This window comes from Apium graveolens, chromosome 4 (genome assembly GCF_009905375.1).
Source record: "Apium graveolens cultivar Ventura chromosome 4, ASM990537v1, whole genome shotgun sequence".
NCBI lineage: Eukaryota > Viridiplantae > Streptophyta > Magnoliopsida > Apiales > Apiaceae > Apium > Apium graveolens.
This window is the reverse complement of record NC_133650.1, coordinates 313476203-313548291: the sequence shown is the minus strand read 5'-3', so window position 1 is coordinate 313548291 and position 72089 is coordinate 313476203. Positions and strand designations below refer to the sequence as shown.

General features: G+C 35.4%; 2 protein-coding genes and 3 long non-coding RNA genes across 5 annotated transcripts; all 5 read left to right on the top strand.

The window, feature by feature from the left end:
* The first annotated feature begins 26955 nt into the window (after nt 1-26955).
* On the top strand, nt 26956-28289 carry LOC141720209 (uncharacterized). Its single transcript, XM_074522559.1, has 2 exons — nt 26956-28143; nt 28257-28289. The coding sequence occupies exons 1-2, from the start codon at nt 26956-26958 to the stop codon at nt 28287-28289; spliced, it is 1221 nt and encodes a 406-aa protein (XP_074378660.1).
* Nucleotides 28290-32145: 3856 nt separating this feature from the next.
* Nucleotides 32146-33646, top strand: LOC141717358 (uncharacterized). The gene is made up of 3 exons (XR_012573603.1): nt 32146-32602; nt 33123-33197; nt 33444-33646. It is a non-coding gene; the product is annotated as an uncharacterized LOC141717358 (long non-coding RNA).
* A 7128-nt stretch (nt 33647-40774) lies between these two features.
* Nucleotides 40775-41796, top strand: LOC141720465 (uncharacterized). The gene is made up of 3 exons (XR_012574379.1): nt 40775-40839; nt 41360-41434; nt 41681-41796. It is a non-coding gene; the product is annotated as an uncharacterized LOC141720465 (long non-coding RNA).
* Nucleotides 41797-60143: 18347 nt separating this feature from the next.
* LOC141720208 (F-box protein CPR1-like) lies at nt 60144-60727 on the top strand. The gene is made up of 2 exons (XM_074522558.1): nt 60144-60623; nt 60683-60727. The coding sequence occupies exons 1-2, from the start codon at nt 60144-60146 to the stop codon at nt 60725-60727; spliced, it is 525 nt and encodes a 174-aa protein (XP_074378659.1).
* Nucleotides 60728-60836: 109 nt separating this feature from the next.
* On the top strand, nt 60837-62202 carry LOC141717356 (uncharacterized). Its single transcript, XR_012573602.1, has 3 exons — nt 60837-61293; nt 61815-61889; nt 62136-62202. It is a non-coding gene; the product is annotated as an uncharacterized LOC141717356 (long non-coding RNA).
* The last annotated feature ends 9887 nt before the right edge of the window (nt 62203-72089 follow it).

Here is a 72089-nt window from a genome sequence, read left to right as displayed (position 1 = left end):
ACAGAAAGAGGCTAATGACCCTACCCAAGGGACAGAGCAGGAAAAAGAATCGCGAACACCTCAGTAAAAGGGTCAGGCTAGATGTCAATATGATCGAGGACTCCGGATACAGCATAACCAATACTGAGGCCCGAATTCAGAAGTTTGTTGAAACTAAGGAGAAGAGAAAGGTCGAACCTGCCCAGCAAACAATCGAAATAGAGCTGGAATCCTGGAACCAAATCCGGAAGATTAAAATCGTCAAAGGCCTAGAAACCGCATTCCAGAGAGAGCTGATTGACCTTTTGAAAGAATATGCGGATGTGTTCGCCTGGACCCCGGAAGACATGCCGGGGATTGACGAATCCGTGGCGATGCAAAGCCTGGACGTTGATCCGAAACAATGACCCATCAAGCAAAAACGAAGAAACTTTGCCCGAGAAAGACAACAGGCAATTGATGAAGATGTCGAAAAATTGTTGAAGGCGAATATCATCTGTGAAATAAAGTATCCGGATTGGCTAGCAAATTTTGTGCTAGTCAAAAAACCCAATGAAAAATGGAGAATGTATCTTGATTACACAAACCTCAACGCAACATGCCCCAAAGTCCCCACATCATTTTGTAATAAAATTTGTAAATCTTGTACCTGTAACATTAGTCATATTTTAATTTTGGATAATTTTTTTATGAAATTTAGAATATTAAATATCAATAAAGTTTAATATAAATTTATACGATCCTTTTAAACTTTAAAAATATCTTGAGGAATCTAAATTAAACTATTGGTACAAAGTAATAATAATATAATTGTATTCTCTTTCGATTTAAACGAAATTTTAATAAATCAATAATGGCTTATATTAAATATATTAATATTTTAAGAATATATCTCTAGATAAAAAATTGGATATAAAATGACACGTCTTGGTTTTTATGATCTGTCAATTTGACCAAATTAATGGGCCCATCTATATTCACACCGACATCAACCAATAAAAAAACGCCATATCACCGGCACCACGTCATTTTATAATAAATTTTTTGTGTTTAATCTTGTACCTCTATTATTACTCATATTTTAAATATGGATAAACTTTTTATGAAATCTATAATCTAAATCAAATATCAATAGAATTTAATATAGATTCATATAATCCATTTAAAATCTGAAAAAATCTTGTGAAATCTAAATTAAATATTCATTCAAGCATATAAACAATCGTAACAGCCTCAAAATCAAGTGAACTGCTTCTCCGAAATAACATTGTTGTAAAGAGTCGCCCAAAGCAAAATAAGCCTCTGCACCTGAGACGGGTAACCTTCCTTTCTCTTCATTGCTATATCTGTGTTGTAAAATTTTTGGTTGTCCAATTGTTGAAAAGGTCTAGCATAGAGCAGCATATCATACATAAGTATAATTTTTATTTTTGTGTGTGCGAAATTGTCCATCATTTTAAGTAACTTGTGGTATGGTGCTAGGAAACCTCATTACCATTAAGCCGTTTATGTTTTTGCGTGAAAGGATCCTAAGTACTGTGTGGTATGCTGTTAGGAATTATTTTTTTGGCCGTTTTACATAATTGAATATCTTTAAAATCAGAAAATTTTATTTATTTCTTGAAATGAAGACGTTCATGTAATGTTTGGTACAGAAAAATTTTATTCATTTAGGAAAGTTATTTTGTATAAAATATATCCTCTAAAGTTTTATTGTAGTAAATATATCGTGTAATGCTAAAGATCTCAAACAAAATATGATTGTTTCACGTATGTTTAAGCTATTTACCTAATTATTGCAGATCCTTGTTCATCATTTGGTCTCCAACTCTGCTAGCTGAACTTTCATTTTCCAAACCCTGGTGCTACATTTGTAAAATGGCACTTCCTTGCGAGATGATCGATGAGATACTTTGTCGAGTACCCGTTAAGTATGTTCTTCGTTGTCGAAGTGTGTGTAAAGACTGGTGCTCTCTTATTGATAGTACTGCTTTTGTCAAGAAACATCTTAAGACTAGCCGTGATCGCAATGCTGGGGCTGGTCTTATGATAGAGAAACTTGGTGGTGATGAAAAGTTTTATTTGGCTAGTCTCGATTCTTTGGACGAGGATTCTGCCGCTGTTGTCAAAATATGTGATCCGCTCAAGGCGTTACTCTGTGCTGCTGAATATGTGTGTGCTTGTAATGGTTTGATGTGTGTGCTGAAAAATATGGGGAGAGATGTTTTTGTGTTGAATCCGGTACTTAGGAAGTTCAAAAAGGTAACTTCCGCGCCACCTGAGTTTCCAAGTTCGTCTGAATGGAAAGATAGATTCTCATTTGGATTTGGTTATGATGAGGTTAATGATGATTATAAGGTGGTCATGATTGCAGAGTGTTGTGTTCATTCTGGTGACTTAATAGTCTTTGTTTACAGCTTCAAAACCAACGCTTGGACACGGATTCAAAACGTTCCAAATAATATTAGTTTTACTGAAAATGGGGGCATATTTGCAAGTGGATCTCTCCATTGGACGGCAATTAAGAATGAAATTAATTCCAAGAATTTTATTCTTGGCTTCGATCTTGCACTTCAACAGTTCAAGGAGGTCCCTTTACCTCCTATGGAGGATGACAGTTCCAAAAGGATATTGATGGATGATGTAGGAGAAAACCTTTGTATTATCCACTACTCCAGTTCTTGCATGGATGTGTGGTTGATGAACTATCCTGGGGCTGAAAGTACTTGGTACAAAGCACTTTCTACGGAGCAAGAGGAAATGCTCAGAACTGGTACTTCTAATGAACTTATTGCTTTTTCCAGAAGCGGCAAGGATCTACTCTTACAGGTGTACAATCCCTTGGACACAACACTTGCATGGTATAACCTCAACCAGGAGACACTAACAAATGTTGGGATTCGTGGGCTTCCTATCCATTTCTGTTCATTTCTATACACCGAGAGTCTCTTACAACTCACCGAGGATGAGCCCCTGTAGCAGAAACCATCAAGGACAATCAAAAGAAGAATACAAAAAAAAGGAGAAGGTACAAAATGAGTTGTTATTTGTGGGGTCTATAATTCTGTATTTCTCTCCCGTTCATCATTATGTTAGAAATTCGGTACAGTTTATTTATTTACAAATTAATGGGACATTAATCTCATGTGCTAACGTATCAATTTATTGTGAGGACTATTCTAAAACATGGTATAAAAAGCTCAACCATGTGTTGTAGTATAATTCAAGTGTTTGCATTGTTTTCGTTTTTTTCTTGCAATCCCTTTTTTTTTGGTGAATTTGTTTGCTTGCTGTTTCTGAGTCCTGAACTTTCAACTGAGCACCATTTTTGTATCTTGTTGAATCATTATCATTAATATTGGTGTATATCTATTGTTATGAAGAGGAGTGATTACAGTACTTGCTAAACACATGCCATTTTCTTTCTTAATTGTGATACTGCTTACCGAGTTGAGCCATCTTTTGCTAGATTGCTTTTAACTGATATTTCATATTTGGGAAAATGCGTTTACTAATATATTTGCTAATTACTGGCTTATCTCTTGTAGGGGTAAATTTCTGTCTGCAGGATCCAGTTCGAGGATCTAAGATATTTGAACTACGAAACAAAGTAGTATGACAAGGTAGTTTTTTCTTATGTTTATCTTCACTGTTATTAGTTTGAGTCTTTTGTTTATGTGTTGGAACCATTTTCTGTACAGTATTCACTTCTGCACGTAGCATATCAGTAAAGTTTTCCTATTACCGAATAGAACATGGAGTGGTTTATGCCTTATTCACTTCTACACTAATAACAATTGCAGGATCTTGTACCATAACTGTTATCTCGATACCTGACAAGATTGTTTGCCAATAACTTTGTGTTGCAGGAATGCTCAAGTGATGGGAGATCAGTAGAGTTCAATTTTCCAGATTGTGCCCGGAACAGAAGAGAGTAATTTACTAGAACAGTAGATATATTGTTCTTTTTATCGTCTACTGCACCCTGTGTTTTGTTTGTTAAATTTTAGTTCAGTGTTTCGGTTAAACAAGTACTGTAATGCAGCAGATGCTGTAACTCAGATGTTGGTTCGGTTTACTATTTTTTTTAGTTTGTTCAAGTAAAATGAATATTTTTATTAATATACATGTTTTATTTAGCTGGATAGCTGCACATGATTTATCTACACTACAACAAAAACTCAATCAGACAACACCGACACTCGACCAAAAAAGTGTTGCCCGAATTTTTCATACAATGTTTTTTTTGCAACCAAAAAATTGGCGTTGTGTGACGTTGATTACTACAAGCGATAAAAAAATGTTGTCTAGTAAAACAAATCAGACAAGTGTTTTTAAAATTAAGATGTTGTGTGAATGGGAAGGCTTTAGTATTACTACAACGCTTTAAAATCCATTGTCTAGTTGATGGAGACAGACAACCCTTTCTAAAGTGATGTTGTGCAAATGAGTAAAATCGTACAAAGATTTTTAAAATATATTTTCTGAAAATGATTGAGATAACGTCTTGTTTAACGGTTGTGGAAATGAGACAAGTGTTTTTTCTACTAGTTATTTAATCTCGAATCACACAATGTACAAATTAGGTGTTGTCCAAATGATATCTGATAGACAAGTGTTTTACATATATTGTATGTCACCAATATGAGACAATAGTCTAATTTTTAAAACCGTTGTCTTTCTTACTAAATTTAAACATGTGTTGCACAACAAAATATTCAAATAAATCGTTGTCTAGTTTATTACAATAAAAATAGTAATAATTTCAAAAAAAATAATTTCCAGACAATTCATTTTAATTTTTTTAAAAACAACAAATTCTAATTAAATCCACTTTCATCTAGATTAAATATTTAAATTTTATATTTCAAAATAGTTTAATTATCTACTTTATAATTAATAAAAAAAAATAATCACAAGTGCTTCAAGTTTATATTGTTAATTGTTCCAACAACGACATTTCCTGAAAAACACTTATGTAAAGTAACTTACCACAACATGATTTTAGAAAAAACCGTTGTCTATATTTTTACTAGTTTTAAAATTTTTTCGGAAAATTTATATGCCACCGTTAATTAATTTATATGAGTAACCAATAACTTACACTAAATTAATTTGTGTGTATTAAGATTTGAAATAATCTTTTTCATAGATTTTTGAATTCTTTTACCTATTAGTACTAGACGTTACACGAATATTAATAGCATCAACAGATAATCACATTGATGAGGATATAACGTGTATATTATAAATGTTCACTTGGATTGTTAAGTTGGTATAATAAGAGCCGTTGATTAAAAGTAGATTTAATATCAGCCGTAAGATTTAAAAAAGTTGATCATCTAACTGTTGTCACAATTTTTTTCAGACAAGACTTTTTCATAAAAAAACCGTTGGGTGTTGCCTCGTACTAGATTTTTTTCATACCTGATGAAAAAGATAAATTTTTTAAATAATTTTTTAGAGGATCCAACCGTACGGATGTTAAGAAATACTCATTTTAGTCACATGAAAAAAGTATTAAAAAATTTAAAATTCATCTCGAATGTCAGGATTAGAAAAATCTGGTAAAAGTACCCCTCCCAACAACGAGACTTGTTCCCGATTTACAGGATTAATTTTTTAAAATGATTTTTCGACGATCCAACCGTACGGATGTTAAGATATATCGATTTTAGTCATAAGAAAAAATTATTAAAAAATTTGAAATTCATTTTGCATGTCAGGATTAGAAAAATCTGGTAAAAGTACCCCTCCCGACAAGGAGACTCGTTCCCGATTTACAGGATTAATTTTTTAAAATGATTTTTCGACAATCCAACCGTACGGATTTTAAGATATATCGATTTTAGTCATAAGAAAAAATTATTAAAAAATTTGAAATTCATTTTGCATGCCAGGATTAGAAAAATCTGGTAAAAGTACCCCTCTTGACAACGAGACTCGTTCCCGATTTACAGGATTAATTTTTTATAATGATTTTTCGATGATCCAACCATACAGATGTTAAGATATATTGATTTTAGTCATAAGAACAAATTATTAAAAAAATTGAAATTCATTTTGCATGTCAGGATTAGAAAAATCTGGTAAAAGTACCCCTCCCGACAACGAGACTCGTTCCCGATTTACAGGATTAATTTTTTAAAATGATTTTTCGACGATCCAATAGTATGGATGTTAAGATATATCGATTTTAGTCATAAGAAAAAATTATTAAAAAATTTGAAATTCATTTGGCATGTCAGGATTAGAAAAATCTGGTAAAAGTACTCATCCCGACAATGAGACTCGTTCCCGATTTACAAGATTAATTTTTAAAATGATTTTTCGACGATCCAACCGTACGGATGTTAAAAATATATCAATTTTAGTCATATGAAAAAATTATTAAAAAATTTGAAATTCATCTTGCATGTCAGGATTAGAAAAATCTGGTAAAAGTACTCCTCCCGACAACGAGACTCGTTCCCGATTTACAAGATTAATTTTTAAAATGATTTTTTTGACGATCCAACCGTACGGATATTAGGATATATCAGTTTTAGTCATATGAAAAAATTATTAAAAAATTTGAAATTCATTTTGCATATGAGGATTAGAAAAATCTGGTAAAAGTACCCCTCTCGACAACGAATATAAAAATATATTAGCTTTTGTCATATTAAAATATTAAAAACATTCAAATTTATTTTATATTATTTTATAAAAAAAATTTCTTAAATCTATTTATATAAATTTATAAGTATACAATATTTATTTATCGAGTTTTCTTGTTATAACTGGTTTCCCTCCTTCAACTTTTCATTTCCCCCTTCTTTTCTTTTCATTACCCGCTTCCCCCTCCCCCTCCCATGCCCCATTTCATCTCCTTCTCTGTAAACATAAAACACCAAAGTACACAAATCTAAATCTCTCTCTCTCTCTCCCTCCTAACCCTCTCAATCCACCTCTATTTCAAACACTAATTACACTCTGAATGACGAATTAACTTCATAGCCGTCCGCTGTTTGTGCTTCCATTTCCGATCCGAAGGATCTCATCTGCTTGAATTGAGTTGGTATTCCAAAGAAGATTGTGGTCCTATTGAGTTTTGATTTAGGTTGTGGTCTCTCCCCTTCCCTCTCTCCCTCTCTTTCTCCCCCTCTACTCTCCTTGTTATGAAAAATCTATACATACATAAATATTTGCTTTGATTTGAGCCTCCTTTGATTGATTTGTATGTTTCTTTAATGGAGTATGGTTCCGTTTAGGGTGTCAATTCGACTTCAATTTGGGGTTTTAGTTTGTGTTCAAAACTAAGGCTTTAGGGCTTATTTGTGGATTCAATGGAAGGTGCTTGTCTTTAATTTTGAGGTATCACTCTCTCTCTCTCTCTCTCTCTCTCTCTCTCTCTGTCTAACTCTCTCTCATTTTAGTTCTTATTTTGTGTTGATTTTAGTTCTTATTTTGTGCGTACAAGTAAGTAAAGGGGATGTGGAGGGGAAAATTGAAGCTTAAGAAGAAAATTGAGTGTTTTGATTATTTGTGTAGGTTTGTTTCTGTGTGATTTAAGATGTAAGTGATTTTTTCTTCTCCCAGTAGCAGTTTTGTGGGTGTGTCTGTTATGACTTGCTTGAATGCTATATGATAGTTTCCGTAACATCTCTGTATAAGGTATTATCCATCTGGACTGTGTAATGATTTTAGGATTCCCACCACTCTATATGAAATGCAAATATGTGATCAGCTAAGAACTGACACAGTTACATTTTTTGGCTGAATAACATCAACTGCTATAGAAATTAGGTCAGTGATGCTTGACATGCTCAATCGTGGATGTCATTGCACAAGATGAGATATCTAGTTTTTATGTGTTTCGTCTTCTACTGTCCTTGTTCCTATCAGTGAAATAAATGTGGTGCTTAGATTATTAATGTTAAAAGTCTTACATGTTTACATGTTTCTAGGTTCCACAAACCATGGAAATTCTTCTTGCTGAATTAAACAGGGTCTGCATATACAGTGTTCCAAAGTATATGAGTTACTCTGACTCAGTATTTAAAAAAGAAGAAGCTTACAACAAAGCCATTGGATATCAAGAAGAAGATGGAAAGCTTGGAAACAGTGATACATATGTAGAACGAGTGAGGTCATGTATGAAGCTATATGTAGCACTTGTTCAGGTGCATCTCTTTGATCTAGCACTAATGTCTGTAGAATATTTGAGTCATTGTGCTTGCTCGTTTTTAGTTTCAAGTTGCTCGTTTCTAGTTTTAAGTATCACGGAAACTATGTGAGTCGTGTTGGTTTTTAGACAGAAGCTGAAGGAGTTAAGAACCCACATGGAATTGAAGAAGGCTGGGCATGGATGGCCAGATTTTTGAATGCTCTTCCAGCCAATTTATACACTGTTGTTTCATTGCAGACCTTTATTGAAGTATGATCAAGAAATTCTTATCATTATATACAATTGCTAAAGTAGTATCAAATTTAATGTTATGTTTCCTTGCCCAGATGGCAGGCTTTGCTCTATACAGAAGATATAGATCCCAGTTCAAGAAGATGCTCAATATTATTTCCCGAAACTTTGTCAGTGCACTTGAACAACGACCAGATCTAGCCAATGTAGTCATGATCACTTCTTCCTGTATGCCTGCCTTCCTTCTGTCCACACAAAATTGCAAATATGAGTTCAATTTTCAGCACAAATATTATGTTTTCACTTGAGAAACTATCCTTAACATGCTAAACTAGGTATGTTTCTAAGCTTACACAAGATAAAATTTGTTCTAGTTAACTAGGTTGAATATCTTTTATTATAAAGTGTGTTGATAGTCATATAATGCAGGTGAGAGGGGAAAGGGATAAATTCAGCAGGTGATCTGTTGATAGTCCTGACCAGCAGAGTTGCTACCATCCACATGTACAGAAAAAACCAGGTGCCAAGTTCTATTTTTCTTAAAACTTATAGATTTTAAATCTCTCTCAAATTACTCTTTCTTATTTAAAAAAATCTAGTGTACATCCCTTTATGATATCTAACAGTATCCAGTGTACATTTAGGTCAATCACATCCAAAAGTTTGTCACAAGGATAAATGATTTTCTATGTAATTATGTTGTATGTAATTATGTTGTAATTATGTAATTATGTTGTCGATTTATTTTGAAGATTGTTTTCTCCAGATTGGGAAATTGCCTATCACATGCTGTAATGATATTGCAAGGACAACATAGCTCTTGCGGAAGACGTGAAGAGAAGCTGAAAATCCTTGTAGACTCTATATTTTCTTTAATTTGTTGTAGAAATCTTAGACTCGTGAAGGCAGTGATATCAATATGCTTTTAGCTTTTGTATAACTATGTTGCTGTGATTTTCGATCATGGATTAACTTTAGAACTTTTGTTTATATTTTGTGTAAGACAACGCTTTTAACAACCAAGCTTCATTAAAATATCATGTCTTTAATACTAAAACAATGCTTTCGAACACAAAACTTTGGTGCAAAATTAACTCTCACAACACTAGTAAACCATTGTCTATATAATATTAAGATATTGTATCAAAGGTATTCATGCAATACGTTTGGACAAATAAACAGTTGTATGTATCTGATCATGCCATACATTAAAATCCAAAACTGTTGTGTGTAGAAATTTATTACAAGAGTTCTACGAGCTTAATTTCATTTTTGTTGTCTATCTGAATACACAACAACGTTTATACAACAATAAGTGTTGTAGGATTAGTTTTAATGTTATACCTTACACAACGGTTTTCTGAGTTTGTGAGAACCCTTGAGTAATGTCGCTAGTTACGACGAAAACAAGCAAAAAACGTTGTCTTTTCTGGATGTAATACAACGGGCTTAATCCATAATCATTGTCTGTATAATCTCAGACAATGTTTTTTAGTCGTTGTCTGATCCAACTAACAGACGGCGGCTCAATAGTCAACGGAAAAAGAGGGTATCAGACAACGGACATAAACCGTTGTTGAAGCTTATTTTCCTTGTAGTGCTACAAAGAGCACGTTTGCTGTTGATCTTGGTTATGGTACTGAATAAGCACTCTGTGCACTACGAATTGCATGAAAATAATAATCCTACCTAACTTGTTAGTTTGTCATCGTGCTTGAATGCTTAAATTTGGTATATTTTAAGTTCATTAGGTTTGCTTTTCATTCATCAGGAGTTGAAGATTGAAAACATAGAAGACAAGCGGAAAGAACTCATATTTAACCACCCCAAACTCGATTTGTTGAATTTATGCAAATTTACATTGGATTATGTTACCCGATATTTATCAAGTTTTAATTTATGAGCGTATATCTATTCATGCATGTCTCATCTTATTAACAAAAAAATTATCAAATATGAACCTCAGGCATCATTATTTGATAACGATTTTGAGTACTATAACATTTCTCGTATAACAATTCAAATATTCGAAAACTATTATCTCACGTAGCAATTCGAATATTTAAAAACTAACATGCAGTTATATCCCGTACCGTAGGCTTCTTCATGAGATGAGGCAAGATATAATTGTCCGGCGTATCCGAGCACGATCTTATAATAAGAACAAGAGATTTTTCTCGATCAATCCCTTTACCCCTCATTCTTCGAGAATCAGAAATGAGCTACCCAGGAAGTAATAACGCATAACGAAGCTAAAGCAAGGTCTAACTGAAAATGAAGGGAATTATTGATTGTGTCATAAACACCCTTATGCCCACATCCCAATCATCCCCCGGAGGAATACATGCATCTAAAAATCTTTCATATTGTGTACAATACTAAACAAATTCAAACTTGAAAATGATCTTTCTGATTCTCAAAAAATGAGGGGCAAAGGGATTGATCGAGAAAGATCTCTTATTTTTATTATAAGATTGTGATTGGATACGCAATGTATGGACAGCTATCTCTCGAGCACATGTTTAGGTTCGACATCTCGGCTTGCTTCTACTACCTTCTAGGGTCTTCCCCAGTTAGGAGCAAACTATCAGTAAATAGATATCTCGAGATATCTATTAGTAATGGCTAATAGCTGCTCGGGTGATAGGGACTCTCTCTTTTCTGAATCTCTCCTCTTCTCCGAACTCTTAGCTCTTAGAGAAGATTTTAGAAGAAAACGTACTTGGCATTTAGGTATCTACCTCAAAAGAAACTTGTGTAAAATTACCTATAGGCGGTAGGGGTCGAATTATTGATGTGAGATGGATCCAGAAAAGGGGAGGTTCTAGTTATAATCCATAAAAGAAAATGCATATGGAATTCGACTTGGAAGATTCATGAAAAAAATAAGTTTGTTTAGCTACACGATTAGATAAATATCTCATCTCTTCTTCAGAATCCAGGATGTTCTTCCAAGAACTACTAGCGGAGGTATTAATCGAGTATAGCCAAGAAATTAAGGCCTTCTCATCGATACTAATCTATCCTTTTGAGACTAAGTGTTCGAAAAGGGCAGACATACCTTTTATAGCTGTTTTATCTTCCTCAAGGAATTTCTTGGGCCTTTTAGGAACAGCTTTACAAACTGTTAATTTTTAAAAATTTAAAAAGGATGAATCTTTAAATATAAGTCTGGAGTTGAATTCATTGTAGAATTTATAATATTTTGTATCTATTTTCGAAGAAGGTCTGCCGCCAATCGGACTCGACAAATTTTGTACCCGTAAATTCAATGATTAGTCAGTTTTAAAGTCGATAAATCCGGGAGTCTAGAAAGTCATTTCTGACAGCCTAATCGAAGTTGTGTAATAAAAAATAGAAAATCTTCCATAACTTGTAAAATTAATCGATAAATATAACGAGTAGGCCCAAATAATTCGATCGATGTAGTTGTTTAACCATACCACATAGTTTCGGCAATTACAGCAAGAGCAGTCGGACGAACTCTTATAGTGAGCCTAGTTTTTCATTTGAAATGTTTTTGTATATTTTTAGAGTCAAGAGAGAATGCCGGTTTCAAAAGGTATCCCTCATATGTTTCTTTTTATGCTGCTTTTCTAGTTGAAGTTGCCTGGAGATTCAAATCATACTTTTCATACCATGGGAAATCTACTCGGAGCTCCAAATATACGCTATTGGGATGGTGATAGCCAATAATAGCACATGCCCTGTTATATAAACAAGAGGCCCAACAAGAAGGGCACAGGATCCAACTGTCAGTGACCATGGAGGACCCCTAGGACACGTGGCAATATCACCACCGTCCAGGTACCCTGGATCCAGAAGGTTCCGACGGCCCGGATTCGGTAGTACATCAGCAAATCAGGGCTGTCCTTACATCCTATAGTCCAAAATACCTACCTACGGTCCAAATCAACAAGTTTAAACCCCTAAACCCTAGTGTAAAGCCTATAAAAGGCAGAACAAAAGGAAAGTTACGGGTTACTTCATCTCTCATATATATACACCTATACACACACACCACTATTTAGATAATTCCATTTCTAGCCCTTTCTCTCCCACCTAAAGAAATACCACACAACAACCATCATTTCCGTGGAAATGGAGCTCGAGTCCGGGACGGAGACGAAGAGGACCGCGGGGTGAATTGGCTTTATCATAGGCGTTAGAAGGAGGGGGTGGCGTCCCCGCGGCACCTCCGGTGTGAGAGAGAGACTGGGTTTTTGGGAGAGAAAGGGGTAGAACTGGAATTATCAAAATAGTGGTGTGTGTGTATAGGTGTATATATATGAGAGATGAAGTAACCCCTAACATTCCTTTTGTTCTGCCTTTTATAGGCTTCACACTAGGGTTTAGGGGTTTAAACCTGTTGATCTGGACCGTAGGTAGCAATTTTGGACTGTTGGACGTAAGGACGGCCCTGATTTGCTGATGTACTACCGAATCCGGGCCGTCAGAACCTTCTGGATCCAGAGTACCTGGACGGTGGTGATATTACCACGTGTTCTGGGGTGGTCCATGGTCACTGACAGATGGATCATGGGCCCTTCTTGTTGGGCCTCTTGTTTATATACTGGGCATGTGCTATTATAGGCTATCATTTCCCCCTCAACCATCAACTTAAAGCTCAAGTTCCCCACCCCGGGAGGCAATGAGGAATTGAAAGGAGACAGAGAAATGGCAGGGAGATGCTACGGTCAAGCTTTACTAATGGAAGAAACAGAACCGGGTAACAGAAAGAGGCTAATGACCCTACCCAAGGGACAGAGCAGGAAAAAGCATCGCGAACACCTCAGTAAAAGGGTCAGGCTAGATGTCAATATGATCGAGGACTCCGGATACAGCATAACCAATACTGAGGCCCGAATTCAGAAGTTTGTTGAAACTAAGGAGAAGACAAAGGTCGAACCTGCCCAGCAAACAATCGAAATAGAGCTGGAATCCTGGAACCAAATCCGGAAGATTAAAATCGGCAAAGGCCTAGAAACCGCATTCCAGAGAGAGCTGATTGACCTTTTGAAAGAATATGCGGATGTGTTCGCCTGGACCCCGGAAGACATGCCGGGGATTTACGAATCTGTGGCGATGCAAAGCCTGGACGTTGATCCGAAACAAAGACCCATCAAGCAAAAACGAAGAAACTTTGCCCCGGAAAGACAACAGGCAATTGATGAAGATGTCGAAAAATTGTTGAAGGCGAATATCATCTGTGAAATAAAGTATCCGGATTGGCTAGCAAATGTTGTGCTAGTCAAAAAACCCAATGAAAAATGGAGAATGTGTGTTGATTACACAAACCTCAACGCAACATGCCCCAAAGTCCCCACATCATTTTGTAATAAAATTTGTAAATCTTGTACCTGTAACATTAGTCATATTTTAATTTTGGATAATTTTTTTATGAAATTTAGAATATTAAATATCAATAAAGTTTAATATAAATTTATACGATCCTTTTAAACTTTAAAAATATCTTGAGGAATCTAAATTAAACTATTGGTACAAAGTAATAATAATATAATTGTATTCTCTTTCGATTTAAACGAAATTTTAATAAATCAATAATGGCTTATATTAAATATATTAATATTTTAAGAATATATCTCTAGATAAAAAATTGGATATAAAATGACAGGTCTTGGTTTTTATGATCTGTCAATTTGACCAAATTAATGGGCCCATCTATATTCACACCGATATCAACCAATAAAAAAACGCCAAATCACCGGCACCACGTCATTTTATAATAAATTTTTTGTGTTTAATCTTGTACCTCTATTATTACTCATATTTTAAATATGGATAAACTTTTTATGAAATCTATAATCTAAATCAAATATCAATAGAATTTAATATAGATTCATATAATCCATTTAAAATCTGAAAAAATCTTGTGAAATCTAAATTAAATATTCATTCAAGCATATAAACAATCGTAAGAGCCTCAAAATCAAGTGAACTGCTTGTCCAAAATAACATTGTTGTAAAGAGTCGCCCAAAGCAAAATAAGCATCTGCACCTGAGACGGGTAACCTTCCTTTCTCTTCATTGCTATATCTGTGTTGTAAAATTTTTGGTTGTCCAATTGTTGAAAAGGTCTAGCATAGAGCAGCATATCATACATAAGTATAATTTTTATTTTTGTGTGTGCGAAATTGTCCATCATTTTAAGTAACTTGTGGTATGGTGCTAGGAAACCTCATTACCATTAAGCCGTTTATGTTTTTGCGTGAAAGGATCCTAAGTACTGTGTGGTATGCTGTTAGGAATTATTTTTTTGGCCGTTTTACATAATTGAATATCTTTAAAATCAGAAAATTTTATTTATTTCTTGAAATGAAGACGTTCATGTAATGTTTGGTACAGAAAAATTTTATTCATTTAGGAAAGTTATTTTGTATAAAATATATCCTCTAAAGTTTTATTGTAGTAAATATATCGTGTAATGCTAAAGATCTCACTACTAGAAAAACGTCAATAGACATCGGTTAAAAACCGATGTCTATGTATGTAAAAATCCGATGTCTTCGTGGGTGATGTTAAAGACCCCCCATTTAACATCGGTTTTAAACTGATGTTAAATTGAGCATAAAACATCAGTTCCAAGTTTAAAACCGATTTCTATATCTTGATATTAAATTTCCCATGCATATCTAATCTTCATATATCATCATAATATGATATTTTTATCAATTTAAATATATGTGAGCTAAGCAAAATCTTTCAATTTAAACAATAAACTGATGTTACTAGTACCAGTAACAACAGTTTTCATCAAACAACCGATGTTAATAGTACCTTTGACATCGGTTCTTCATTGGTAACTGATGTCTATTTTTGACAAACTGATGTCTATGATGCTTAATAACATCAGTTTTTTGTTTCAAGTTTTTTTTTGCTGTAGTCTTTAACATCGGTTTTTACTGATGTCAATGGTCAACTAGAACTGATGTATCAAGCTTTGATAGACATCATTTTTTTATTTTGTAGCAGATGTTTATAGTATTACATTAACACCAGTTTTATGTCAAAAAATGATGATAAATGGCTTTGTTTTAAAATCAGTTGGTTTGTATAAAATGATGTCTGATCACCTGTTTTATCCATGCAAAAATCAGAAACACAGATGCCAAAAAATTGCCAGAAAACCAAGCAATTGCCATTTAACAACCAAATTCAGCTCCAATATTTACCAAACTATCATTCAATCTCCAACCATCCAAATTAACATCCCAATCTCCAAACATCCAAATTATCATCCCACCATACTAGCTACATAGTTTCAAATCTAAACCGCCAAACATGAAGTACTAGACATTCATCCATAATCTTTTCTAATTACTAGTTACAATCCGAATACATGTAACCAAAATAAAGGTGTTTTTCAGATTGCAATATAGGTACCAGTCGCCAAGCTAGAGTCGCCAACAACTACATGATGGATTGGATATAGTCAAGCGTCTCATAGCGAACGATGTCAAGGTCCTCCTCTGTATAAGACTTGCGACTCTTGGAGGCCCACTGGAACACAAATAAACCTATGTCATTCCTCAACCAACTGAAAAGTAATATTCATAGAATTAAGAAAAGTAAAAAATATACCTTGTCTAGCAGCTTCATCTCCTGGTCCTCAATTAAATCTTTCATATATCGCATGACCACATATCCACATTCTGTGCCACCTGGTTGTTTAGGGCATCCCTATACATTCCAATAAATTGTTGACAATTAGTGACATCGAAGATTAATCATAATTCCATATTTTACAAAAATGAAAAATTTTAAAAATCGACTAAATACTCACAACAAGGTTTTTAATTTTGGGATTCTTGTTTACCCGTCCTTCTTGAGCATTATAAGATCTCACTGCCCTGTAAATGTTATAATTATAAAATACAGTGTCAAATCCATCAATTACCGATTACATTCAATATATAATTGTAAATTGAAGTAAAAAATTACCGCATTAAAGCCTTTTCAAGGTCCTGGGGATGAGGATGATGAGGCAATGGATTAAGGATGAAAATTTCTGATTCCCAAAACACAATTAAAATCCAATGTAAACTGTTTTCATTATAAACAAATTAAAGTGAGCAAAATGTAATTTAAAAAATACATATCCGACAATTTTATATACATTATAATTAATTTACCAACAACTATATGACTAATCAAGGCCATACAATATTTTAAAATAGGACGCACAAAAAGAGACATACTTGTAGTTATAAGGCATAAAGTTCATCCGAAGAACTCCATCTTTCAGCCTTTGCACAACATATTCATTAAATTCATCATTCAACTTGTATGTGGACGGATGAAGAAAAGCAAACATCGATGACAAATCTCTACCCGGCCTATCCCGAAACACTGAATACAAATACCTAAAAAATAAAAAAAATACAAATTACATTTTCTGTAAATAGATCATTACTATATAAAATGATATGCTGCTTCACAAACCACAGCAGCTTGTGAAGCACCAGCAGCCGCCGCTTCCGATGCAGCAGCCGCTTCTGATGCAGCTTCAAAGGCTGATTTAAATGCATCTGCATTCTGCTCCTCTTCATGAGGAGGCACTGTGCTACCAACAGACGACCTACCAGTCTTGGATCTATGCCAAATCCAATCAATATACCCAAGACTAAAACCATTCTCGTAGAGATGACCCCTTATTACTTTGACCGAAAATTTTTTGAAATTAACACATTTACAGCAGGGGCAAGGTATTTTTTTAGGATTTTTACAATTTTCTTCGGCGTAAATCAAAAACTTTTCAACCCCGACTTCATATTCCAACGAATCCCTCTCTTTTGAAATCCAATCTTTCTCCATATTCGTAGGATAACCTATTTCCTACCTAATTTCCATATCAAATATTTCAAAAAAACAACGTACAATTAGTAATATATATGTATTATTATGTATAATTACCGGCAAAGCAGAACACGACACTGATTGATTAAAATGATGAAACGAAACACAGAACAAAGCTGAGCACGCCACTAGACAATAAACATAGCAAATTAATATAATTTGTTATGAGCATAATTAACCACCACCCGACGCCGATGCTCATAAAGAATTAGCTTCCATAGGCCAAGAAAACTCTATTCACATGCTAACTATCATTTCTCAAACAAGAATCAGAACTTTTAGTGGGTTTATTAAGTACTTGCTCAAAGATTACATTCCCAAACCAACCACTTCTGCTTTTCTAACTCCTCCCAGGTAACCCTTCTTCTCTACCAGGTAATTATTTTCTTTATAAGCACCATATGTATGTGTTGGTGAAGTGTTCTTTTATAAAAATTTTTATTCCAAGTATGACATCAAAAATCAAAGTTGATTTTTATTACTGAAAAGGTAATGTCATTATCCTTTTCAGTAATCTGCTTGTATCGATTTGGTAGTACAAGACAGGGCATGCATTTTAATGTTACATTATACTATCAATAGATGAAAGATGTTTACATTATACTATAAATTCTACACAGAACCATCTTCCTGTCATTTTATATGTAAAATATATGCTGTAACAACATATACAGAACAAAAAGCGAATTTCGTCTATCATCCCCTTACTATAAAATAATGTTTACATTATTTAACTGAAAATAACATGCATTTTCTAGAGAAAACAGAGAAAAGAGCAACAAAAATCCTATCATTTAAACAAAATAAAATAAACAAAGACAAAGGCATAAGCAAATTAGGGTCTGCTATATGACAAACAACTAATATGTAACAAGCAACTCAAACAAGCAGATGCAGATAGTTTAAGCTTAAACTAATTAAAAATTAAAAAATTAGGGTTTCAAATTGAAACCCCCAATTCTGAAATTAGGGTTTAAAACTTACCTAATTCAAGCTTTAACCTCCAACTTAGCTTCGATCTCCGACTTGAACTACAACCTTAAACTCTGAGTTGAACTTCAACTCCGACTTTGACTTAATGCAATGAAACCCCCAAATCTACGAGAGCAATGAGGGAAATGAGAGCAACCTTGATGAGAGCAGCAAGGTGAAATCTACACAGGAAAGTGAAATGAGAGCTGGGAGAGAGATAAAATGAGAGATGAGAGAGTGATGAACTGAGAGATGAGAGAGTGATGAGGGATAAAATGTTTTTGTTTGTTTTTGTTTTCAGTTTTCAGTTTTTGATTTTAAGGGGGGGAAACACTTGGAGGGAATGAATAATTTGGTTAAGGGGGGAACGGGGAAGGTGCGTTAATTAATTTTTTTAAAACAGACATATAACATCGGTTGTGCTAAACAACTGATGTTTATAACAACAAAAGACATCGGTTGTCAAAAACCGATGTAGAAAACACCTTTTACATCGGTCAGAAAAGCAACCGATGTCTAAGAGGTGATGTCTATTCTACTTTTTCTAGTAGTGTCTCAAACAAAATATGATTGTTTCACGTATGTTTAAGCTATTTACCTAATTATTGCAGATCCTTGTTCATCATTTGGTCTCCAACTCTGCTAGCTGAACTTTCATTTTCCAAACCCTGGTGCTACATTTGTAAAATGGCACTTCCTTGCGAGATGATCGATGAGATACTTTGTCGAGTACCCGTTAAGTATGTTCTTCGTTGTCGAAGTGTGTGTAAAGACTAGTGCTCTCTTATTGATAGTACTGCTTTTGTCAAGAAACATCTTAAGACTAGCCGTGATCGCAATGCTGGTGCTGGTCTTATGATAGAGAAACTTGGTGGTGATGAAAAGTTTTATTTGGCTAGTCTCGATTCTTTGGATGAGGATTCTGCCGCTGTTGTCAAAATATGTGATCCGCTCAAGGCGTTACTCTGTGCTGCTGAATATGTGTGTGCTTGTAATGGTTTGATGTGTGTGCTGAAAAATATGGGGAGAGATGTTTTTGTGTTGAATCCGGTACTTAGGAAGTTCAAAAAGGTAACTTCCGCGCCACCTGAGTTTCCAAGTTCGTCTGAATGGAAAGATAGATTCTCATTTGGATTTGGTTATGATGAGGTTAATGATGATTATAAGGTGGTCATGATTGCAGAGTGTTGTGTTCATTCTGGTGACTTAATAGTCTTTGTTTACAGCTTCAAAACCAACGCTTGGACACGGATTCAAAATGTTCCAAATAATATTAGTTTTACTAAAAATGGGGGCATATTTGCAAGTGGATCTCTCCATTGGACGGTGTTAAATATATGATCTTATTGGGGCCTTCCTCTAACACCTTAAGGTTTTAGATGAGCTGGTTACTCAACATGGTATCAGAGCTTAGGCTGGCGGGAGAACTAAGGTTCGATTCCCAGCCACCCCCAACATTCTCACAATTTAATGTGGACACTAAAGGCAATTAATGTCCCAAAGATGGGCGCCAGTGTTCCACTCTTCGACCCATAAATGGGCTTTCGAGTGAGGGAGAGTGTTAAATATATGATCCTATTGGGGCCTTCCTCTAACACCTTAAGGTTTTAGATGAGCTGGTTACTCAACAGACGGCAATTAAGAATGAAATTAATTCCAAGAATTTTATTCTTGGCTTCGATCTTGCACTTCAACAGTTCAAGGAGGTCCCTTTACCTCCTATGGAGGATGACAGTTCCAAAAGGATATTGATGGATGATGTAGGAGAAAACCTTTGTATTATCCACTACTCCAGTTCTTGCATGGATGTGTGGTTGATGAACTATCCTGGGGCTGAAAGTACTTGGTACAAAGCACTTTCTACGGAGCAAGAGGAAATGCTCAGAACTGGTACTTCTAATGAACTTATTGCTTTTTCCAGAAGCGGCAAGGATCTACTCTTACAGGTGTACAATCCCTTGGACACAACACTTGCATGGTATAACCTCAACCAGGAGACACTAACAAATGTTGGGATTCGTGGGCTTCCTATCCATTTCTGTTCATTTCTATACACCGAGAGTCTCTTACAACTCACCGAGGATGAGCCCCTGTAGCAGAAACCATCAAGGACAATCAAAAGAAGAATACAAAAAAAGGAGAAGGTACAAAATGAGTTGTTATTTGTGGGGTCTATAATTCTGTATTTCTCTCCCGTTCATCATTATGTTAGAAATTCGGTACAGTTTATTTATTTACAAATTAATGGGACATTAATCTCATGTGCTAACGTATCAATTTATTGTGAGGACTATTCTAAAACATGGTATAAAAAGCTCAACCATGTGTTGTAGTATAATTCAAGTGTTTGCATTGTTTTCGTTTTTTTCTTGCAATCCCTTTTTTTTTGGTGAATTTGTTTGCTTGCTGTTTCTGAGTCCTGAACTTTCAACTGAGCACCATTTTTGTATCTTGTTGAATCATTATCATTAATATTGGTGTATATCTATTGTTATGAAGAGGAGTGATTACAGTACTTGCTAAACACATGCCATTTTCTTTCTTAATTGTGATACTGCTTACCGAGTTGAGCCATCTTTTGCTAGATTGCTTTTAACTGATATTTCATATTTGGGAAAATGCGTTTACTAATATATTTGCTAATTACTGGCTTATCTCTTGTAGGGGTAAATTTCTGTCTGCAGGATCCAGTTCGAGGATCTAAGATATTTGAACTACGAAACAAAGTAGTATGCCAAGGTAGTTTTTTCTTATGTTTATCTTCACTGTTATTAGTTTGAGTCTTTTGTTTATGTGTTGGAACCATTTTCTGCACAGTATTCACTTCTGCACGTAGCATATCAGTAAAGTTTTCCTATTACCGAATAGAACATGGAGTGGTTTATGCCTTATTCACTTCTACACTAATAACAATTGCAGGATCTTGTACCATAACTGTTATCTCGATACCTGACAAGATTGTTTGCCAATAACTTTGTGTTGCAGGAATGCTCCAAGTGATGGGAGATCAGTAGAGTTCAATTTTCCAGATTGTGCCCGGAACAGAAGAGAGTAATTTACTAGAACAGTAGATATATCGTTCTTTTTATCGTCTACTGCACCCTGTGTTTTGTTTGTTAAATTTTAGTTCAGTGTTTGGGTTAAACAAGTACTGTAATGCAGCAGATGCTGTAACTCAGATGTTGGTTCGGTTTACTATTTTTTTTAGTTTGTTCAAGTAAAATGAATATTTTTATTAATATACATGTTTTATTTAGCTGGATAGCTGCACATGATTTATCTACAAAGAGCACGTTTGCTGTTGATCTTGGTTATGGTACTGAATAAGCACTCTGTGCACTACGAATTGCATGAAAATAATAATCCTACCTAACTTGTTAGTTTGTCATCGTGCTTGAATGCTTAAATTTGGTATATTTTAAGTTCATTAGGTTTGCTTTTCATTCATCAGGAGTTGAAGATTGAAAACATAGAAGACAAGCGGAAAGAACTCATGTTTAACCATCCCAAACTCGATTTGTTGAATTTATGCAAATTTACATTGGATTATGTTACCCGATATTTATCAAGTTTTAATTTATGAGCGTATATCTATTCATGCATGTCTCATCTTATTAACAAAAAAATTATCAAATATGAACCCCAGGCATCATTATTTGATAACGATTTTGAGTACTATAACATTTCTCGTATAACAATTCAAATATTCTAAAACTATTATCTCACGTAGCAATTCGAATATTTAAAAACTAACATGCAGTTATATCCCGTACCGCAGGCTTCTTCATGAGATGAGGCAAGATATAATTGTCCGGCGTATCCGAGCACGATCTTATAATAAGAACAAGAGATTTTTCTCGATCAATCCCTTTACCCCTCATTCTTCGAGAATCAGAAATGAGCTACCAAGGAAGTAATAACGCCTAACGAAGCTAAAGCAAGGTCTAACTGAAAATGAAGGGAATTATTGATTGTGTCATAAACACCCCTTTGCCCACGTCCCAGTCATCCCCCGGAGGAATACATGCATCTAAAAATCTTTCATATTGTGTACAATACTAAACAAATTCAAACTTGAAAATGATCTTTCTGATTCTCAAAAAATGAGGGGCGAAGGGATTGATCGAGAAAGATCTCTTATTCTTATTATAAGATCGTGATTGGATACGCAGTGTATGGACAGCTATTCTCGAGCACATGTTTAGGTTCTACATCTCGGCTTGCTTCTACTACCTTCTAGGGTCTTCTAGGGTCTTCCCCCGTTAGGAGCAAACTATCAGTAAATAGATATCTCGAGATATCTATTAGTAATGGCTAATAGCTGCTCGGGTGATAGGGACTCTCTCTTTTCTGAATCTCTCCTCTTCTCCAAACTCATAGCTCTTAGAAAGAAGATTTTAGAAGAAAAAGTACTTGGCATTTAGGTATCTACTTCAAAAGAAACTTGTGTAAAATTACCTATAGGCGTTAGGGGTCGAATTATTGATGTGAGATGGATCCAGAAAAGGGGAGGTTCTAGTTATAATCCATAAAAGAAAATGCATATGGAATTCGACTTGGAAGATTCATGAAAAAAATAAGTTTGTTTAACTACACGATTAGATAAATATCTCATCTCTTCTTCAGAATCCAGATGTTCTTCCAAGAACTACGAGCGGAGGTATTAATCGAGTATAGCCAAGCAATTAAGGCCTTCTCATCGATACTAATCTATCCTTTTGAGACTAAGTGTTCGAAAGGGGCAGACATACCTTTTATAGCTGTTTTATCTTCCTCAAGGAATTTCTTGGGCCTTTTAGGAACAGCTTTACAAACTGTTAATTTTTAAAAATTTAAAAAGGATGAATCTTTAAATATAAGTCTGGAGTTGAATTCATTCTAGAATTTATAATATTTTGTATCTCTTTTCGAAGAAGGTCTGCCGCCAATCGGACTCGACAAATTTTGTACCCGTAAATTCAATGATTAGTCAGTTTTAAAGTCGATAAATCCGGGAGTCTAGAAAGTCATTTCTGACAGCCTAATCGAAGTTGTGTAATAAAAAATAGAAAATCTTCCATAACTTGTAAAATTAATCGATAAATATAACGAGTAGGCCCAAATAATTCGATCGATGTAGTTGTTTAACCATACCACATAGTTTCGGCAGTAACAGCAAGAGCAGTCGGACGAACTCTTATAGTGAGCCTAGTTTTTCATTTGAAATGTTTTTGTATATTTTTAGAGTCAAGAGAGAATGCCGGTTTCAAAAGGTATCCCTCATATGTTTCTTTTTATGCTGCTTTTCTAGTTGAAGTTGCCTGGAGATTCAAATCATACTTTTCATATCATGGGAAATCTACTCGGAGCCCCCAATATATGCTATTGGGATGGTGATAGCCTATAATAGCACATGCCCTGTTATGTAAACAAGAGGCCCAACAAGAAGGACCCAGGATCCAACTGTCAGTGACCATGGAGGACCCCTAGGACACGTGGCAATATCACCACCGTCCAGGTACCCTGGATCCAGAAGGTTCCGACGGCCCGGATTCGGTAGTACATCAGCAAATCAGGGTCGTCCTTACATCCTATAGTCCAAAATACCTACCTACGGTCCAAATCAACAAGTTTAAACCCTTAAACCCTAGTGTAAAGCCTATAAAAGGCAGAACAAAAGGAACGTTACGGGTTACTTCATCTCTCATATATATACACCTATACACACACACCACTATTTAGATAATTCCATTTCTACCCCTTTCTCTCCCACCTAAAGAAATACCACACAACAGCCATCATTTCCATGGAAATGGAGCTCGAGTCCGGGACGGAGACGAAGAGGACCGCGGGGTGAATTGGCTTTATCATTGGCGCTAGAAGGAGGGGGTGGCATCCCCGCGGCACCTCCGGTGTGAGAGAGAGACTGGGTTTTTGGGAGAGAAAGGGGTAGAACTGGAATTATCAAAATAGTGGTGTGTGTGTATTGGTGTATATATATGAGAGATGAAGTAACCCCTAACATTCCTTTTCTTCTGCCTTTTATAGGCTTCACACTAGGGTTTAGGGGTTTAAACCTGTTGATCTGGACCGTAGGTAGCAATTTTGGACTGTAGGACGTAAGGACGGTCCTGATTTGCTGATGTACTACCGAATCCAGGCCGTCAGAACCTACTGGATCCAGAGTACCTGGACGGTGGTGATATTACCACGTGTCCTGGGGTGGTCCATGGTCACTGACAGATGGATCATGGGCCCTTCTTGTTGGGCCTCTTGTTTATATACTGGGCATGTGTTATTATAGGCTATCATTTCCCCCTCAAGTATCAACTTAAAGCTCAAGTTCCCCACCCCGGGAGGCAATGGGGAATTGAAAGGAGACAGAGAAATGGCAGGGAGATGCTACGGTCAAGCTTTACTAATGGAAGAAACAGAACCGGGTAACAGAAAGAGGCTAATGACCCTACCCAAGGGACAGAGCAGGAAAAAGCATCGCGAACACCTCAGTAAAAGGGTCAGGCTAGATGTCAATATGATCGAGGACTCCGGATACAGCATAACCAATACTGAGGCCCGAATTCAGAAGTTTGTTGAAACTAAGGAGAAGACAAAGGTCGAACCTGCCCAGCAAACAATCGAAATAGAGCTAGAATCCTGGAACCAAATCTGGAAGATTAAAATGGGCAAAGGCCTAGAAACCGCATTCCAGAGAGAGCTGATTGACCTTTTGAAAGAATATGCGGATGTGTTCGCCTGGACCCCGGAAGGTATGCCGGGGATTGACGAATCCGTGGCGATGCAAAGCCTGGACGTTGATCCGAAATAATGACCCATCAAGCAAAAACGAAGAAACTTTGCCCCACAAAGACAACAGGCAATTGATGAAGATGTCGAAAAATTGTTGAAGGCGAATATCATCTGTGAAATAAAGTATCCGGATTGGCTAGCAAATGTTGTGCTAGTCAAAAAACCCAATGAAAAATGGAGAATGTGTGTTGATTACACAAACCTCAACGCAACATGCCCCAAAGTCGCCACATCATTTTGTAATAAAATTTGTAAATCTTGTACCTGTAACATTAGTCATATTTTAATTTTGGATAAATTTTTTATGAAATTTAGAATATTAAATATCAATAAAGTTTAATATAAATTTATACGATCCTTTTAAACTTTAAAAATATCTTGAGGAATCTAAATTAAACTATTGGTACAAAGTAATAATAATATAATTGTATTCTCTTTCGATTTAAACGAAATTTTAATAAATCAATAATGGCTTATATTAAATATATTAATATTTTAAGAATATATCTCTAGATAAAAAATTGGATATAAAATGACAGGTCTTGGTTTTTATGATCTGTCAATTTGACAAAATTAATGGGCCCATCTATATTCACACCGATATCAACCAATAAAAAAACGCCATATCACCGGCACCACGTCATTTTATGATAAATTTTTTGTGTTTAATCTTGTACCTCTATTATTACTCATATTTTAAATATGGATAAACTTTTTATGAAATCTATAATCTAAATCAAATATCAATAGAATTTAATATAGATTCATATAATCCATTTAAAATCTGAAAAAATCTTGTGAAATCTAAATTAAATATTCATTCAAGCATATAAACAATCGTAAAAGCCTCAAAATCAAGTGAACTGCTTGTCCAAAATAACATTGTTGTAAAGAGTCGCCCAAAGCAAAATAAGCCTCTGCACCTGAGACGGGTAACCGGTAACCTTCCTTTCTCTTCATTGCTATATCTGTGTTGTAAAATTTTTGGTTGTCCAATTGTTGAAAAGGTCTAGCATAGAGCAGCATATCATACATAAGTATAATTTTTATTTTTGTGTGTGCGAAATTGTCCATCATTTTAAGTAACTTGTGGTATGGTGCTAGGAAACCTCATTACCATTAAGCCGTTTATGTTTTTGCGTGAAAGGATCCTAAGTACTGTGTGGTATGCTGTTAGGAATTATTTTTTTGGCCGTTTTACATAATTGAATATCTTTAAAATCAGAAAATTTTATTTATTTCTTGAAATGAAGACGTTCATGTAATGTTTGGTACAGAAAAATTTTATTCATTTAGGAAAGTTATTTTGTATAAAATATATCCTCTAAAGTTTTATTGTAGTAAATATATCGTGTAATGCTAAAGATCTCAAACAAAATATGATTGTTTCACGTATGTTTAAGCTATTTACCTAATTATTGCAGATCCTTGTTCATCATTTGGTCTCCAACTCTGCTAGCTGAACTTTCATTTTCCAAACCCTGGTGCTACATTTGTAAAATGGCACTTCCTTGCGAGATGATCGATGAGATACTTTGTCGAGTACCCGTTAAGTTGTTGGATAATATGAAACATTTATTTGATTTATTTGCATTGTTTTATTTGATTGTTTTTATTCAGCTGAGTGGTATACTCCACGTTTGAATAAGTCTTGCATATCTGTTTAGATCATCAGTTAGAAGAGAAGTTGTAGGTGCATGCACGATGTTGGTTAGAGTCATTGTAGGAGTGGATTACTTGTGTGATCCTAATTTTTAGTCTTTCTCTTATCTGTAGTTTTCTATATATTGTATTGTATGGATTATTAATAAACACAGCTTTCACGTGTACTTTGTTTCCTCAGTTTTACATTAAACACCTATATCTATATATATATCAGATTGTTTTCTTCATTTGGTATCAGAGCTTAGGATTATTGTATGCCCAAGTATATGCCAAAAATGACAACTACGGAGACTAGCAAGCTGAAGGAAGGAGCAATAGGGTTGAATTATCCGATGTTGGCCAGGAGTAACTACACAGCATGGGCACTTAAGATGAAAGTGTTTATGAAGGCTCAGGGGGTGTGGAATGCAATCGAGAACAAAGAAAAGGAAGCTGCAGTTGATGACAGACAAGACAAGATCGCCCTGGCTACCATATACCAGGGGATACCTGAAGATATTCTGTTATCTGTGGCTGATAAAGAAACAGCCAAAGAAGCCTGGGAGGCTATTGAGACTATGTGTCAGGGAGCAGAGCGCGTGAAAAAAGCCAGGATCCAGACACTAAGGAGTGAGTTTGAATCCTTGAGTATGAAGGATAGTGATCAGCTAGATGAGTTCTATTTAAAGCTGAACGGAATGGTAACTAAGATACGTGCTCTGGGAGAGGAGATGAAGGAGAGCTATGTGGTGAAAAAACTGCTTCGTGCTGTACCATCAAAATTTCTCCACATTGTCTCTACCATCGAACAGTTCGGTGATTTAGACACCATGTCAGTTGAGGAAGCTGTGGGTTCCTTGAAGGCTCACGAGGAACGTGTGAAAGGACAAACAGAAGATGGGGGAGGACAGCTCTTACTCACAGAAGAGGAGTGGTCCAAACGGGAAGGAGCTGATGGAAAGTTGTTACTGACAAGGGACGAGTGGATTAAACGCAACAACAAAGGTGATATTGACGGTTCCCCCAGCCAGAGATTCCGAGGAAGAAACAGTGGTCGTGTTGGACGTGACAAAAGCAGGCTACGATGCTATAATTGTAGTGTTTACGGTCATTACGCAGCTGAGTGTAAAAAACCCCGAAAGGAACGAGATCAACAACATGAAATGAATATGAATCAAGTTGAAAACGATGGACCTGCTTTATTGCTGACTGAACACAGAGAAACGAAAGAAGACCTGATGTTGGTAAATGAAAGGAAGGTGGTACCAAAGCTCAAACAAAGTAGTGAACAAGTGGAGTCGAATTTATGGTATCTGGATAATGGAGCAAGCAACCATATGACCGGACAAAGATCCAAGTTTAAGGAGCTAAACGAAAATGTGACAGGTCAAGTAAGGTTCGGGGATGGATCGACGGTGGATATTAAAGGAAAGGGATCTGTTATTCTCTCGTGCAAAAATGGTGAGGAGCGTATACTCGATGAGGTATATTTTATTCCCATGCTTCGAAATAACATAATCAGTCTTGGGCAACTTTCTGAAGTTGGGAATAAGGTGGTACTAAATGGTGAATACTTATGGGTGTATGATACACAAAGAAAATTACTTATGAAAGTGAAGAGGTCTCCTAACAGACTGTATAAAATCATTATTGAGACTGCAAAAGGTACATGTTTGAAAACAAGCTGTGAAGAAGTGTCTTGGTTATGGCATTCACGTTTAGGCCACGTTAATTTTCAAGCTTTGATGCTGATGCACTCGATGCAAATGGTGCATGGTATGCCTAAGTTTTCTCAGCCAAAAGGTGTTTGCACGGACTGTCTAATGGCAAAACAGGCAAGGAAGCCATTTCCTTCTCAATCAAATTTTCACGCAAAGCAAGGACTGGAGCTAGTACATGGAGACCTCTGTGGTCCAATTTCACCAGCAACTAAGGGAGGTAATAAGTATTTTCTGCTTCTTGTAGATGATTATAGTCGTTGGATGTGGGTTTACATGTTAAAGGGAAAGGACGAGGCATTAGCAATGTTTAAAAGTTTTAAAGCTAGAGTGGAGAACGGAACAGAGAAGCGGGTTAAAACTCTTAGAACTGATCGTGGAGGGGAATTCTGTTCTAAAGAGTTCGAGGCCTTTTGTGCAGAAAATGGAATCACAAGGCAGTATACGGCTCCATACTCCCCTCAGCAGAACGGAGTAGTAGAGCGTAGAAACCGCACTGTAGTTGCTATGGCTCGTAGTCTACTAAAACAAATGGAGCTGCCGATGACGTTATGGGGAGAAGCTGTGAGGCATTCTGTCTATCTTCTTAACAGGCTTCCCACACGCTCCATTAACGGACAAACACCTTACAAGGCATGGAAAGGTGAGAAACCGAACATTGGACATGTAAAAATATTTGGGTGCTTGGGTCACATGAAGGTGCCAGGATTCTACACAAAGAAATTAGAAGATAGAAGCAAAGAGGTGGTGCATCTGGGAACTGAGCCTGGAACCAAAGCCTATCGTTTATATGATCCAGAAACGGATCGTATCCTGGTAAGCAGAGATGTAATTTTCGAGGAGGGAAAAACTTGGAACTGGAACAAAGCTCAGCAAGGTATTCTAACCTGTAGTCGTGAGCATACATTTACTGTTGTGGACAGCTTCACAAATAATGAACGATACACTGACGCTTCTCAACAGTTGAGCTCTGATTCGGAAACTGTGATGGGTACACCAGAATCACAGTCAAGCGCGCAAGGTTCATCTCAGCATTTGAGTTCTAATTCGGAAACTGAGATGGGTACACCTCAATCACAGTCAAGCACACGAGGCTCATCACTATCAAAAACTCAAAGCTCGGAAACAGAAGCTAGCAGTGAACCAAAACGTTTTGCTTCGATTGTTGACATATATAACAACACTGAAGAAATCGAATTAGATGACGAATTGTTATTAATGGGAGTGGATGAGCCAAGGAACTATGAGCAAGCTGTTAAGGAGAAGAACTGGAGGGAAGCAATGCAGCAAGAAATGAATTCCATCGAGCAAAATAATACTTGGAAACTAATGGAGTTACCTACAGATCGTAAGGTGATTGGGCTGAAGTGGGTCTACAAAATCAAACGAGATGCACATGGTAAAATAATAAAATACAAGGCAAGGCTTGTAGCGAAGGGATACGTTCAGGAACGAGGAGTGGATTTCGATGAAATATTCGCTCCTGTCACCAGACTCGAGACTGTTAGGCTGCTGTTGGCTTTGGCAGCAAAGTATGGTTGGGAGGTACATCACTTAGATGTTAAAACAGCGTTCCTGAATGGCGAGATAGAGGAAGAAGTCTATGTTACTCAACCACAGGGATTTGTCAAGGAGGGACAAGAACGCTTGGTTTACAAGCTGATAAAAGCACTCTATGGTTTAAGACAGGCTCCACGAGCCTGGTATGCGAAGCTCAACAAGAGTCTTGAGATCATGGGTTTTTCCAAGTGTCCACATGAGTATGCGGTATATACTAAAAATAAAGGCAGTGATACACTCATCATTGGAGTATATGTAGATGACCTACTGATTACAGGCACCAGCATTACTGTCATTGAAGAGTTTAAGCAACAGATGAGTGATCAGTTCGAGATGAACAACCTGGGAAAGCTGACGTACTACTTGGGAATAGAAGTGAGTCAAGGGGATGATTTTATTGAGCTCAAACAAACAGGATATGCTCGCAAGGTGTTGGAGAAGGCAGGAATGGGAGAATGTAATCCCACTAAATATCCTATGGACCCAAAGGAACACATTACTAAAGACGAAGGTGGCACGCTGGTGGATCCAACGGAGTACAAAAGTATGGTCGGGGGGTTGCGTTATCTTGTTCACACTCGCCCGGACATTGCCTACGCAGTGGGTATAGTAAGTCGTTTTATGGAGAAGCCCACTATTATGCACAAACATGCTGTGAAGCGGATCCTCAGGTATGTTAAAGGAACTCTAGATTTTGGTTTAGTGTACTCCAGGCACAATACAAACAACATGCTCGTGGGATACTCAGACAGTGACTTAGCTGGGCAAACAGACGACAGAAAAAGCACAGGGGGGATGGTTTTTTTATTTGAATAATAGTCTAATAACCTGGGTCTCTCAGAAACAAAGGTGTGTTGCATTATCATCTTGCGAGGCAGAGTTCATGGCTGCCACCGCAGCTGCCTGTCAGGCGATTTGGTTAAAGAATTTGTTGAGTAAGATCACAGGGGAAGAAATAGGTCCAGTCACATTATATATTGATAATAGGTCTGCTATAGATTTAGCAAAAAACCCAGTGTTTCATGGCAGGAGCAAACACATCGATGTACGGTATCATTTTATTCGTGAATGTGTGGAAAGGAAGGAGATAGTCATCAGGCATATCAACTCTGAGTTGCAGCGTGCAGATATCATGACAAAGGGACTCACCACGGTTAAGTTTGAAAAGATGAGGATGCTGCTGGGCGTTAAAGAGTTAAATAAATAAGTTTCATATTGAGGGGGTGATTGTTGGATAATATGAAACATTTATTTGATTTATTTGCATTGTTTTATTTGATTGTTTTTATTCAGCTGAGTGGTATACTCCACGTTTGAATAAGTCTTGCATATCTGTTTAGATCATCAGTTAGAAGAGAAGTTGTAGGTGCATGCACGATGTTGGTTAGAGTCATTGTAGGAGTGGATTACTTGTGTGATCCTAATTTTTAGTCTTTCTCTTATCTGTAGTTTTCTATATATTGTATTGTATGGATTATTAATAAACACAGCTTTCACGTGTACTTTGTTTCCTCAGTTTTACATTAAACACCTATATCTATATATATATCAGATTGTTTTCTTCATAAGTATGTTCTTCGTTGTCGAAGTGTGTGTAAAGACTGGTGCTCTCTTATTGATAGTACTGCTTTTGTCAAGAAACATCTTAAGACTAGCCGTGATCACAATGCTGGTGCTGGTCTTATGATAGAGAAACTTGGTGGTGATGAAAAGTTTTATTTGGCTAGTCTCGATTCTTTGGACGAGGATTCTGCCGCTGTTGTCAAAATATGTGATCCGCTCAAGGCGTTACTCTGTGCTGCTGAATATGTGTGTGCTTGTAATGGTTTGATGTGTGTGCTGAAAAATATGGGGAGAGATGTTTTTGTGTTGAATCCGGTACTTAGGAAGTTCAAAAAGGTAACTTCCGCGCCACCTGAGTTTCCAAGTTCGTCTGAATGGAAAGATAGATTCTCATTTGGATTTGGTTATGATGAGGTTAATGATGATTATAAGGTGGTCATGATTGCAGAGTGTTGTGTTCATTCTGGTGACTTAATAGTCTTTGTTTACAGCTTCAAAACCAACGCTTGGACACGGATTCAAAACGTTCCAAATAATATTAGTTTTACTGAAAATGGGGGCATATTTGCAAGTGGATCTCTCCATTGGACGGCAATTAAGAATCAAATTAATTCCAAGAATTTTATTCTTGGCTTCGATCTTGCACTTCAACAGTTCAAGGAGGTCCCTTTACCTCCTATGGAGGATGACAGTTCCAAAAGGATATTGATGGATGATGTAGGAGAAAACCTTTGTATTATCCACTACTCCAGTTCTTGCATGGATGTGTGGTTGATGAACTATCCTGGGGCTGAAAGTACTTGGTACAAAGCACTTTCTACGGAGCAAGAGGAAATGCTCAGAACTGGTACTTCTAATGAACTTATTGCTTTTTCCAGAAGCGGCAAGGATCTACTCTTACAGGTGTACAATCCCTTGGACACAACACTTGCATGGTATAACCTCAACCAGGAGACACTAACAAATGTTGGGATTCGTGGGCTTCCTATCCATTTCTGTTCATTTCTATACACCGAGAGTCTCTTACAACTCACCGAGGATGAGCCCCTGTAGCAGAAACCATCAAGGACAATCAAAAGAAGAATACAAAAAAAAGGAGAAGGTACAAAATGAGTTGTTATTTGTGGGGTCTATAATTCTGTATTTCTCTCCAGTTCATCATTATGTTAGAAATTCGGTACAGTTTATTTATTTACAAATTAATGGGACATTAATCTCATGTGCTAACGTATCAATTTATTGTGAGGACTATTCTAAAACATGGTATAAAAAGCTCAACCATGTGTTGTAGTATAATTCAAGTGTTTGCATTGTTTTCGTTTTTTTCTTGCAATCCCTTTTTTTTTGGTGAATTTGTTTGCTTGCTGTTTCTGAGTCCTGAACTTTCAACTGAGCACCATTTTTGTATCTTGTTGAATCATTATCATTAATATTGGTGTATATCTATTGTTATGAAGAGGAGTGATTACAGTACTTGCTAAACACATGCCATTTTCTTTCTTAATTGTGATACTGCTTACCGAGTTGAGCCATCTTTTGCTAGATTGCTTTTAACTGATATTTCATATTTGGGAAAATGCGTTTACTAATATATTTGCTAATTACTGGCTTATCTCTTGTAGGGGTAAATTTCTGTCTGCAGGATCCAGTTCGAGGATCTAAGATATTTGAACTACGAAACAAAGTAGTATGACAAGGTAGTTTTTTCTTATGTTTATCTTCACTGTTATTAGTTTGAGTCTTTTGTTTATGTGTTGGAACCATTTTCTGCACAGTATTCACTTCTGCACGTAGCATATCAGTAAAGTTTTCCTATTACCGAATAGAACATGGAGTGGTTTATGCCTTATTCACTTCTACACTAATAACAATTGCAGGATCTTGTACCATAACTGTTATCTCGATACCTGACAAGATTGTTTGCCAATAACTTTGTGTTGCAGGAATGCTCCAAGTGATGGGAGATCAGTAGAGTTCAATTTTCCAGGTTGTGCCCGGAACAGAAGAGAGTAATTTACTAGAACAGTAGATATATTGTTCTTTTTATCGTCTACTGCACCCTGTGTTTTGTTTGTTAAATTTTAGTTCAGTGTTTCGGTTAAACAAGTACTGTAATGCAGCAGATGCTGTAGCTCAGATGTTGGTTCGGTTTACTATTTTTTTTAGTTTGTTCAAGTAAAATGAATATTTTTATTAATATACATGTTTTATTTAGCTGGATAGCTGCACATGATTTATCTACACTACAACAAAAACGCAATCAGACAACACCGACACTCGACCAAAAAAGTGTTGCCCGAATTTTTCATACAATGTTTTTTTTGCAACCAAAAAATTGGCGTTGTGTGACGTTGATTACTACAAGCGATAAAAAAATGTTGTCTAGTAAAACAAATCAGACAAGTGTTTTTAAAATTAAGATGTTGTGTGAATGGGAAGGCTTTAGTATTACTACAACGCTTTAAAATCCATTGTCTAGTTGATGGAGACAGACAACCCTTTCTAAAGTGATGTTGTGCAAATGAGTAAAATCGTACAAAGATTTTTAAAATACATTTTCTGAAAATGATTGAGATAAGGTCTTGTTTAACGGTTGTGGAAATGAGACAATTGTTTTTTCTACTAGTTATTTAAGCTCGAATCACACAATGTACAAATTAGGTGTTGTCCAAATGATACCTGATAGACAAGTGTTTTACATATATTGTATGTCACCAATATCAGACAATAGTCTAATTCTTAAAACCCTTGTCTTTCTTACTAAATTTAAACATGTGTTGCACAACAAAATATTCAAATAAATCGTTGTCTAGTTTATTACAATAAAAATAGTAATAATTTCAAAAAAAATAATTTCCAGACAATTCATTTTAATTTTTTTAAAAACAACAAATTCTAATTAAATCCACTTTCATCTAGATTAAATATTTAAATTTTATATTTCAAAATAGTTTAATTATCTACTTTATAATTAATAAAAAAAAATAATCACAAGTGCTTCAAGTTTACATTGTTAATTGTTCCAACAACGACATTTCCTGAAAAACACTTATGTAAAGTAACTTACCACAACATGATTTTAGAAAAAACCGTTGTCTATATTTTTACTAGTTTTAAAATTTTTTCGGAAAATTTATATGCCACCGTTAATTAATTTATATGAGTAACCAATAACTTACACTAAATTAATTTGTGTGTATTAAGATTTGAAATAATCTTTTTCATAGATTTTTGAATTCTTTTACCTATTAGTACTAGACGTTACACGAATATTAATAGCATCAACAGATAATCACATTGATGAGGATATAACATGTATATTATAAATGTTCACTTGGATTGTTAAGTTGGTATAATAAGAGCCGTTGATTAAAAGTAGATTTAATATCAGCCGTAAGATTTAAAAAAGTTGATCATCTAAGACAACAGTTTTTTTCACAATTTATTTCAGACAAGACTTTTTCATAAAAAAACCGTTGGGTGTTGCCTCGTACTAGATTTTTTTCATACATGATGAAAAAGATAAATTTTTTAAATAATTTTTTAGAGGATCCAACCGTACGGATGTTAAGAAATACTCATTTTAGTCACATGAAAAAAGTATTAAAAAATTTAAAATTCATCTCGAATGTCAGGATTAGAAAAATCTGGTAAAAGTACCCCTCCCAACAACGAGACTTGTTCCCGATTTACAGGATTAATTTTTTAAAATGATTTTTCGACGATCCAACCGTACGGATGTTAAGATATATCGATTTTAGTCATAAGAAAAAATTATTAAAAAATTTGAAATTCATTTTGCATGTCAGGATTAGAAAAATCTGGTAAAAGTACCCCTCCCGACAAGGAGACTCGTTCCCGATTTACAGGATTAATTTTTTTAAATGATTTTTCGACAATCCAACCGTACGGATTTTAAGATATATCGATTTTAGTCATAAGAAAAAATTATTAAAAAAATTGAAATTCAAACAAATTCAAACTTGAAAATGATCTTTCTGATTCTCAAAAAATGAGGGGCAAAGGGATTGATCGAGAAAGATCTCTTATTCTTATTATTAGATCGTGATTGGATACGCAGTGTATGGACAGCTATTCTCGAGCACATGTTTAGGTTCGACATCTCGGCTTGCTTCTACTACCTTCAAGGGTCTTCTAGGGTCTTCCCCCGTTAGGAGCAAACTATCAGTAAATAAATATCTCGAGATATCTATTAGTAATGGCTAATAGCTGCGCGGGTGATAGGGACTCTCTCTTTTCTGAATCTCTCCTCTTCTCCGAACTCATAGCTCTTAGAAAGAAGATTTTAGAAGAAAAAGTACTTGGCATTTAGGTATCTACTTCAAAAGAAACTTGTGTAAAATTACCTATAGGCGTTAGGGGTTGAATTATTGATGTGAGATGGATCCAGAAAAGGGGAGGTTCTAGTTATAATCCATAAAAGAAAATGCATATGGAATTCGACTTGGAAGATTCATGAAAAAAATAAGTTTGTTTAACTACACGATTAGATAAATATCTCATCTCTTCTTCAGAATCCAGGATGTTCTTCCAAGAACTACGAGCGGAGGTATTAATCGAGTATAGCCAAGCAATTAAGGCCTTCTCATCGATACTAATCTATCCTTTTGAGACTAAGTGTTCGAAAGGGGCAGACATACCTTTTATAGCTGTTTTATCTTCCTCAAGGAATTTCTTGGGCCTTTTAGGAACAGCTTTACAAACTGTTAATTTTTAAAAATTTAAAAAGGATGAATCTTTAAATATAAGTCTGGAGTTGAATTCATTCTAGAATTTATAATATTTTGTATCTCTTTTCGAAGAAGATCTGCCGCCAATCGGACTCGACAAATTTTGTACCCGTAAATTCAATGATTAGTCAGTTTTAAAGTCGATAAATCCGGGAGTCTAGAAAGTCATTTCTGACAGCCTAATCGAAGTTGTGTAATAAAAAATAGAAAATCTTCCATAACTTGTAAAATTAATCGATAAATATAACGAGTAGGCCTAAATAATTCGATCGATGTAGTTGTTTAACCATACCACATAGTTTCGGCAGTAACAGCAAGAGCAGTCGGACGAACTCTTATAGTGAGCCTAGTTTTTCATTTGAAATGTTTTTGTATATTTTTAGAGTCAAGAGAGAATGCCGGTTTCAAAAGGTATCCCTCATATGTTTCTTTTTATGCTGCTTTTCTAGTTGAAGTTGCCTGGAGATTCAAATCATACTTTTCATACCATGGGAAATCTACTCGGAGCTCCAAATATACGCTATTGGGATGGTGATAGCCAATAATAGCACATGCCCTGTTATATAAACAAGAGGCCCAACAAGAAGGGCCCAGGATCCAACTGTCAGTGACCATGGAGGACCCCTAGGACACGTGGCAATATCACCACCGTCCAGGTACCCTGGATCCAGAAGGTTCCGACGGCCCGGATTCGGTAGTACATCAGCAAATCAGGGCCGTCCTTACATCCTATAGCCCAAAATACCTACCTACGGTCCAAATCAACAAGTTTAAACCCCTAAACCCTAGTGTAAAGGCTATAAAAGGCAGAACAAAAGGAAAGTTACGGGTTACTTCATCTCTCATATATATACACCTATACACACACACCACTATTTAGATAATTCCATTTCTAGCCCTTTCTCTCCCACCTAAAGAAATACCACACAACAACCATCATTTCCGTGGAAATGGAGCTCGAGTCCGGGACGGAGACGAAGAGGACCGCGGGGTGAATTGGCTTTATCATAGGCGTTAGAAGGAGGGGGTGGCGTCCCCGCGGCACCTCCGGTGTGAGAGAGAGACTGGGTTTTTGGGAGAGAAAGGGGTAGAACTGGAATTATCAAAATAGTGGTGTGTGTGTATAGGTGTATATATATGAGAGATGAAGTAACCCCTAACATTCCTTTTGTTCTGCCTTTTATAGGCTTCACACTAGGGTTTAGGGGTTTAAACCTGTTGATCTGGACCGTAGGTAGCAATTTTGGACTGTTGGACGTAAGGACGGCCCTGATTTGCTGATGTACTACCGAATCCGGGCCGTCAGAACCTTCTGGATCCAGAGTACCTGGACGGTGATGATATTACCACGTGTCCTGGGGTGGTCCATGGTCACTGACAGATGGATCATGGGCCCTTCTTGTTGGGCCTCTTGTTTATATACTGGGCATGTGCTATTATAGGCTATCATTTCCCCCTCAACCATCAACTTAAAGCTCAAGTTCCCCACCCCGGGAGGCAATGAGGAATTGAAAGGAGACAGAGAAATGGCAGGGAGATGCTACGGTCAAGCTTTACTAATGGAAGAAACAGAACCGGGTAACAGAAAGAGGCTAATGACCCTACCCAAGGGACAGAGCAGGAAAAAGCATCGCGAACACCTCAGTAAAAGGGTCAGGCTAGATGTCAATATGATCGAGGACTCCGGATACAGCATAACCAATACTGAGGCCCGAATTCAGAAGTTTGTTGAAACTAAGGAGAAGACAAAGGTCGAACCTGCCCAGCAAACAATCGAAATAGAGCTGGAATCCTGGAACCAAATCCGGAAGATTAAAATCGGCAAAGGCCTAGAAACCGCATTCCAGAGAGAGCTGATTGACCTTTTGAAAGAATATGCGGATGTGTTCGCCTGGACCCCGGAAGACATGCCGGGGATTGACGAATCTGTGGCGATGCAAAGCCTGGACGTTGATCCGAAACAAAGACCCATCAAGCAAAAACGAAGAAACTTTGCCCCGGAAAGACAACAGGCAATTGATGAAGATGTCGAAAAATTGTTGAAGGTGAATATCATCTGTGAAATAAAGTATCTGGATTGGCTAGCAAATGTTGTGCTAGTCAAAAAACCCAATGAAAAATGGAGAATGTGTGTTGATTACACAAACCTCAACGCAACATGCCCCAAAGTCCCCACATCATTTTGTAATAAAATTTGTAAATCTTGTACCTGTAACATTAGTCATATTTTAATTTTGGATAAATTTTTTATGAAATTTAGAATATTAAATATCAATAAAGTTTAATATAAATTTATACGATCCTTTTAAACTTTAAAAATATCTTGAGGAATCTAAATTAAACTATTGGTACAAAGTAATAATAATATAATTGTATTCTCTTTCGATTTAAACGAAATTTTAATAAATCAATAATGGCTTATATTAAATATATTAATATTTTAAGAATATATCTCTAGATAAAAAATTGGATATAAAATGACAGGTCTTGGTTTTTATGATCCGTCAATTTGACCAAATTAATGGGCCCATCTATATTCACACCGATATCAACCAATAAAAAAATACCATATCACCGGCACCACGTCATTTTATAATAAATTTTTTGTGTTTAATCTTGTACCTCTATTATTACTCATATTTTAAATATGGATAAACTTTTTATGAAATCTATAATCTAAATCAAATATCAATAGAATTTAATATAGATTCATATAATCCATTTAAAATCTGAAAAAATCTTGTGAAATCTAAATTAAATATTCATTCAAGCATATAAACAATCGTAAGAGCCTCAAAATCAAGTGAACTGCTTGTCCAAAATAACATTGTTGTAAAGAGTCGCCCAAAGCAAAATAAGCCTCTGCACCTGAGACGGGTAACCTTCCTTTCTCTTCATTGCTATATCTGTGTTGTAAAATTTTTGGTTGTCCAATTGTTGAAAAGGTCTAGCATAGAGCAGCATATCATACATAAGTATAATTTTTATTTTTGTGTGTGCGAAATTGTCCATCATTTTAAGTAACTTGTGGTATGGTGCTAGGAAACCTCATTACCATTAAGTCGTTTATGTTTTTGCCTGAAAGGATCCTAAGTACTGTGTGGTATGCTGTTAGGAATTATTTTTTTGGCCGTTTTACATAATTGAATATCTTTAAAATCAGAAAATTTTATTTATTTCTTGAAATGAAGACGTTCATGTAATGTTTGGTACAGAAAAATTTTATTCATTTAGGAAAGTTATTTTGTATAAAATATATCCTCTAAAGTTTTATTGTAGTAAATATATCGTGTAATGCTAAAGATCTCAAACAAAATATGATTGTTTCACGTATGTTTAAGCTATTTACCTAATTATTGCAGATCCTTGTTCATCATTTGGTCTCCAACTCTGCTAGCTGAACTTTCATTTTCCAAACCCTGGTGCTACATTTGTAAAATGGCACTTCCTTGCGAGATGATCGATGAGATACTTTGTCGAGTACCCGTTAAGTATGTTCTTCGTTGTCGAAGTGTGTGTAAAGACTGGTGCTCTCTTATTTATAGTACTGCTTTTGTCAAGAAACATCTTAAGACTAGCCGTGATCGCAATGCTGGTGCTGGTCTTATGATAGAGAAACTTGGTGGTGATGAAAAGTTTTATTTGGCTAGTCTCGATTCTTTGGATGAGGATTCTGCCGCTGTTGTCAAAATATGTGATCCGCTCAAGGCGTTACTCTGTGCTGCTGAATATGTGTGTGCTTGTAATGGTTTGATGTGTGTGCTGAAAAATATGGGGAGAGATGTTTTTGTGTTGAATCCGGTACTTAGGAAGTTCAAAAAGGTAACTTCCGCGCCACCTGAGTTTCCAAGTTCGTCTGAATGGAAAGATAGATTCTCATTTGGATTTGGTTATGATGAGGTTAATGATGATTATAAGGTGGTCATGATTGCAGAGTGTTGTGTTCATTCTGGTGACTTAATAGTCTTTGTTTACAGCTTCAAAACCAACGCTTGGACACGGATTCAAAACGTTCCAAATAATATTAGTTTTACTGAAAATGGGGGCATATTTGCAAGTGGATCTCTCCATTGGACGGCAATTAAGAATCAAATTAATTCCAAGAATTTTATTCTTGGCTTCGATCTTGCACTTCAACAGTTCAAGGAGGTCCCTTTACCTCCTATGGAGGATGACAGTTCCAAAAGGATATTGATGGATGATGTAGGAGAAAACCTTTGTATTATCCACTACTCCAGTTCTTGCATGGATGTGTGGTTGATGAACTATCCTGGGGCTGAAAGTACTTGGTACAAAGCACTTTCTACGGAGCAAGAGGAAATGCTCAGAACTGGTACTTCTAATGAACTTATTGCTTTTTCCAGAAGCGGCAACGATCTACTCTTACAGGTGTACAATCCCTTGGACACAACACTTGCATGGTATAACCTCAACCAGGAGACACTAACAAATGTTGGGATTCGTGGGCTTCCTATCCATTTCTGTTCATTTCTATACACCGAGAGTCTCTTACAACTAACCGAGGATGAGCCCCTGTAGCAGAAACCATCAAGGACAATCAAAAGAAGAATACAAAAAAAAGGAGAAGGTACAAAATGAGTTGTTATTTGTGGGGTCTATAATTCTGTATTTCTCTCCCGTTCATCATTATGTTAGAAATTCGGTACAGTTTATTTATTTACAAATTAATGGGACATTAATCTCATGTGCTAACGTATCAATTTATTGTGAGGACTATTCTAAAACATGGTATAAAAAGCTCAACCATGTGTTGTATTATAATTCAAGTGTTTGCATTGTTTTGGTTTTTTTCTTGCAATCCCTTTTTTTTTGGTGAATTTGTTTGCTTGCTGTTTCTGAGTCCTGAACTTTCAACTGAGCACCATTTTTGTATCTTGTTGAATCATTATCATTAATATTGGTGTATATCTATTGTTATGAAGAGGAGTGATTACAGTACCTGCTAAACACATGCCATTTTCTTTCTTAATTGTGACACTGCTTACCGAGTTGAGCCATCTTTTGCTAGATTGCTTTTAACTGATATTTCATATTTGGGAAAATGCGTTTACTAATATATTTGCTAATTACTGGCTTATCTCTTGTAGGGGTAAATTTCTGTCTGCAGGATCCAGTTCGAGGATCTAAGATATTTGAACTACGAAACAAAGTAGTATGACAAGGTAGTTTTTTCTTATGTTTATCTTCACTGTTATTAGTTTGAGTCTTTTGTTTATGTGTTGGAACCATTTTCTGCACAGTATTCACTTCTGCACGTAGCATATCAGTAAAGTTTTCCTATTACCGAATAGAACATGGAGTGGTTTATGCCTTATTCACTTCTACACTAATAACAATTGCAGGATCTTGTACCATAACTGTTATCTCGATACCTGACAAGATTGTTTGCCAATAACTTTGTGTTGCAGGAATGCTCCAAGTGATGGGAGATCAGTAGAGTTCAATTTTCCAGATTGTGCCCGGAACAGAAGAGAGTAATTTACTAGAACAGTAGATATATTGTTCTTTTTATCGTCTACTGCACCCTGTGTTTTGTTTGTTAAATTTTAGTTCAGTGTTTCGGTTAAACAAGTACTGTAATGCAGCAGATGCTGTAACTCAGATGTTGGTTCGGTTTACTATTTTTTTTAGTTTGTTCAAGTAAAATGAATATTTTTATTAATATACATGTTTTATTTAGCTGGATAGCTGCACATGATTTATCTACACTACAACAAAAACGCAATCAGACAACACCGACACTCGACCAAAAAAGTGTTGCCCGAATTTTTCATACAATGTTTTTTTTGCAACCAAAAAATTGGCGTTGTGTGACGTTGATTACTACAAGCGATAAAAAAATGTTGTTTAGTAAAACAAATCAGACAAGTGTTTTTAAAATTAAGATGTTGTGTGAATGGGAAGGCTTTAGTATTACTACAACGCTTTAAAATCCATTGTCTAGTTGATGGAGACAGACAACCCTTTCTAAAGTGATGTTGTGCAAATGAGTAAAATCGTACAAAGATTTTTAAAATACATTTTCTGAAAATGATTGAGATAAGGTCTTGTTTAACGGTTGTGGAAATGAGACAATTGTTTTTTCTACTAGTTATTTAAGCTCGAATCACACAATGTACAAATTAGGTGTTGTCCAAATGATACCTGATAGACAAGTGTTTTACATATATTGTATGTCACCAATATCAGACAATAGTCTAATTCTTAAAACCCTTGTCTTTCTTACTAAATTTAAACATGTGTTGCACAACAAAATATTCAAATAAATCGTTGTCTAGTTTATTACAATAAAAATAGTAATAATTTCAAAAAAAATAATTTCCAGACAATTCATTTTAATTTTTTTAAAAACAACAAATTCTAATTAAATCCACTTTCATCTAGATTAAATATTTAAATTTTATATTTCAAAATAGTTTAATTATCTACTTTATAATTAATAAAAAAAAAAATCACAAGTGCTTCAAGTTTACATTGTTAATTGTTCCAACAACGACATTTCCTGAAAAACACTTATGTAAAGTAACTTACCACAACATGATTTTAGAAAAAACCGTTGTCTATATTTTTACTAGTTTTAAAATTTTTTCGGAAAATTTATATGCCACCGTTAATTAATTTATATGAGTAACCAATAACTTACACTAAATTAATTTGTGTGTATTAAGATTTGAAATAATCTTTTTCATAGATTTTTGAATTCTTTTACCTATTAGTACTAGACGTTACACGAATATTAATAGCATCAACAGATAATCACATTGATGAGGATATAACGTGTATATTATAAATGTTCACTTGGATTGTTAAGTTGGTATAATAAGAGCCGTTGATTAAAAGTAGATTTAATATCAGCCGTAAGATTTAAAAAAGTTGATCATCTAAGACAACAGTTTTTTTCAAAAAAACTGTTGTCACAATTTATTTCAGACAAGACTTTTTCATAAAAAAACTGTTGGGTGTTGCCTCGTACTAGATTTTTTTCATACCTGATGAAAAAGATAAATTTTTTAAATAATTTTTTAGGGATCCAACCGTACGGATGTTAAGAAATACTCATTTTAGTCACATGAAAAAAGTATTAAAAAATTTAAAATTCATCTCGAATGTCAGGATTAGAAAAATCTGGTAAAAGTACCCCTCCCAACAACGAGACTTGTTCCCGATTTACAGGATTAATTTTTTAAAATGATTTTTCGACGATCCAACCGTACGGATGTTAAGATATATCGATTTTCGTCATAAGAAAAAATTATTGAAAAATTTGAAATTCATTTTGCATGTCAGGATTAGAAAAATCTGGTAAAAGTACCCCTCCCGACAAGGAGACTCGTTCCCGATTTACAGGATTAATTTTTTAAAATGATTTTTCGACAATCCAACCGTACGGATTTTAAGATATATCGATTTTAGTCATAAGAAAAAATTATTAAAAAATTTGAAATTCATTTTGCATGCCAGGATTAGAAAAATCTGGTAAAAGTACCCCTCTCGACAACGAGACTCGTTCCCGATTTACAGGATTAATTTTTTAAAATGATTTTTCGATGATCCAACCATACGGATGTTAAGATATATTGATTTGAGTCATAAGAACAAATTATTAAAAAATTTGAAATTCATTTTGCATGTCAGGATTAGAAAAATCTGGTAAAAGTACCCCTCCCGACAACGAGACTCGTTCCCGATTTACAGGATTAATTTTTTAAAATGATTTTTCGACGATCCAATAGTACGGATGTTAAGATATATCGATTTTAGTCATAAGAAAAAATTATTAAAAAATTTGAAATTCATTTTGCATGTCAGGATTAGAAAAATCTGGTAAAAGTACTCATCCCGACAATGAGACTCGTTCCCGACTTATAAGATTAATTTTTAAAATGATTTTTCGACGATCCAACCGTACGGATGTTAAAAATATATCAATTTTAGTCATATGAAAAAATTATTAAAAAATTTGAAATTCATCTTGCATGTCAGGATTAGAAAAATCTGGTAAAAGTACTCATCCCGACAACGAGACTCGTTCCCGATTTACAAGATTAATTTTTAAAATGATTTTTTTGACGATCCAACCGTACGGATGTTAGGATATATCAGTTTTAGTCATATGAAAAAATTATTAAAAAATTTGAAATTCATTTTGCATATCAGGATTAGAAAAATCCGGTAAAAGTACCCCTCTCGACAACGAATATAAAAATATATTAGCTTTTGTCATATTAAAATATTAAAAACATTCAAATTTATTTTATATTATTTTATAAAAAAAAATTCTTAAATCTATTTATAAAAAATTTATAAGTATACAATATTTATTTATCGAGTTTTCTTGTTATAACTGGTTTCCCTCCTTCAACTTTTCATTTCCCCCTTCTTTTCTTTTCATTACCCGCTTCCCCCTCCCCCTCCCATGCCCCATTTCATCTCCTTCTCTGTAAACATAAAACACCAAAGTACACAAATCTAAATATCTCTCTCTCTCTCTCTCTCCCTCCTAACCCTCTCAATCCACCTCTATTTCAAACACTAATTACACTCTGAATGACGAATTAACTTCATAGCCGTCCGCTGTTTGTGCTTCCATTTCCGATCCGAAGGATCTCATCTGCTTGAATTGAGTTGGTATTCCAAAGAAGATTGTGATCCTATTGAGTTTTGATTTAGGTTGTGGTCTCTCCCCTTCCCTCTCTCCCTCTCTTTCTCCCCCTCTACTCTCCTTGTTATGAAAAATCTATACATACATAAATATTTGCTTTGATTTGAGCCTCCTTTGATTGATTTGTATGTTTCTTTAATGGAGTATGGTTCCGTTTAGGGTGTCAATTCGACTTCAATTTGGGGTTTTAGTTTGTGTTCAAAACTAAGGCTTTAGGGCTTATTTGTGGATTCAATGGAAGGTGCTTGTCTTTAATTTTGAGGTATCACTCTCTCTCTCTCTCTCTCTCTCTCTCTCTCTCTCTGTCTAACTCTCTCTCTCATTTTAGTTCTTATTTTGTGCTGATTTTAGTTCTTATTTTGTGCGTACAAGTAAGTAAAGGGGATGTGGAGGGGAAAATTGAAGCTTAAGAAGAAAATTGAGTGTTTTGATGATTTGTGTAGGTTTGTTTCTGTGTGATTTAAGATGTAAGTGATTTTTTCTTCTCCCAGTAGCAGTTTTGTGGGTGTGTCTGTTATGACTTGCTTGAATGCTATATGATAGTTTCCGTAACATCTCTGTATAAGGTATTATCCATCTGGACTGTGTAATGATTTTAGGATTCCCACCACTCTATATGAAATGCAAATATGTGATCAGCTAAGAACTGACACAGTTACATTTTTTGGCTGAATAACATCAACTGCTATAGAAATTAGGTCGGTGATGCTTGACATGCTCAATCGTGGATGTCATTGCACAAGATGAGATATCTAGTTTTTATGTGTTTCGTCTTCTACTGTCCTTGTTCCTATCAGTGAAATAAATGTGGTGCTTAGATTATTAATGTTAAAAGTCTTACATGTTTACATGTTTCTAGGTTCCACAAACCATGGAAATTCTTCTTGCTGAATTAAACAGGGTCTGCATATACAGTGTTCCAAAGTATATGAGTTACTCTGAGTCAGTATTTAAAAAAAAGAAGCTTACAACAAAGCCATTGGATATCAAGAAGAAGATGGAAAGCTTGGAAACAGTGATACATATGTAGAACGAGTGAGGTCATGTATGAAGCTATATGTAGCACTTGTTCAGGTGCATCTCTTTGATCTAGCACTAATGTCTGTAGAATATTTGAGTCATTGTGCTTGCTCGTTTTTAGTTTCAAGTTGCTCGTTTCTAGTTTTAAGTATCACGGAAACTATGTGAGTCGTGTTGGTTTTTAGACAGAAGCTGAAGGAGTTAAGAACCCACATGGAATTGAAGAAGGCTGGGCATGGATGGCCAGATTTTTGAATGCTCTTCCAGCCAATTTATACACTGCTGTTTCATTGCAGACCTTTATTGAAGTATGATCAAGAAATTCTTATCATTATATACAATTGCTAAAGTAGTATCAAATTTAATGTTATGTTTCCTTGCCCAGATGGCAGGCTTTGCTCTATACAGAAGATATAGATCCCAGTTCAAGAAGATGCTCAATATTATTTCCCGAAACTTTTTCAGTGCACTTGAACAACGACCAGATCTAGCCAATGTAGTCATGATCACTTCTTCCTGTATGCCTGCCTTCCTTCTGTCCACACAAAATTGCAAATATGAGTTCAATTTTCAGCACAAATATTATGTTTTCACTTGAGAAACTATCCTTAACATGCTAAACTAGGTATGTTTCTAAGCTTACACAAGATAAAATTTGTTCTAGTTAACTAGGTTGAATATCTTTTATTAAAAAGTGTGTTGATAGTCATATAATGCAGGTGAGAGGGGAAAGGGATAAATTCAGCAGGTGATCTATTGATAGTCCTGACCAGCAGAGTTGCTACCATCCACATGTACAGAAAAAACCAGGTGCCAAGTTCTATTTTTCTTAAAACTTATAGATTTTAAATCTCTCTCAAATTACTCTTTCTTATTTAAAAAAATCTAGTGTACATCCCTTTATGATATCTAACAGTATCCAGTGTACATTTAGGTCAATCACATCCAAAAGTTTGTTACAAGGATAAATGATTTTCTATGTAATTATGTTGTATGTAATTGTGTTGTAATTATGTAATTATGTTGTCGATTTATTTTGAAGATTGTTTTCTCCAGATTGGGAAATTGCCTATCACATGCTGTAATGATATTGCAAGGACAACATAGCTCTTGCGGAAGACGTGAAGAGAAGGTGAAAATCCTTGTAGACTCTATATTTTCTTTAATTTGTTGTAGAAATCTTAGACTTGTGAAGGCAGTGATATCAATATGCTTTTAGCTTTTGTATAACTATGTTGCTGTGATTTTCGATCATGGATTAACTTTAGAACTTTTGTTTATATTTTGTGTAAGACAACGCTTTTAACAACCAAGCTTCATTAAAATATCATGTCTTTAATACTAAAACAATGCTTTCGAACACAAAACTTTGGTGCAAAATTAACTCTCACAACACTAGTAAACCATTGTCTATATAATATTAAGATATTGTATCAAAGGTATTCATGCAATACGTTTGGACAAATAAACAGTTGTATGTATCTGATCATGCCATACATTAAAATCCAAAACTGTTGTGTGTAGAAATTTATTACAAGAGTTCTACGAGCTTAATTTCATTTTTGTTGTCTATCTGAATACACAACAACGTTTATACAACAATAAGTGTTGTAGGATTAGTTTTAATGTTATACCTTACACAACGGTTTTCTGAGTTTGTGAGAACCCTTGAGTAATGTCGCTAGTTACGACGAAAACAAGCAAAAAATGTTGTCTTTTCGAGGATGTAATACAACGGGCTTAATCCATAATCATTGTCTGTATAATCTCAGACAATGTTTTTTAGTCGTTGTCTGATCCAACTAACAGACGGCGGCTCAATAGTCAACGGAAAAAGAGGGTATCAGACAACGGACATAAACCGTTGTTGAAGCTTATTTTCCTTGTAGTGCTACAAAGAGCACGTTTGCTGTTGATCTTGGTTATGGTACTGAATAAGCACTATGTGCACTACGAATTGCATGAAAATAATAATCCTACCTAACTTGTTAGTTTGTCATCGTGCTTGAATGCTTAAATTTGGTATATTTTAAGTTCATTAGGTTTGCTTTTCATTCATCAGGAGTTGAAGATTGAAAACATAGAAGACAAGCGGAAAGAACTCATATTTAACCACCCCAAACTCGATTTGTTGAATTTATGCAAATTTACATTGGATTATGTTACCCGATATTTATCAAGTTTTAATTTATGAGCGTATATCTATTCATGCATGTCTCATCTTATTAACAAAAAAATTATCAAATATGAACCTCAGGCATCATTATTTGATAACGATTTTGAGTACTATAACATTTCTCGTATAACAATTCAAATATTCGAAAACTATTATCTCACGTAGCAATTCGAATATTTAAAAACTAACATGCAGTTATATCCCGTACCGTAGGCTTCTTCATGAGATGAGGCAAGATATAATTGTCCGGCGTATCCGAGCACGATCTTATAATAAGAACAAGAGATTTTTCTCGATCAATCCCTTTACCCCTCATTCTTCGAGAATCAGAAATGAGCTACCCAGGAAGTAATAACGCCTAACGAAGCTAAAGCAAGGTCTAACTGAAAATGAAGGGAATTATTGATTGTGTCATAAACACCCTTATGCCCACATCCCAATCATCCCCCGGAGGAATACATGCATCTAAAAATCTTTCATATTGTGTACAATACTAAACAAATTCAAACTTGAAAATGATCTTTCTGATTCTCAAAAAATGAGGGGCAAAGGGATTGATCGAGAAAGATCTCTTATTCTTATTATAAGATTGTGATTGGATACGCAATGTATGGACAGCTATCTCTCGAGCACATGTTTAGGTTCGACATCTCGGCTTGCTTCTACTACCTTCTAGGGTCTTCCCCAGTTAGGAGCAAACTATCAGTAAATAGATATCTCGAGATATCTATTAGTAATGGCTAATAGCTGCTCGGGTGATAGGGACTCTCTCTTTTCTGAATCTCTCCTCTTCTCCGAACTCTTAGCTCTTAGAAAGAAGATTTTAGAAGAAAAAGTACTTGGCATTTAGGTATCTACTTCAAAAGAAACTTGTGTAAAATTACCTATAGGCGGTAGGGGTCGAATTATTGATGTGAGATGGATCCAGAAAAGGGGAGGTTCTAGTTATAATCCATAAAAGAAAATGCATATGGAATTCGACTTGGAAGATTCATGAAAAAAATAAGTTTGTTTAGCTACACGATTAGATAAATATCTCATCTCTTCTTCAGAATCCAGGATGTTCTTCCAAGAACTACTAGCGGAGGTATTAATCGAGTATAGCCAAGAAATTAAGGCCTTCTCATCGATACTAATCTATCCTTTTGAGACTAAGTGTTCGAAAAGGGCAGACATACCTTTTATAGCTGTTTTATCTTCCTCAAGGAATTTCTTGGGCCTTTTAGGAACAGCTTTACAAACTGTTAATTTTTAAAAATTTAAAAAGGATGAATCTTTAAATATAAGTCCGGAGTTGAATTCATTGTAGAATTTATAATATTTTGTATCTATTTTCGAAGAAGGTCTGCCGCCAATCGGACTCGACAAATTTTGTACCCGTAAATTCAATGATTAGTCAGTTTTAAAGTCGATAAATCCGGGAGTCTAGAAAGTCATTTCTGACAGCCTAATCGAAGTTGTGTAATAAAAAATAGAAAATCTTCCATAACTTGTAAAATTAATCGATAAATATAACGAGTAGGCCCAAATAATTCGATCGATGTAGTTGTTTAACCATACCACATAGTTTCGGCAATTACAGCAAGAGCAGTCGGACGAACTCTTATAGTGAGCCTAGTTTTTCATTTGAAATGTTTTTGTATATTTTTAGAGTCAAGAGAGAATTCCGGTTTCAAAAGGTATCCCTCATATGTTTCTTTTTATGCTGCTTTTCTAGTTGAAGTTTCTTGGAGATTCAAATCATACTTTTCATACCATGGGAAATCTACTCGGAGCTCCAAATATACGCTATTGGGATGGTGATAGCTAATAATAGCACATACCATGTTATATAAACAAGAGGCCCAACAAGAAGGGCCCAGGATCCAACTGTCAGTGACCATGGAGGACCCCTAGGACACGTGGCAATATCACCACCGTCCAGGTACCCTGGATCCAGAAGGTTCCGACGGCCCGGATTCGGTAGTACATCAGCAAATCAGGGCCGTCCTTACATCCTATAGTCCAAAATACCTACCTACGGTCCAAATAAACAAGTTTAAACCCCTAAACCCTAGTGTAAAGGCTATAAAAGGCAGAACAAAAGGAAAGTTACGGGTTACTTCATCTCTCATATATATACACCTATACACACACACCACTATTTAGATAATTCCATTTCTAGCCCTTTCTCTCCCACCTAAAGAAATACCACACAACAACCATCATTTCCGTGGAAATGGAGCTCGAGTCCGGGACGGAGACGAAGAGGACCGCGGGGTGAATTGGCTTTATCATAGGCGTTAGAAGGAGGGGGTGGCGTCCCCGCGGCACCTCCGGTGTGAGAGAGAGACTGGGTTTTTGGGAGAGAAAGGGGTAGAACTGGAATTATCAAAATAGTGGTGTGTGTGTATAGGTGTATATATATGAGAGATGAAGTAACCCCTAACATTCCTTTTGTTCTGCCTTTTATAGGCTTCACACTAGGGTTTAGGGGTTTAAACCTGTTGATATGGACCGTAGGTAGCAATTTTGAACTGTTGGACGTAAGGACGGCCCTGATTTGCTGATGTACTACCGAATCCGGGCCGTCAGAACCTTCTGGATCCAGAGTACCTGGACGGTGGTGATATTACCACGTGTCCTGGGGTGGTCCATGGTCACTGACAGATGGATCATGGGCCCTTCTTGTTGGGCCTCTTGTTTATATACTGGGCATGTGCTATTATAGGCTATCATTTCCCCCTCAACCATCAACTTAAAGCTCAAGTTCCCCACCCCGGGAGGCAATGAGGAATTGAAAGGAGACAGAGAAATGGCAGGGAGATGCTACGGTCAAGCTTTACTAATGGAAGAAACAGAACCAGGTAACAGAAAGAGGCTAATGACCCTACCCAAGGGACAGAGCAGGAAAAAGCATCGCGAACACCTCAGTAAAAGGGTCAGGCTAGATGTCAATATGATCGAGGACTCCAGATACAGCATAACCAATACTGAGGCCCGAATTCAGAAGTTTGTTGAAACTAAGGAGAAGACAAAGGTCGAACCTGCCCAGCAAACAATCGAAATAGAGCTGGAATCCTGGAACCAAATCCGGAAGATTAAAATCGGCAAAGGCCTAGAAACCGCATTCCAGAGAGAGCTGATTGACCTTTTTAAAGAATATGCGGATGTGTTCGCCTGGACCCCGGAAGACATGCCGGGGATTAACGAATATGTGGCGATGCAAAGCCTGGACGTTGATCCGAAACAAAGACCCATCAAGCAAAAACGAAGAAACTTTGTCCCGGAAAGACAACAGGCAATTGATGAAGATGTCGAAAAATTGTTGAAGGCGAATATCATCTGTGAAATAAAGTATCCGGATTGGCTAGCAAATGTTGTGCTAGTCAAAAAACCCAATGAAAAATGGAGAATGTGTGTTGATTACACAAACCTCAACGCAACATGCCCCAAAGTCCCCACATCATTTTGTAATAAAATTTGTAAATCTTGTACCTGTAACATTAGTCATATTTTAATTTTGGATAAATTTTTTATGAAATTTAGAATATTAAATATCAATAAAGTTTAATATAAATTTATACGATCCTTTTAAACTTTAAAAATATCTTGAGGAATCTAAATTAAACTATTGGTACAAAGTAATAATAATATAATTGTATTCTCTTTCGATTTAAACGAAATTTTAATAAATCAATAATGGCTTATATTAAATATATTAATATTTTAAGAATATATCTCTAGATAAAAAATTGGATATAAAATGACAGGTCTTGGTTTTTAAGATCTGTCAATTTGACCAAATTAATGGGCCCATCTATATTCACACCGATATCAACCAATAAAAAAATGCCATATCACCGGCACCACGTCATTTTATAATAAATTTTTTGTGTTTAATCTTGTACCTCTATTATTACTCATATTTTAAATATGGATAAACTTTTTATGAAATCTATAATCTAAATCAAATATCAATAGAATTTAATATAGATTCATATAATCCATTTAAAATCTGAAAAAATCTTGTGAAATCTAAATTAAATATTCATTCAAGCATATAAACAATCGTAAGAGCCTCAAAATCAAGTGAACTGCTTGTCCAAAATAACATTGTTGTAAAGAGTCGCCCAAAGCAAAATAAGCCTCTGCACCTGAGACGGGTAACCTTCCTTTCTCTTCATTGCTATATCTGTGTTGTAAAATTTTTGGTTGTCCAATTGTTGAAAAGGTCTAGCATAGAGCAGCATATCATACATAAGTATAATTTTTATTTTTGTGTGTGCGAAATTGTCCATCATTTTAAGTAACTTGTGGTATGGTGCTAGGAAACCTCATTACCATTAAGCCGTTTATGTTTTTGCGTGAAAGGATCCTAAGTAGTGTGTGGTATGCTGTTAGGAATTATTTTTTTGGCCGTTTTACATAATTGAATATCTTTAAAATCAGAAAATTTTATTTATTTCTTGAAATGAAGATGTTCATGTAATGTTTGGTACAGAAAAATTTTATTCATTTAGGAAAGTTATTTTGTATAAAATATATCCTCTAAAGTTTTATTGTAGTAAATATATCGTGTAATGCTAAAGATCTCAAACAAAATATGATTGTTTCACGTATGTTTAAGCTATTTACCTAATTATTGCAGATCCTTGTTCATCATTTGGTCTCCAACTCTGCTAGCTGAACTTTCATTTTCCAAACCCTGGTGCTACATTTGTAAAATGGCACTTCCTTGCGAGATGATCGATGAGATACTTTGTCGAGTACCCGTTAAGTATGTTCTTCGTTGTCGAAGTGTGTGTAAAGACTGGTGCTCTCTTATTGATAGTACTGCTTTTGTCAAGAAACATCTTAAGACTAGCCGTGATCGCAATGCTGGTGCTGGTCTTATGATAGAGAAACTTGGTGGTGATGAAAAGTTTTATTTGGCTAGTCTCGATTCTTTGGATGAGGATTCTGCCGCTGTTGTCAAAATATGTGATCCGCTCAAGGCGTTACTCTGTGTTGCTGAATATGTGTGTGCTTGTAATGGTTTGATGTGTGTGCTGAAAAATATGGGGAGAGATGTTTTTGTGTTGAATCCGGTACTTAGGAAGTTCAAAAAGGTAACTTCCGCGCCACCTGAGTTTCCAAGTTCGGCTGAATGGAAAGATAGATTCTCATTTGGATTTGGTTATGATGAGGTTAATGATGATTATAAGGTGGTCATGATTGCAGAGTGTTGTGTTCATTCTGGTGACTTAATAGTCTTTGTTTACAGCTTCAAAACCAACGCTTGGACACGGATTCAAAACGTTCCAAATAATATTAGTTTTACTGAAAATGGGGGCATATTTGCAAGTGGATCTCTCCATTGGACGGCAATTAAGAATGAAATTAATTCCAAGAATTTTATTCTTGGCTTCGATCTTGCACTTCAACAGTTCAAGGAGGTCCCTTTACCTCCTATGGAGGATGACAGTTCCAAAAGGATATTGATGGATGATGTAGGAGAAAACCTTTGTATTATCCACTACTCCAGTTCTTGCATGGATGTGTGGTTGATGAACTATCCTGGGGCTGAAAGTACTTGGTACAAAGCACTTTCTACGGAGCAAGAGGAAATGCTCAGAACTGGTACTTCTAATGAACTTATTGCTTTTTCCAGAAGCGGCAAGGATCTACTCTTACAGGTGTACAATCCCTTGGACACAACACTTGCATGGTATAACCTCAACCAGGAGACACTAACAAATGTTGGGATTCGTGGGCTTCCTATCCATTTCTGTTCATTTCTATACACCGAGAGTCTCTTACAACTCACCGAGGATGAGCCCCTGTAGCAGAAACCATCAAGGACAATCAAAAGAAGAATACAAAAAAAAGGAGAAGGTACAAAATGAGTTGTTATTTGTGGGGTCTATAATTCTGTATTTCTCTCCCGTTCATCATTATGTTAGAAATTCGGTACAGTTTATTTATTTACAAATTAATGGGACATTAATCTCATGTGCTAACGTATCAATTTATTGTGAGGACTATTCTAAAACATGGTATAAAAAGCTCAACCATGTGTTGTAGTATAATTCAAGTGTTTGCATTGTTTTCGTTTTTTTCTTGCAATCCCTTTTTTTTTGGTGAATTTGTTTGTTTGCTGTTTCTGAGTCCTGAACTTTCAACTGAGCACCATTTTTGTATCTTGTTGAATCATTATCATTAATATTGGTGTATATCTATTGTTATGAAGAGGAGTGATTACAGTACCTGCTAAACACATGCCATTTTCTTTCTTAATTGTGATACTGCTTACGGAGTTGAGCCATCTTTTGCTAGATTGCTTTTAACTGATATTTCATATTTGGGAAAATGCGTTTACTAATATATTTGCTAATTACTGGCTTATCTCTTGTAGGGGTAAATTTCTGTCTGCAGGATCCAGTTCGAGGATCTAAGATATTTCAACTACGAAACAAAGTAGTATGACAAGGTAGTTTTTTCTTATGTTTATCTTCACTGTTATTAGTTTGAGTCTTTTGTTTATGTGTTGGAACCATTTTCTGCACAGTATTCACTTCTGCACGTAGCATATCAGTAAAGTTTTCCTATTACCGAATAGAACATGGAGTGGTTTATGCCTTATTCACTTCTACACTAATAACAATTGCAGGATCTTGTACCATAACTGTTATCTCGATACCTGACAAGATTGTTTGCCAATAACTTTGTGTTGCAGGAATGCTCCAAGTGATGGGAGATCAGTAGAGTTCAATTTTCCAGGTTGTGCCCGGAACAGAAGAGAGTAATTTACTAGAACAGTAGATATATTGTTCTTTTTATCGTCTACTGCACCCTGTGTTTTGTTTGTTAAATTTTAGTTCAGTGTTTCGGTTAAACAAGTACTGTAATGCAGCAGATGCTGTAGCTCAGATGTTGGTTCGGTTTACTATTTTTTTTAGTTTGTTCAAGTAAAATGAATATTTTTATTAATATACATGTTTTATTTAGCTGGATAGCTGCACATGATTTATCTACAAAAAGCACGTTTGCTGTTGATCTTGGTTATGATACTGAATAAGCACTCTGTGCACTACGAATTGCATGAAAATAATAATCCTACCTAACGTGTTAGTTTGTCATCATGCTTGAATGCTTAAATTTGGTATATTTTAAGTTCATTAGGTTTGCTTTTCATTCATCAGGAGTTGAAGATTGAAAACATAGAAGACAAGAGGAAAGAACTCATGTTTAACCATCCCAAACTCAATTTGTTGAATTTATGCAAATTTACATTGGATTATGTTACCCGATATTTATCAAGTTTTAATTTATGAGCGTATATCTATTCATGCATGTCTCATCTTATTAACAAAAAAATTATCAAATATGAACCCCAGGCATCATTATTTGATAACGATTTTGAGTACTATAACATTTCTCGTATAACAATTCAAATATTCTAAAACTATTATCTCACGTAGCAATTCGAATATTTAAAAACTAACATGCAGTTATATCCCGTACCACAGGCTTCTTCATGAGATGAGGCAAGATATAATTGTCCGGCGTATCCGAGCACGATCTTATAATAAGAACAAGAGATTTTTCTCGATCAATCCCTTTACCCCTCATTCTTCGAGAATCAGAAATGAGCTACCAAGGAAGTAATAACGCCTAGCGAAGCTAAAGCAAGGTCTAACTGAAAATGAAGGGAATTATTGATTGTGTCATAAACACCCTTATGCCCACGTCCCAATCATCCCCCGGAGGAATACATGCATCTAAAAATCTTTCATATTGTGTACAATACTAAACAAATTCAAACTTGAAAATGATCTTTCTGATTCTCAAAAAATGAGGGGCAAAGGGATTGATCGAGAAAGATCTCTTATTCTTATTATAAGATCGTGATTGGATACGCAGTGTATGGTGATTGGATACGCAGTGTATGGACAGCTATCTCTCGAGCACATGTTTAGGTTCGACATCTCGGCTTGCTTCTACTACCTTCTAGGGTCTTCCCCAGTTAGGAGCAAACTATCAGTAAATAGATATCTCGAGATATCTATTAGTATTGGCTAATAGCTGCTCGGGTGATACGGACTCTCTCTATTCTGAATCTCTCCTCTTCTCCGAACTCATAGCTCTTAGAAAGAAGATTTTAGAAGAAAAAGTACTTGGCATTTAGGTATCTACTTCAAAAGAAACTTGTGTAAAATTACCTATAGGCGGTAGGGGTCGAATTATTGATGTGAGATGGATCCAGAAAAGGGGAGGTTCTAGTTATAATCCATAAAAGAAAATGCATATGGAATTCGACTCGGAAGATTCATGAAAAAAATAAGTTTGTTTAACTACACGATTAGATAAATATCTCATCTCTTCTTCAGAATCCAGGATGTTCTTCCAAGAACTACTAGCGGAGGTATTAATCGAGTATAGCCAAGCAATTAAGGCCTTCTCATCGATACTAATCTATCCTTTTGAGACTAAGTGTTCGAAAGGGGCAGACATACCTTTTATAGCTGTTTTATCTTCCTCAAGGAATTTCTTGGGCCTTTTAGGAACAGCTTTACAAACTGTTAATTTTTAAAAATTTAAAAAGGATGAATCTTTAAATATAAGTCTGGAGTTGAATTCATTCTAGAATTTATAATATTTTGTATCTCTTTTCGAAGAAGGTCTGCCGCCAATCGGACTCGACAAATTTTGTACCCGTAAATTCAATGATTAGTCAGTTTTAAAGTCGATAAATCCGGGAGTCTAGAAAGTCATTTCTGACAGCCTAATCGAAGTTGTGTAATAAAAAATAGAAAATCTTCCATAACTTGTAAAATTAATCGATAAATATAACGAGTAGGCCCAAATAATTCGATCGATGTAGTTGTTTAACCATACCACATAGTTTCGGCAGTAACAGCAAGAGCAGTCGGACGAACTCTTATAGTGAGCCTAGTTTTTCATTTAAAAATTTTTTGTATATTTTTAGAGTCAAGAGAGAATGCCGGTTTCAAAAGGTATCCCTCATATGTTTCTTTTTATGCTGCTTTTCTAGTTGAAGTTGCCTGGAGATTCAAATCATACTTTTCATACCATGGGAAATCTACTCGGAGCTCCAAATATACGTTATTGGGATGGTGATAGCCTATAATAGCACATGCCCTGTTATATAAACAAGAGGCCCAACAAGAAGGACCCAGGATCCAACTGTCAGTGACCATGGAGGACCCCTAGGACACGTGGCAATATCACCACCGTCCAGGTACCCTGGATCCAGAAGGTTCGGACGGCCCGGATTCGGTAGTACATCAGCAAATCAGGGCCGTCCTTACATCCTATAGTCCAAAATACCTACCTACGGTCCAAATCAACAAGTTTAAACCCCTAAACCCTAGTGTAAAGCCTATAAAAGGCAGAACAAAAGGAACGTTACGGGTTACTTCATCTCTCATATATATACACCTATACACACACGCCACTATTTAGATAATTCCATTTCTACCCCTTTCTCTCCCACCTAAAGAAATACCACACAACAGCCATCATTTCCGTGGAAATGGAGCTCGAGTCCAGGACGGAGACGAAGAGGACCGCGGGGTGAATTGGCTTTATCATAGGCGCTAGAAGGAGGGGGGTGGCGTCCCCGCGGCACCTCCGGTGTGAGAGAGAGACTGGGTTTTTGGGAGAGAAAGGGGTAGAACTGGAATTATCAAAATAGTGGTGTGTGTGTGTATAGGTGTATATATATGAGAGATGAAGTAACCCCTAACATTCCTTTTGTTCTGCCTTTTATAGGCTTAACACTAGGGTTTAGGGGTTTAAACCTGTTGATCTGGACCGTAGGTAGCAATTTTGGACTGTAGGACGTAAGGACGGCCCTGATTTGCTGATGTACTACCGAATCCGGGCCGTCAGAACCTTCTGGATCCAGAGTACCTGGACGGTGGTGATATTACCACGTGTCCTGGGGTGGTCCATGGTCACTGACAGATGGATCATGGGCCCTTCTTGTTGGGCCTCTTGTTTATATACTGGGCATGTGCTATTATAGGCTATCATTTCCCCCTCAACCATCAACTTAAAGCTCAAGTTCCCCACCCCGGGAGGCAATGGAGAATTGAAAGGAGACAGAGAAATGGCAGGGAGATGCTACGGTCAAGCTTTACTAATGGAAGAAACAGAACCAGGTAACAGAAAGAGGCTAATGACCCTACCCAAGGGACAGAGCAGGAAAAAGCATCGCGAACACCTCAGTAAAAGGGTCAGGCTAGATGTCAATATGATCGAGGACTCCGGATACAGCATAACCAATACTGAGGCCCGAATTCAGAAGTTTGTTGAAACTAAGGAGAAGACAAAGGTCGAACCTGCCCAGCAAACAATCGAAATAGAGCTGGAATCCTGGAACCAAATCCGGAAGATTAAAATCGGCAAAGGCCTAGAAACCGCATTCCAGAGAGAGCTGATTGATCTTTTGAAAGAATATGCGGATGTGTTCGCCTAGACCCCGGAAGACATGCCGGGGATTGATGAATCTGTGGCGATGCAAAGCCTGGACGTTGATCCGAAACAATGACCCATCAAGCAAAAACGAAGAAATTTTGCCCCAGAAAGACAACAGGCAATTGATGAAGATGTCGAAAAATTGTTGAAGGCGAATATCATCGGTGAAATAAAGTATCCGGATTGGCTAGCAAATGTTGTGCTAGTCAAAAAACCCAATGAAAAATGGAGAATGTGTGTTGATTACACAAACCTCAACGCAACATGCCCCAAAGTCCCCACATCATTTTGTAATAAAATTTGTAAATCTTGTACCTGTAACATTAGTCATATTTTAATTTTTGATAAATTTTTTATGAAATTTAGAATATTAAATATCAATAAAGTTTAATATAAATTTATACGATCCTTTTAAACTTTAAAAATATCTTGAGGAATCTAAATTAAACTATTGGTACAAAGTAATAATAATATAATTGTATTCTCTTTCGATTTAAACGAAATTTTAATAAATCAATAATGGCTTATATTAAATATATTAATATTTTAAGAATATATCTCTAGATAAAAAATTGGATATAAAATGACAGGTCTTGGTTTTTATGATATGTCAATTTGACCAAATTAATGGGCCCATCTATATTCACACCGATATCAACCAATAAAACAACGCCATATCACCGGCACCACGTCATTTTATAATAAATTTTTTGTGTTTAATCTTGTACTGTACCTCTATTATTACTCATATTTTAAATATGGATAAACTTTTTATGAAATCTATAATCTAAATCAAATATCAATAGAATTTAATATAGATTCATATAATCCATTTAAAATCTGAAAAAATCTTGTGAAATCTAAATTAAATATTCATTCAAGCATATAAACAATCGTAAGAGCCTCAAAATCAAGTGAACTGCTTGTCCAAAATAACATTGTTGTAAAGAGTCGCCCAAAGCAAAATAAGCCTCTACACCTGAGACGGGTAACCTTCCTTTCTCTTCATTGCTATATCTGTGTTGTAAAATTTTTGGTTGTCCAATTGTTGAAAAGGTCTAGCATAGAGCAGCATATCATACATAAGTATAATTTTTATTTTTGTGTGTGCGAAATTGTCCATCATTTTAAGTAACTTGTGGTATGGTGCTAGGAAACCTCATTACCATTAAGCCGTTTATGTTTTTGCGTGAAAGGATCCTAAGTAGTGTGTGGTATGCTGTTAGGAATTATTTTTTTGGCCGTTTTACATAATTGAATATCTTTAAAATCAGAAAATTTTATTTATTTCTTGAAATGAAGACGTTCATGTAATGTTTGGTACAGAAAAATTTTATTCATTTAGGAAAGTTATTTTGTATAAAATATATCCTCTAAAGTTTTATTGTAGTAAATATATCGTGTAATGCTAAAGATCTCAAAAAAAATATGATTGTTTCACGTATGTTTAAGCTATTTACCTAATTATTGCAGATCCTTGTTCATCATTTGGTCTCCAACTCTGCTAGCTGAACTTTCATTTTCCAAACCCTGGTGCTACATTTGTAAAATGGCACTTCCTTGCGAGATGATCAATGAGATACTTTGTCGAGTACCCGTTAAGTATGTTCTTCGTTGTCGAAGTGTGTGTAAAGACTGGTGCTCTCTTATTGATAGTACTGCTTTTATCAAGAAACATCTTAAGACTAGCCGTGATCGCAATGCTGGTGCTGGTCTTATGATAGAGAAACTTGGTGGTGATGAAAAGTTTTATTTGGCTAGTCTCGATTCTTTGGATGAGGATTCTGCCGCTGTTGTCAAAATATGTGATCCGCTCAAGGCGTTACTCTGTGCTGCTGAATATGTGTGTGCTTGTAATGGTTTGATGTGTGTGCTGAAAAATATGGGGAGAGATGTTTTTGTGTTGAATCCGGTACTTAGGAAGTTCAAAAAGGTAACTTCCGCGCCACCTGAGTTTCCAAGTTCGTCTGAATGGAAAGATAGATTCTCATTTGGATTTGGTTATGATGAGGTTAATGATGATTATAAGGTGGTCATGATTGCAGAGTGTTGTGTTCATTCTGGTGACTTAATAGTCTTTGTTTACAGCTTCAAAACCAACGCTTGGACACGGATTCAAAACGTTCCAAATAATATTAGTTTTACTGAAAATGGGGGCATATTTGCAAGTGGATCTCTCCATTGGACGGCAATTAAGAATCAAATTAATTCCAAGAATTTTATTCTTGGCTTCGATCTTGCACTTCAACAGTTCAAGGAGGTCCCTTTACCTCCTATGGAGGATGACAGTTCCAAAAGGATATTGATGGATGATGTAGGAGAAAACCTTTGTATTATCCACTACTCCAGTTCTTGCATGGATGTGTGGTTGATGAACTATCCTGGGGCTGAAAGTACTTGGTACAAAGCACTTTCTACGGAGCAAGAGGAAATGCTCAGAACTGGTACTTCTAATGAACTTATTGCTTTTTCCAGAAGCGGCAAGGATCTACTCTTACAGGTGTACAATCCCTTGGACACAACACTTGCATGGTATAACCTCAACCAGGAGACACTAACAAATGTTGGGATTCGTGGGCTTCCTATCCATTTCTGTTCATTTCTATACACCGAGAGTCTCTTACAACTCACCGAGGATGAGCCCCTGTAGCAGAAACCATCAAGGACAATCAAAAGAAGAATACAAAAAAAAGGAGAAGGTACAAAATGAGTTGTTATTTGTGGGGTCTATAATTCTGTATTTCTCTCCCGTTCATCATTATGTTAGAAATTCGGTACAGTTTATTTATTTACAAATTAATGGGACATTAATCTCATGTGCTAACGTATCAATTTATTGTGAGGACTATTCTAAAACATGGTATAAAAAGCTCAACCATGTGTCATAGTATAATTCAAGTGTTTGCATTGTTTTGGTTTTTTTCTTGCAATCCCTTTTTTTTTTGGTGAATTTGTTTGCTTGCTGTTTCTGACTCCTGAACTTTCGACTGAGCACCATTTTTGTATCTTGTTGAATCATTATCATTAATATTGGTGTATATCTATTGTTATGAAGAGGAGTGATTACAGTACTTGCTAAACACATGCCATTTTCTTTCTTAATTGTGATACTGCTTACCGAGTTGAACCATCTTTTGCTAGATTGCTTTTAACTGATATTTCATATTTGGGAAAATGCGTTTACTAATATATTTGCTAATTACTGGCTTATCTCTTGTAGGGGTAAATTTCTGTCTGCAGGATCCAGTTCGAGGATCTAAGATATTTGAACTACGAAACAAAGTAGTATGACAAGGTAGTTTTTTCTTATGTTTATCTTCACTGTTATTAGTTTGAGTCTTTTGTTTATGTGTTGGAACCATTTTCTGCACAGTATTCACTTCTGCACGTAGCATATCAGTAAAGTTTTCCTATTACCGAATAGAACATGGAGTGGTTTATGCCTTATTCACTTCTACACTAATAACAATTGCAGGATCTTGTACCATAATTGTTATCTCGATACCTGACAAGATTGTTTGCCAATAACTTTGTGTTGCAGGAATGCTCCAAGTGATGGGAGATCAGTAGAGTTCAATTTTCCAGATTGTGCCCGGAACAGAAGAGAGTAATTTACTAGAACAGTAGATATATTGTTCTTTTAATCGTATACTGCACCCTGTGTTTTGTTTGTTAAATTTTAGTTCAGTGTTTCGGTTAAACAAGTACTGTAATGCAGCAGATGCTGTAACTCAGATGTTGGTTCGGTTTACTATTTTTTTTAGTTTGTTCAAGTAAAATGAATATTTTTATTAATATACATGTTTTATTTAGCTGGATAGCTGCACATGATTTATCTACAAAGAGCACGTTTGCTGTTGATCTTGGTTATGGTACTGAATATGCACTCTGTGCACTGCGAATTGCATGAAAATAATAATCCTACCTAACTTGTTAGTTTGTCATCGTGCTTGAATGCTTAAATTTGGTATATTTTAAGTTCATTAGGTTTGCTTTTCATTCATCAGGAGTTGAAGATTGAAAACATAGAAGACAAGCGGAAAGAACTCATGTTTAACCATCCCAAACTCGATTTGTTGAATTTATGCAAATTTACATTGGATTATGTTACCCGATATTTATCAAGTTTTAATTTATGAGCGTATATCTATTCATGCATGTCTCATCTTATTAACAAAAAAATTATCAAATATGAACCCCAGGCATCATTATTTGATAACGATTTTGAGTACTATAACATTTCTCGTACACTACAAGGAAAACCGGCTCACACAACGGTTTTTGCCCGTTATCTGATACCCTGAAAAACCGTTGACTATTGAGCCGCCGTCTCTTACATGGATCAGACAGCGGGAAAAAACTGTTGTGTGAGTCTACATAGACAACGACCATGTCATTAAGCCCGTTGTATTATATCCAGAAAAGATAACATTTTTGCATAGTTTTCGTTGCAACAAGTAACATTACTCAAGTGTTATCCCAAAGTCAGGAAACACTAGTGTATATTATCACTAATAGTATGACATTAAAATAAGAAATACAACATTTTGTGTCATATAAACGTTGTTGTGTACCCAAACACACAACAAAAATGAGATAAGAAAACTCTTGTAACCATGGTCTACAGACAACAGTTTTTTTTTTCTAAATGTATGGCTTGAACTACTACATACAACGGTTATCCTTTCCCAACGTGTGGTTCGAGTACCTTGCATACAATGTTTTTAATTTTTTTTAGACACTGATTTTTGTTATTAGAAATATTGTTTTAGTTCTAAAAAATACAATGCTTTTTATGAAACTTGGATATTGAAAGTATTGTCTCATAAAAAATATAACAAGTATTTTGATGAATGCCCTCATTGGCTTTGCATATCCAAACAAAAGTTCTACATGTAGCCAAAAGAATAATTTTCCATATCCAAATAAAAATAAGCTACACTATAGAATGAACATGCTACAAAAATTTCAAAAATAACAATCCATCAACCTGCCCCTTATTCCCAATTGGGCCTCTCCTTTCCTCCTTGCCTTTCATGGTATCACAAACTTGTAGCATAGATGATGTTAAGTCCATTTCAAGTTTTACCATTTGTAACGACTTTAAATTTTCTTATGCAACTGCTGGTGTTTCTGGTGTGCACTAACTTCCCAAACTTGATTCACTTGGAAGTCCAGAAGGTCAAAACTCACTTTGTCGATAACTTGTTTCTCGGCATAACACTGATTATTCACTGTGACAAAAATTCAAATGTCAGCACAACTGGCTCTAACCAAACAATCATTGAAAACACGTAAAAATGATTAAGGAACAAAAAGAACATGTATTAGTACGCAACAACGTCATAAGCAGTATCTTTGAGAAGGAAACCCAGGGTGATTTCAAATACAGAATAAGGGCAGCTACCTATAGCTTCTTGTAGAATAGAAATCATAACATGACCCATAGAAGCTGAACATAGATGATAAATATATTGTATGAAAAACTTTTTAACTAAAAGTTTATAAAACTGTCAAGTACATGACACGATATATATTGTCGCTTACGTGGCTATGAGTTTCAAACAAAACAATGTATAGTGCTTAGGCACATGGCCTCATTTTCTCTAACTAGAGAATAAAATCCTGCTCCTGATGAAAAGATGCATGGTTCTAAAACCATTCCTCCACCTCACTTGCTGACAACATAAAATACATGTTTTTGGCGTCACACAATATTAGCTAATAATCAACATAATAATAGTCATCATTGATCTAAAGATGCAAAAATGTAGGCACATGACAAATCACAAAGTTATCAATGATAAGTAATTGAAAATAGTATTGCAAAAAGTAGTCATTTTCATTAGGTATAAGTTTGGGTTAGCATTCTAAGACAAAAGTTTTACAGAATGGGCATTTCAAACGATTGTATATCCAGCAGAATAATATTATTCGAAATAACAGCCCTTAATTTTGGCTAAAAAAGATAGTGATGATATCAAGGCAACACGTTAAAAAGTGATATCAAGTATTAAATCTCGCAAATATGCAAACTAAACGATTAGTAAGCAGAACACCTTAGTTTCAGCATGTTTAATGATGTATGAATCAAACTAAAAGATTACTAAGCAGAACACCTTAGTTTCAGCATCTTTTCCAATATAGGAATAATAAATATATTGTTATCATACATGGATCTTATCGTATAACTCAACGAATCATGAGTTCTGAATTTCAACACTTGCAAAAGTATAATAATTTAGAATTCACTATATTCATATCTCACTAAACAAAATCATCACTACAAGGCACACAAAAAGTTGATGTAAAATTTTAAATGAATATATGAATATTACAAATAAGGACAATGGTCCACAACTGTAGTCCTCTCCCTAGACCACCATGAGACAACATTGAAATAAGACTATGACCATACCACACCAATATATAGCCTATTTTAAAAATTGAACATGAGCTTCCAAATTAACACCAGTACACATAATCAATTTTTAAAATTTAATATGTACATGAAAAATTACAAAATTCAAGCCAGTGAATGTCAAAACATTTACTTATATAAACAGACATAATTAAGCAAGCTCATATATAATGAATTGAAGAGAGTACTCAATTCGATTTGAATGGAAACTCACATGTTGATTTGAGCGGGTGCCCGACAAAAGATTTTGATTTACTCTGCAAAGACCCTATAGGGAATCCACCAACCATTACTGCACAGTTAACTCCGGTGCATGCCTCGACAACATCAGTTGTTGCAACAACACCTGTTACAAGTTATAATACAGAAAGGTATTAAATAAAAAGTTATACCGATGTTCTAATTATTTCTTTTTCATTTATAAGTTACAACTTACAACCAAAGAGTGTAAGAACTAACTCTTCAAAAGAGGAAACACAGCATCCACCAACTATATTTTCACTCCATTCAATGCCTCGGCAGCTGGTGGAATATCGAGCATGTGGAGGATTACAAGTTGGTCAACACCCAGCATCACTCATCAGACAATCATCGGCACAAGAGCATATCCAATTTGTCTAAGGGCCAAGAACTAGTCATACAAACCTTTCATTTAGCTAGCAATCGAATCATGAGATATAAACCCGTTCAATGGGAATGAGATTCTTCTAATACAAGCTTATACTGAAATGTAATTATCAGTTTTATTAACCAAGTTAAAATTCATCCTACTCTCTAGTAATCTACTGACAGGTCTAAGGTGAGAAGTCCTGCTAGGTAATTAAAAATAAGTCTCGCATAATTTTTATCAACAAAAAGATAAGAAGCCATTTCAGTTAATGAAAAGAATGAATTCAGTTCAAGACAATGTTAAGAAAACAATGAATTCAGCTCAAGACAGTATGCATACCTTATATCCATAGGTCAAATAACCCCCTAAAAACTTAAATTTCCTCTTGTATACGGCCAATAGAAGATCAATTGCCCCCTAAATAGAAGAATTTAGATCTTATAAATGTCATAATCGAGGCCCTTTTCGATCGAGTACTCAACAGAAGCAGGTCTCTAAGAGCCTTCCACCTTGGGAACTGTCAGTTACTGAGTCAACTACTGAGTCAAGTGGCGAGTCAGGTACATTTTCCATTTCTAAATCGGACATGTTTCTCGACGAGTCAGTGCAATACGAGAGAGAGGAGAGATTTGTAGTAGTAATATGAGATAGTTTTGTACGAGATATTGAGAAAAGAGAACAAAATAGAGTTCTTGAGAGTGAAGATGCCATTGATTTTAATGGAGAAAATTTTGAGTTTGAGCCCTAGAATTGGGAAGATTAGGGGAAAATGAACATACAAATCAATCAAAAAAGGCTAAAATCAAAATAAACATTTATGTATGTATAAATTTTGCATAACCTGGAGAGTAGACAGGGAGAAGAGCGGGGGAGAGAGAAAGGAAGAGAGAGATGAGAGAGAGACATTCAAATTTGTGAAGCAATTAGACTGCACTATTTGTTAAGGCGGGGTGTCATTTGGGGAAAAATGGGAAAGAGCGGTCCATTTGCCGCTTCAATTTTCACATGTTTTGCCCTTATACAGCTTATATTTCAATAGAATTTTTATTAAAATTTAAGTAAATTAAATATTAAAAACTATTTTACACATATATATATTCATATATTTATATTTGATAATTTGTGTATATGACTTCAATCAATATATCTTAACATTCACACGGTTGGATCGTTGAAAAAATTATACAAAAAAATTATATTGGTAGTCGGGAACGAATCTTGTGTTTGGAAGTAGTGATTTTACCACAATTTTCTATTTTCGTCATTCAAGATTAATTTAATAATTTTTTCTTATGACTAAAATCGATATATCTTAACATCCGTACGGTTGGATCGTCGAAAAATCATTTTAAAAAATTAATCCTGTAAATCGGGAATGAGTCTCGTTGTCAGGAGGGGTACTTTTACCAGATTTTTCTAATCCTGGCATGCAAAATGAATTTCAAATTTTTTAATAATTTTTTCGTATGACTAAAATCGATATATCCCAACATCCGTACGGTTGGATCATCGAAAAATTATTTTAAAAAATTAATCCTGTAAATCGGGAACGAGTCTCGTTGTCGGGAGGGGTACTTTTACCAGATTTTTCTAATCCTGACATTCGAGATGAATTTCAAATTTTTTAATACTTTTTTTATGTGACTAAAATGAGTATTTCTTAACATCCGCACGGTTGGATCGTCGAAAAATCATTTTAAAAAATTAATCCTGTAAATCGGGAACGAGTCTCGTTGTCGGGAGGGATACATTTACCAGATTTTTCTAATCTTGACATGCAAAATGAATTTCAAATTTTTTAATAATTTTTTCTTATGACTAAAATCGATATATCCTAACATCCGTACGGTTGGATCATCGAAAAATCATTTTAAAAAATTAATCCTGTAAATCGGGAACGAGTCTCGTTGTCGGGAGGGGTACTTTTACCAGATTTTTCTAATCCAGGTATGCAAAATGAATTTCAAATTTTTTAATAATTTTTTCGTATGACTAAAATCGATATATCTTAACATCCGTACGGTTGGATCGTCAAAAAATCATTTTAAAAAATTAATCCTGTAAATCGGGAATGAGTCTCGTTGTCGGGAGGGGTACTTTTACCAGATTTTTCTAATCCTGGCATGCAAAATGAATTTCAAATTTTTTAATAATTTTTTTGTATGACTAAAATCGATATATCCTAACATCCGTACGGTTGGATCATCGAAAAATCATTTTAAAAAATTAATCTTGTAAATCGGGAACGAGTCTCGTTGTCGGGAGGGGTACTTTTACCAGATTTTTCTAATCCTGACATGCAAAATGAATTTCAAATTTTTTAATAATTTTTTCTTATGACTAAAATCGATATATCCTAACATCCGTACGGTTGGATCGTCGAGAAATCATTTTAAAAAATTAATCTTGTAAATCGGGAACGAGTCTCGTTGTCGGGAGGGGTACTTTTACCAGATTTTTCTAATCCTGGCATGCAAAATGAATTTCAAATTTTTTAATAATTTTTTCTTATGACTAAAATCGATATATCCTAACATCCGTACGGTTGGATCGTCGAAAAATCATTTTAAAAAATTAATCCTGTAAATCGGGAACGAGTCTCGTTGTCGGGAGGGGTACTTTTACCAGATTTTTCTAATCCTGGCATGCAAAATGAATTTCAAATTTTTTAATAATTTTTTTGTATGACTAAAATCGATATATCCTAACATCCGTACGGTTGGATCGTCGAAAAATCATTTTAAAAAATTAATCCTGTAAATCGGGAACGAGTCTCGTTGTCGAGAGGGGTACTTTTACCAGATTTTTCTAATCCTGGCATGCAAAATGAATTTCAAATTTTTTAATAATTTGTTCTTATGACTAAAATCGATATATCTTAACATCCGTACGGTTGGATCGTCGAAAAATCATTTTAAAAAATTAATCCTGTAAATCGGGAACGAGTCTCGTTGTCGGGAGGGGTACTTTTACCAGATTTTTCTAATCCTGACATTCGAGATGAATTTCAAATTTTTTAATACTTTTTTTATGTGACTAAAATGAGTATTTCTTAACATCCTTACGGTTGGATCCTCTAAAAAATCATTAAAAAAAATTATCTTTTTCATCAGGTATGAAAAAAATCTAGTACGAGGCAACACCCAACGGTTTTTAATGAAAAAGTCTTGTTTGAAATAAATTGTGACAACAGGGTTTTTGATAAAAACCGTTGTCTTAGATGATCAACTTTTTTAAATCTTACGGCTGATATTAAATCTAGTTTTAATCAACGGCTCTAATTACACCAACTCAACAATCCAAGTGAATGTTTTTCCCCAATCACATGGTGCCACCTCATCACAAGCAACACTTCAGAAATTTCAAGAATCAGACTTACAGACAACGGTTTTTTATGAAAAAAGGTTGTCTTAGATGAACATTGACAACATTTATTTGAACAAAAGCTGTTGTGTAAGCGTAGCAGCGTTTTTTAATCTAATGGCTGATATTAAATATACATTCAATCAACTGCTCTTATTACACCAACTCAGCAATCCAAGTGAATGTTTTTTCTCCAATCACATGGTGCAACCTCATCAAAAACAAGTGTGAAAAAATCTTTTAAAAAATTTATCTTGTTCATCGGGAACGAATCCCGTGTTGGGAAGAAGTGCTTTTACCAGATTTTTCTAATCCTGACATTCGAGATGAATTTGAAATTTTTTAATACTTTTTTCATGTGACTAAAATAAGTATATCTTAACATCCGTACGGTTGGATCGTTGAAAAAATCATTTAAAAAAATTATCTTGTTCATCGGGAAAGAATTTCATGTTGGGAAGTAGTGCTTTTACCAGATTTTTCTAAACCTGACATTCGAGATGAATTTGAAATTTTTTAATACTTTTTTCATGTGACTAAAATAAGTATATCTTCACATCCGTACGGTTGGATCGTCAAAAAAATCATTTAAAAAATTTATCTTGTTCATCGGGAACGAATCCCGTGTTGGGAAGTAGTGCTTTTACCAGATTTTTCTAATCTTGACATTCGAGATGAATTTGAAATTTTTTAATACTTTTTTTATGTGACTAAAATAAGTATTTCTTAACATCCGTACGGTTGGATCATCTAAAAAATAATTTTAAAAAATTATCTCTTTTATCGGGTATGGAAAAAAATCTAGTACGAGGCAACATCCAACGGTTTTCTATGAAAAAGTCTTGTCTGAAATAAATAGTGACAACAGTTTTTTTGAAAAAAAATCGTTGTTTTAGATGATCAACTTTTTTAAATCCTACGGCTGATATTAAATCTACTTTTAATCAACGGCTCTAATTACACCAACTCAACAATCCAAGTGAATGTTTTTTCACCAATCACATGGTGCCACCTCATCACAAGCAATGCTTCAGAAATTTCAAGAATCAGACTTACAGACAACGGTTTTCTATAAAAAAGGTTGTCTTAGATGAACATTGACAACATTTATTTGAACAAAAGCTGTTGTGTAAGCGTAGCAGCGTTTTTTAATCTAATGGTTGATATTAAATATACTTTCAATCAACTGCTCTTATTACACCAACTCAGCAATCCAAGTGAATGTTTTTTCACCAATCACATGGTGCCACCTCATCTCCTCTTAATGAACGTCTCTCATTATACCAGCTCACCAATACAAGTGACAATGGTTTTATGAGCAAAACGCTTGTGTGATGTCGTGACATACAACAGAATAAAAACACTTGTATGTCAAGTGATATTTAGACAACACAATGGAAGTACGTTGTTTGATTCCAGCTTAACTAATCCATTGAGAAAACACTTGTCTCATTCCAACAACGGTGTTTCACAATGTTGTCTCCATTACTTTCAGACAATGCAAAATTAAACTGTTGTACAAACTACCTCATTTGCACAACATATCTTTAGAAAGGCTTGTCTGTGTCGATTACCTAGACAATAGTTTTTAAAGCATTGTAGGAATGATGAAATCTTTTTATTTAAACAACACCTTATCTCATAAAACGGTTGTCTGATACGATATGCTAGACAACAGTTTTAAACCTATTGTAGTAAAGGGATTCACACAACACCCGTTTTCTGGTTTTTAAAAAACTATTGTGTAAAATTTCTGGGCAACACTTTTTTGGTCAAGCGTTGTCTGATGGGTGTTGTCTGATGGCATTTTTCTTGTAGTGGTATAACAATTCAAATATTCTAAAACTATTATCTCACGTAGCAATTCGAATATTTAAAAACTAACATGCAGTTATATCCCGTACCGCAGGCTTCTTCATGAGATGAGGCAAGATATAATTGTCCGGCGTATCCGAGCACGATCTTATAATAAGAACAAGGGATTTTTCTCGATCAATCCCTTTACCCCTCATTCTTCGAGAATCAGAAATGAGCTACAAAGGAAGTAATAACCCCTAACGAAGCTAAAGTAAGGTCTAACTTAAAATGAAGGGAATCATTGATTGTGTCATAAATACCCTTATGCCCACGTCCCAATCATCCCCCGGAGGAATACATGCATCTAAAAATCTTTCATATTGTGTACAATACTAAACAAATTCAAACTTGAAAATGATCTTTCTGATTCTCAAAAAATGAGGGGCAAAGGGATTGATCGAGAAAGATCTCTTATTCTTATTATAAGATCGTGATTGGATACGCAGTGTATGGACAGCTATTCTCGAGCACATGTTTAGGTTCGACATCTCCGCTTGCTTCTACTACCTTCTAGGGTCCTCCCCAGTTAGGAGCAAACTATCACTAAATAGATATCTCGAGATATCTATTAGTAATGGCTAATAGCTTCTCGGGTGATAGGGACTCTCTCTTTTCTGAATCTCTCCTCTTCTCCGAACTCTTAGCTCTTAGAAAGAAGATTTTAGAAGAAAAAGTACTTGGCATTTAGGTATCTACTTCAAAAGAAACTTGTGTAAAATTACCTATAGGCGGTAGGGGTCGAATTATTGATGTGAGATGGATCCAGAAAAGGGGAGGTTCTAGTTATAATCCATAAAAGAAAATGCATATGGAATTCGACTCGGAAGATTCATGAAAAAAATAAGTTTGTTTAGCTACACGATTAGATAAATATCTCATCTCTTCTTCAGAATCCAGGAAGTTCTTCCAAGAACTACTAGCAGAGGTATTAATCGAGTATAGCCAAGCAATTAAGGCCTTTTAGGAACAGCCTTACAAACTGTTAATTTTTAAAAATTTAAAAAGGATGAATCTTTAAATATAAGTCAGGAGTTGAATTCATTCTAGAATTTATAACATTTTGTATCTCTTTTCGAAGAAGGTCTGCCGCTAATAAGACTCGACAAATTTTTTTCCCGTAAATTCAATTATTAGTCAGTTTTAATGTCGATAAATCCGGGAGTCTATAAAGTCATTTCTGACAGCCTAATCGAAGTTGTGTAATAAAAAATAGAAAATCTTCCAGAACTTGTAAAAGTAATCGA

Coding starts and splice junctions, on each gene's coding strand:
- LOC141720208 (XM_074522558.1), top strand. CDS start 60,144: ATGGCACTTCCTTGCGAGATGATCAATGAGATACTTTGTCGAGTACCC. Junction 60,624..60,682: donor AGGTTAATGATGATTATAAG/GTGGTCATGATT, acceptor CTTTGTTTACAG/CTTCAAAACCAACGCTTGGA.
- LOC141720209 (XM_074522559.1), top strand. CDS start 26,956: ATGACAACTACGGAGACTAGCAAGCTGAAGGAAGGAGCAATAGGGTTG. Junction 28,144..28,256: donor AGGAGCGTATACTCGATGAG/GTATATTTTATT, acceptor TGATACACAAAG/AAAATTACTTATGAAAGTGA.